The sequence below is a fragment of the Prionailurus bengalensis genome, chromosome B3, assembly GCF_016509475.1.
Source record: "Prionailurus bengalensis isolate Pbe53 chromosome B3, Fcat_Pben_1.1_paternal_pri, whole genome shotgun sequence".
NCBI lineage: Eukaryota > Metazoa > Chordata > Mammalia > Carnivora > Felidae > Prionailurus > Prionailurus bengalensis.
This window is the reverse complement of record NC_057355.1, coordinates 63,038,752-63,106,870: the sequence shown is the minus strand read 5'-3', so window position 1 is coordinate 63,106,870 and position 68,119 is coordinate 63,038,752. Positions and strand designations below refer to the sequence as shown.

At 53.7% G+C, this 68,119-nt stretch overlaps 4 protein-coding genes across 8 annotated transcripts in view; 2 read left to right on the top strand and 2 right to left on the bottom strand.

Moving 5' to 3' along the window:
• The window catches only part of PAK6 (p21 (RAC1) activated kinase 6), a 36,884-nt gene extending 17,355 nt beyond the window's left edge, over positions 1-19,529 (top strand). For 2 of the 3 annotated variants that reach the window (XM_043555678.1, XM_043555676.1), the window contains exons 3-10: positions 7,272-7,480; positions 8,372-9,025; positions 14,521-15,018; positions 15,126-15,259; positions 15,617-15,743; positions 15,859-15,984; positions 16,448-16,582; positions 17,960-19,529. In XM_043555678.1, the coding sequence (XP_043411613.1) occupies positions 7,277-7,480; positions 8,372-9,025; positions 14,521-15,018; positions 15,126-15,259; positions 15,617-15,743; positions 15,859-15,984; positions 16,448-16,582; positions 17,960-18,127 (2,046 nt within the window). In that variant the 5' untranslated portion in view covers positions 7,272-7,276 and the 3' untranslated portion in view covers positions 18,128-19,529. Of the gene's footprint in view, positions 1-6,665; positions 6,796-7,271; positions 7,481-8,371; positions 9,026-14,520; positions 15,019-15,125; positions 15,260-15,616; positions 15,744-15,858; positions 15,985-16,447; positions 16,583-17,959 lie in introns of all 3 variants that reach the window. The other variant, XM_043555677.1, reaches the window with a different exon arrangement.
• Positions 19,530-20,441: 912 nt separating this feature from the next.
• Positions 20,442-25,474, bottom strand: ANKRD63 (ankyrin repeat domain 63). The gene has a single exon (XM_043555679.1). The coding sequence runs from the start codon at positions 24,755-24,757 to the stop codon at positions 23,609-23,611; it is 1,149 nt and encodes a 382-aa protein (XP_043411614.1). The 5' UTR covers positions 24,758-25,474; the 3' UTR covers positions 20,442-23,608.
• Positions 25,475-27,286: 1,812 nt separating this feature from the next.
• PLCB2 (phospholipase C beta 2) lies at positions 27,287-49,435 on the bottom strand. 3 transcript variants are annotated; one of them, XM_043555672.1, is made up of 32 exons: positions 48,978-49,435; positions 45,857-45,934; positions 45,132-45,200; positions 44,355-44,495; positions 44,138-44,217; positions 43,999-44,052; positions 43,817-43,892; positions 41,244-41,344; positions 40,933-41,099; positions 40,697-40,843; positions 40,360-40,517; positions 40,013-40,095; positions 39,666-39,750; positions 38,927-39,089; positions 38,698-38,804; positions 38,472-38,568; positions 37,323-37,407; positions 37,069-37,193; positions 36,366-36,520; positions 35,675-35,839; positions 35,001-35,100; positions 34,370-34,474; positions 34,108-34,202; positions 33,909-33,984; positions 33,630-33,695; positions 33,292-33,514; positions 33,042-33,216; positions 32,833-32,909; positions 32,647-32,742; positions 32,054-32,111; positions 31,317-31,403; positions 27,287-30,971 (listed from the first exon to the last, which is right to left on the bottom strand). In XM_043555672.1, exons 1-32 carry the CDS (start codon positions 49,059-49,061, stop codon positions 30,768-30,770), a joined length of 3,582 nt encoding a protein of 1,193 aa, XP_043411607.1. In that variant the 5' UTR covers positions 49,062-49,435; the 3' UTR covers positions 27,287-30,767. The 3 variants fall into 3 exon arrangements, with proteins under 3 accessions (XP_043411607.1, XP_043411609.1, XP_043411608.1); XM_043555674.1 differs by having other exon boundaries at positions 33,630-33,671; positions 48,978-49,434; XM_043555673.1 differs by having other exon boundaries at positions 33,630-33,674; positions 48,978-49,433.
• A 12,385-nt stretch (positions 49,436-61,820) lies between these two features.
• INAFM2 (InaF motif containing 2) lies at positions 61,821-65,692 on the top strand. The gene is made up of 2 exons (XM_043555670.1): positions 61,821-64,466; positions 65,378-65,692. Exon 1 carries the CDS (start codon positions 63,035-63,037, stop codon positions 63,491-63,493), a length of 459 nt encoding a protein of 152 aa, XP_043411605.1. The 5' UTR covers positions 61,821-63,034; the 3' UTR covers positions 63,494-64,466; positions 65,378-65,692.
• The last annotated feature ends 2,427 nt before the right edge of the window (positions 65,693-68,119 follow it).

Here is a 68,119-nt window from a genome sequence, read left to right as displayed (position 1 = left end):
TCCAAACGAAGTAAGGGTCAGCCTGCAAGTCAGGACGGCCCTAATCCCCTCTGGCTTCTGACTCACAGATCAGCCCAGGATAAAAAACCTAGCAATCTTGATGGAGGGAGCTGGCCCTGGCCACCCCCCTTCTCCACACTCCCATGAGTTTACTCGGGCTGCTCGGCCCCATGCCTATTCATAGACACCCCCAGGAAAGAGACTAAAACAGCCCAACTCCCTTAGGTCAGGCATGGTGGACAGAGCAGGGGCTTTGGAACCAAATGTGGGTTCAGACCCCAACTCAGTTATTTCCTGATTTTATCCCATTGGGCAAGTTATGTAGCCTCTCTAGAGTTATGTAGCCTCATCTAGAGTTGTGGGTAACAATGATAATTCCTACCTCCCTCCGGTTGTAGTGAGAATTAAGTGAATTGATCCTTGGAAAGAGCCTAGCACATTTCCTTTCTGGCCTCTGCTCCTCTGACACGACAGACAGTCATACCATACCCGTCAGTGACGCTAGGCCTGTGGCTCCCTGAACTCTCCCACCAGCTCCACCCTCAGGTTTACTGGGTGTGGCAGCATTTCCTCCAGAAAGCCTCTGCCAGGAACTGACAGGCTTCCCATCTGCCAGAGTCTGGCTGGAGGAAACAGCCTCAGCAGGAGCTGTGCCTGGAGAGCTTCCTTCTCAAACTGGTTTGGGCAGGGTTCTTTGCTCCTGGTGCTGGGCATCCCCCTCTGGTCCAGTCAGGGGCCAGCCAGCCAGCAGGTGATGTCTGCAGACATTCAGAAAAGGAGAGTTCCAGGGGTGCCTGGGTAGCTCAGTTAGTTAAGCATCCAACTCTTAATTTTGGCTCAGGTCATGATCTCACCGTTCATGGGTTTGAGCCCCTCATCACACTCTGCGCTGACAGTGGGGAACCTGCTTGGGATTCTCTGTCTCCTTTTCTCTCTGCCCCTCCCCAGCTCATGCACGCATGCACTCGCTTGCATTCTCTCTCTCTCTCTCTCTCTCTCTCTCTTAAAAATAAATAAATAAACGTTTAAAAAAGAAGAAGGAGAAGAAGAGGAAAGTTCAAAGCATTCCTCAATCACAAGGATGGATCCCAGCCTAGAAAAGAACCCTCAGCCTCTCCCTCCCCTGTATGGGGATGAGGTGTCAGACAGGAGGCGCTGGGTCAGCGAAGGCCACCCTGAACCTGAGCTGGTGCTCTGCTTCTGCCCAGTTGCCCTTCAGAGTGTCAGGTCCAGGGGGTTTCCACTGGGTTAGGCAGGAGGAAAGGCAGGGGCTGGCTCTCAGAGGAAGAATCTTCCTCCTCCCTTGTTCCCCCTCCCTCCTCAGGGGTATCTTCTTTGAGGAAAGCCCCTCTGCTGGGGGAATGGAGTGTGGATGCACAGAGGTGGAGATACTGGGATGGCAACTTTAAAGGCTGGCATGGGCTGATTTACCACTGCGGCCTCATGGTTGAGGCAGCAACCACCTTCCTTCAGCCCCTGGGCCCTTGGTCTTGGGTCAGAAGGTAGGAAACTGGGGTAGAAAATGGAGATCTAGAAATGGCCAGTCGAGGGCAGGTGATGTGCTCCTGTCTGGGCAGGTGATGTGCTCCAAGGACATAGGCCCTGCAGAGAGATGCAGGATGTCTTTGTCTCAGGTGTTTCCACACCCAGTGACCTGGCAACATGGGACATTTGAGTGGATGAGTATGTCTCTTAGATACTCAGTTCTCATGATCACTCTTTAAACATGTTTTGTTTTCTTTAGAAGGAGATCTCGGAAAGGATCCCCTACTCCTAACCTTTGCCATCAAGCATTAGGCTTTGGACAAAGGAAACCTTGGTAGTTCCGTTTATCCCTGGGACCCATGGGTGTGAAGGTTTTGGCCCCAGCAGACCAGCGGCTCCAGGAGAGCCCACCAAACTTGGGACCCCATGCAGTCACCCACACTGGACCTGGGGCAGGCAATGGCCTGTCTGTGGGTTTCCCCTTCTCCCATCCCCCCATCACCGCCTCCAGCTTATAATTTTACCTTTCACATCTAGATCTGATTCATTTCAGGATATGACATGAATTAATTTTTTTTCCATATGGATATCAAATTGCTACAGCTACGTTTATTGAAAAGATCATCTGTTCTCTACCATATTGCGATGTCACCTTTGTCATAAATTAAGGGACCTTATATGACTGAATCTATTTCTGGATTCTCTCTTCTGTTCCATTGGGCTATTTGTCAATCCTTGTGCCAGTTCCACACTATATCAATTTTTGTACTATTATAATAAATCCTTGATATATAGTAGGGTAATCCTTCAACCTTGTTCTTCAAGATTATCTTTAGTATTCCTGATTCTTTGTTTCTCTGTACATTGTGGTTTTTTTTTTTAATTGGCTTTTTTTTAGAGTTTATTTCTTTTGAGAGAGAGAGAGCATGAGAAGGAGAGGGGCAGAGAAAGGAGAATCCCAAGCAGGCTCCACACTGTCAGCACAGAGCCTGACAGCTCGAACTCACAAACCGTGAGATCATGACCTGAGCTGAAATCAAGAGTCGGACTCCCAAACGACTGAGCCACCCAGGTGCCCCAAAGCCTGTTTTTCTCCTTGTGTTTGTTTGTTTGTTTGTTTGTTTGTTTTTAGAGAGAGACTGTGTGAGTGGGGGAGGGGGAAAGTGGTGGGGGGAGAGAGAGAGAGACTGTGAGAGAGAGAGAGAGGGAGAGAATCTTAAGCAGGCTCCATGCTCAGTACAGAGCTGGACACAGGGCTCAATCCCAGGACCCTGGGATCATGACCTGAGTCAAAATCAAGAGTTGGAGGCTCAACTGACTAAGCCATCCAGGTGCCCCCTTATGTTTCCTTGTAATCAGTTTGTCAATTTCGACCAAAAGAAATATGCTGGGATGTTGACTGTGATTGAAACAAATTTGTAAGTTAATTCAGAAATAATTTGTATCTTTGTATCAATGAGTCTTCCAGTCTGTGAACATTCTTTAATATCTTTAATAATGTTTTATACTTCTCAATGTAGGGACCTTGCACATATTTGGTTAGACTTATTCCTAGGTATTTGACATTTTTAATGTAAAATGGTAAATGGTATCTGAGAGATTGTTTCCATGGTAACGCTTCTGATAGCAAATGACAAGGCTTTTTTTCCCCCTCCTGAGGCCATTTCTCCAACTTTTGGACACCAACTGGGTATTCAACAATTCAATTCAATTCTGACACTACCTGGAGTCCGCACAGACCCCACAGGCTCAGTCCCACAAACCCTCCCCCGCCCCTCCCCCCACACACATTGCAGATACCAGTTGTGAGTCTTGGGCCACAGGTCAGGCTTGACCAACTGGCTATAGTTGAATGTTCCCATGAGCCCCTTCTCAGGTTCTATAATTTACTAAAATGGCTCATGGAACTCAGGGAGGCACTTTACTTACTATTACTCATTCTTATAAAAGATAAAACCCTTGGGCGCCTGGGTGGCTCAGTCAGTTAGGTATCTGACTTCACCTCAGATCATGATCTCCCTGTTCATGAGTTCGAGCCCCATGTCGGGCTCTCTGCTGACAGCTCAGAGCCTGGACCCTGCTTTGGATTCTGTGTTTCCCCTCTGACCCTCCCCTGCTTGCACTCTCTCTCTCTCTCTCTTAAAAACAAATAAACATTAAAAAATATTTTTTTTAACTTAAAAAAGATACAACCCAGGCACAGCCAAAGGAAAGAGATACATAGGGCCAGGTATGGGGCAGGACCAAGCTTCATCCACGCCCTCTTGGTGTTTCACCCTCCCAGAACCTTGATGGGTGCGCCAACACGGAAGCTCCCTGCTTCCTGTCATTTAAGGGTTTTTATGGAGGCCTCACTGCACAGGTATGCTTGATCAAATCATTGGCCATTGATGAGTAACTCAATCTCCAGCCCCTCTCCTTCCCCAGAGGTGAGGTAGGGCTGAAAGATTCTTTCCATTTGGGATTCCAAGGGTTTGGGGAGTTGTGTGCCAGGAACAGGAAACTAAAATCAAATATCTATTTCCCATTGTACCCCAGAATCTTTAAAATTTTATTTCCAGGGTACCTGGATAGCTCAGTCAGTTAAGCATCTGACTTGGGCTCACTGTTGGCTCTGCTGTCAGTGCCGAGCCCGCTTCAGATGCTCTGTCCCCCTCTCTCTGTGCCCCTCCCCTGCTTGCACTATCTCTCAAAAATAAACATTAAAAAAAAATTTTTTTATGTACATGGAGCTGACCCCATGTACACATTTAAAATTTTATTTTCTATTTGTTTATTGTTGGTATGAAGAAATACAACTGATTTTTTTATATTGACCTTAAATTCACCTAATTCCAACAGTTTGTATGTAGTCCTTTCTTGATTTTCTATGTAAACAAATCATGTTGTCCCAGATAGTGTTAGTCTCACCACACTTGGGATGAGTCTTAACAGCCTCTCTTTAGATGAGGGTTTCCCACTAGCTCAGTGATTGGCTCTGATTATTTTATTTTATTTGGACATGATGGCCTGATTACAACAGCCATTTTCTTTCTTTCTTTCTTTTTTTAACTGTTTATTTTATTTTTGAGAGAAAGAGGGGGGAGGGGCAAATGGGGGGGGTGGACAAAGGATCTGAAGAGGGCTCTGTGCTGACAGCAGTGAGCCTGATGTAGGGCTCAAACTCATGAACTGTGAAATCATGACCTGAGCTGAAGTTGGATGCGTAACCAACTGAGCCACCCAGGTGCCCCTGGCTCTGATTTCTGACTCTCTTCCCCCCTCCTCTAAATCCTGAGTTCAGTTCATTGCTTCCAGCTGCTCCCCACACCCACCACCACAACTCTGGGTCCTAGGACTCTGTGGTGTCCTTTTTCCTCCAGCCTTTCCTGCTGCCCCTGGGAAAAATTTGTTCCCAGGAGGGGACCCAGGAGGGGGATACTAGAGCCATTTACTATTTGCTAAAGATGCTGTCCTTGTGCATTCCTACAGAATGCACTCAGGTGAGGCCGCAGAACTGGGGAGAGGGATGTTCTGGGGATAAAAGTATTAGCTGGCTCTTCTTCAGTTCTAGGGTGCATCCCTACATCTGCATTTAAGTTCACATAGTGAGGCAGGAAGGTAGAACCATCAGTGAAGCTAATCTAGGGACAAAGGGTCTGTGTGTGAGGCTGTAAGGACAGAACTGCTGAATAAAGACTCCGGGGGCCAAAGGCTGAGAGGCAAGAGGATGTTTTACCAAACCTCAAAGTGTCTATATCATGGAGAGGTGATGAGGTGCCCAGACCCTCAAAATTAGGTGTGGTCCCTTGACCAATGAATCTGTGAAGAAAGATATTGGACATCTTTCCCGGGTTTGTATCTGCTCATATCCCAGTATCTGCAGGGCCCTGAGTTCAGAGACAGAGATTCACAGAGAGGTAACATGGTAAAAGAAGTAGCCCCTGTTCACTGGGAGGTCTGGTCACTTAAGCCTCCCGAAGCCCCCCCCCCCCTGAGGCAGCCTTTATTAACCCTGTTTTGTAAACAAAGAGCCCTGGGACACAAATCATTTGGGTAGCTTGCTCAAAGCCTCCTCAGATTAGTGGGAGACTCCCTACAATTCACCTGCAACTCAACAGGTCTATTTCATTCCAAAGGCCTTGGTCCTTGGGGGTCCCGCACATGTGGCTTTGTCTAGAGGGAGTATTAGGTAAGCTCCCAACATTAAGGTCCCATAAGTTGCTGACACTCCAAGAGGTGTGACATAGATTAACTCACATGTGGTGAGTTCCTCGTGGGAAAGCTGTGGCTATTGAAGCCTCCCTGCCTTTCTGAGTGGGTGCCAGCTGCCTCCCAGATCCGTGACCTCCTCCAGAGCCTGCTAAAGTGACTAGGAAAATGCTATTTCCGGAACAGGAGCCAAAAGAGAATGCCACGGCTCTGTATCCCAAATCTTTGGGGGGAGGGGTTGTTTGTTTTATATACAAGAACTTATGTTTACTGCTAACAAAAACAAAACCAAACACTACCAAAAAAGAGAGCTAGGGAAAGAGAGAAAATGGTCAGAAGCACAGCACCAAATCTCTGGATAGATGAGTGATCCAAGCATTCATTTCAAGAAACAAATATGTCTGTTTCTTGAAACTTAGAAGTGGACTTTCCAGGTGGCATTAGAGCCCATTCAGTGTACTTGGCCCCAATAAAGAAAAAATGAAAACAAAAACAACCCCAAAACCCCACATTGAGCTGTTTTGAGCCACTTCAGGTACAAAAGTATTCAAGTGAGCCATCCTGACCAGTCTCCCTGAAGGCAGGCTGGGGTCATCACTATACCCTGGGTTTCCAGGCTCCCCATCTCAAGTCTGAGTGCCCATGTCCCTGGTAGCTGTTGACATTGCTCACAGGGCCTTAGGCAAAGCCCAGATTAGCAAGGAGAAGAATGGAGGTTTGGCTACAAGTGATGTTTTGCACAGAGTCCTGAGACTCAAGGGGAAAGGCCCAAGGGTGGGGGGGAGTGCTTTCTTCCCTGGGGAGACCTACCCCTAGTACAGTTGTCCTCACCCACACCAGCTGTGCCCTTAACTCAGGACCTTTCTGGAATGAGGGCCAAGCACTTGGTGACCAAGAGGGCCCTTTTGGGGTCCCTGATCCTATGATATGTGGTCCCAGACTGGATAACACGTTGGCTTTTTTATGAATGTTATTTATCACATAAACAGGGATTCTGTGGTTGAACCATCCTGGGACAAACAGGAGTTGAATGTGATCTGAAAGAAAAAACAAAAAACTTTAACGTGCTGTTGGATTCGACTTACTAGTTTTGTTTAGGATTTTCCTTTTTATTCACAGGTGAGATTGGTTCAGCTTTTCTTTTTCTTGTACTATTCTTACCTGGTTTAAGAGTCAAGGTTGTACGTACATGTTTCATAAAATGCATTTACCTGCTTTCTTCCCTCTTTCCCCTCTTTAAATTATTGACAGTGGAATGATATTTGTAATGGGCTTTGGATCTTAGGAAAACACACCCCCAGAGTCTGCCTGCTCGGCAGGAGACTTGGCACAGACAGGCAGAGAGACAGACACCTCTTTCCCTTGTTTGTAGTCTGTGTTGGCTTATTTCTGGCACTTTTGTTGTTTCTGGGACTGCTTTGCTGGGAGCTGGCCATTTCCCTGAGGAAGTAGGGCTGAGAGGTGAGGGAAGCCCTGGGCTGGGGGAGGGAGCATTGAGAGAGGGGCGGGGGTGGGGGTAGAACCCACCTGTGCTTCCCTGGACCAGGCTCCCATGAAGCCCCTCGCTGGAGCTCAGCCTGACCCTACCCACACAGGCACCATGTTCCGAAAGAAAAAGAAGAAACGCCCTGAGATCTCAGCCCCACAGAACTTCCAGCACCGTGTCCACACCTCCTTTGATCCCAAAGAAGGCAAGTTTGTGGGCCTCCCACCACAATGGCAGAACATCCTGGACACGCTTCGGCGACCCAAGCCCGTGGTGGACCCTTCTCGAATTACTCGGGTGCAGCTCCAGCCCATGAAGGTAAGGGAGGCGGCGGCAGGGATGGTCCTGCAGAGTCTGGCCTCTCCCAGTCCACAGAAGCCCGTGCCTGCCAAAACCACAAAGGCACCTGGAGGAACCACCTAATTACCAGCTATCGATTAGCTAGCTGTTTGCGTTCCCTGCTAATCAGCCTCACCCTGGGTGAGGATTGAATTTCCAGGGAGGAGGAGCCTGGGGCGTCCCTCTCTGCATGCAGGTTTGTAGGGTTTGCCCGATGTAGCAAAGAAAAATACAGGATGCCCAGCAAAATTTGAATTTCAGATAACAATGAATAATCTTTCAGTATTAAGTGTATCCCAGGCAATATTTAGACCCGCAGCCCCTCTGGGGCCGGGGCTCCCAGACCAGGGGGACTTAGTTGGGTGGGTCAAAAAGGGCAAGAGCTTGGTAGGGGCTGGGGTCAGGGGCCCTGCCAGGGTTTGGAGGCCACAAAGCCAGTTAATGTGGAGGAGAGCCCTAGACTGGCCACTGCCTCCTCAAGAAGCTCTGTGTGTCTCCCATAAGGCCACAGATAGAGCTAGAGAATGACAGCAGACCCCAGGCAGGGTCTGGACCCTACCTCTGTGCCCCCTTGGCTCCCGAAGCTCAGATGCCCACACCACTTGGCGTGCTGACTCCCTGTCTGCCCTGCTGGACTGTGAGCCCCATGACAATAGGCCTTCTCCCTGTATTTCTGCCCCCACACAGGCCCAACCTGCTGTGGACCCTGGTGAGTGACTGAAAAATTAAGAAACAGCTAGATGACACAGCAAGCAAGATCCTCAGGTGTTTCTCCCGAAGGCCCCTGGGAAGGCTGTCTGATCTGGTCCAGAGCCACCCCTCCCTGCCATGAACTGGCTGCTCACCCACACTCTTTTCCCTCCCCTACAGACAGTGGTGCGGGGCAGCTCGGTGCCCATGGACGGCTACATATCAGGGCTGCTCAACGACATCCAGAAGTTGTCGGTCATCAGCTCCAACACCCTGCGTGGCCGCAGCCCCACCAGCCGGCGGCGGGCACAGTCCCTAGGGCTGCTGGGGGATGAACACTGGGCCGCTGACCCGGACATGTACCTGCAGAGCCCCCAGTCTGAGCGCACTGACCCCCATGGCCTCTACCTCAGCTGCAACGGGGGCACACCAGCAGGCCGCAGGCAGATGCCGTGGCCGGAGCCACAGAGCCCAAGAGTCCTACCCAACGGGCTGGCCACCAAGGCACAGTCGCTAGGCCCCACCGAGTTCCAGGGTGCCACACAGCGCTGCCTGCAGTTGGGTGCCTGCCTACAGAGCTCCCCACCCGGCGCCTCACCCCCCGCAGCCACTGGTAGGCGTGGGACCAAGGTTGCCAGGCATGGTTCCGAGGAGGCCCGGCCACAGTCCTGCCTGGTGGGCTCGGCGACTGGCAGGCCAGGCGGGGAGGGCAGCCCCAGCCCTAAGACCCAGGAGAGCAGCCTTAAGCGCAGGCTGTTCCGAAGCATGTTCCTGTCTACTCCTGCCACAGCCCCTGCGAGCAGCAGCAAGCCAGGCCCTCCCTCTCAGAGCAAGGTAGGTTGGGATGGGCCCCGTCAGCAGAGCCCAGGAGCCTGGCCTTCCCCACTTACGGGGTCAGGCTAGGGAGGGCATAAGGGAACACAGTGATCAAGAAGCCAGCTCAGCCTCAGCTGAGGATTCTACCCTGAACCAAGTAAGCCCTGGTCTTCCAAATCTTAGCACAGGTGAGTCAGGTTCAGGCTGGCTCATTTTCTGGGGCGGGGTGGGGGCCTCAGAAGGGCCTTTGGTACATCCCAGTTTACATTCTTGCCCTCTGCGGTGTGTCTAGATGGGCCACACTGGCAGGCAAACACCTCTAACCATAAGCCCATACCTTTCCCCGCCCCCAGCACCCAGAGCCAGGTGCTCTGGTGCTGGACAGGGGCAGGGTCTCTGCCTCCCTCTTGTCAGCTTCTTTCCACCTCCGCCCCCTGCTTGCCCCAGTGCTCTCCTCAGGTCCTGCTGAGGTTCCCTGTCCAGACTGCTTCTCCCTAAGGCATCAGGAATGTTCAGGTTTAACCTCTTCTCCGGTGAGAATGCTTTCCTTCCTCCCCTTTTCCTTTAGTGGCCGTTTGAACGTTCTGTAATGATTTATTTGGGGTCCATGTGCCCTGTGAAAAGCTAGAGCAATGGGCGTGCCTGGACCGGGGAGCAGCAGGAGAACTGACTTTTGGCATGTGTGACAGCCTTAAATGCACATCTTTTTCCTGTGAAATAGGAAACAGTGAAGGGAACCCTAATGGTGACATTTCTTGACAGGCAGAGGAGACTGTTCTTGTCCTTAGATGTCCTGTCCGTGGTGACAGCACCAGCCTTTCTCATTAGGCAGAATGACAAGAGGTACTCAGAGAGGGTAGGACAAGTCCCAGGTGTCTCGAATGAGTCAGGGAAGGAAACGGTGAGAGGGCCCTCGGGGGTTCAGGCCTCTTGCTCCTAAAGGTTTCTGGCATCTCTAGCTCCTTCTTGAGGGGCCGGTGGAAATGAGCTCACATTGCAGCACGAGGGTGGGGAGTCAGACCTAAAAAAGTCAGACCTCCCCTCCCTGGAGGGCTTTCAGAGCAAACCTGGCTCCTCCCGTATTGGTGGCACATGAGTGTGGTTCCAGCTAGGGGAGTGGCCTGGACCCTTAACCTTTCCAAGTCACTGGCAGCCCAAGGCATCCAGGGAAGGTTCTGGGCTTTGTGTAGTCACTGGAATGAAGGACGTGGGCTGGGCTTCCACGTGGGGTGTGGGTTTAGGGGTAGAACAAATGAGATGTGGCTTTGATGTATCCATATGAGGAACATGTCTGTGAACTGAGAGGTCTCTGGAAGGCCATCCCCTGGGGAGACACTTCCTTGAAAACCAAGGTGGGAGCAGGACAGTTCACGCTGCCCAAGAGGTGAGAACTGATACTTGATCGCTCTCTGGCCTCTCGGGAGTCCTGTGGCAGGGCTTCGGGGGTTTGGGAAAAGGGGGTGTCAGCCCTGGGCTGAGCACTGACATGCATGTTTCTGAGCTCCTGCCAGCACCCCACAGCAGGGATCAGGCTGTCCACCCAGCCTCTGTCAGCCCGTCCATCCTACATACTTTACCAAGGATCTCCCATAGACCACCACTGCTGCATGTGTGGGGCTGTCCCCTGCACCAGAGGCAGGTGGTAGTCATCTGCAGCTTGGAGATGACACAGTTCCAGATCCAGGGGAGTAGTTTCCTTCCAGGCACCTTGGGCATGTATTTCTAAATAAAGATTTTCAAGCCAGGCCTCTAAAAGGCAGGGCTGAGACTTCCTCTGAGCTGCTCTGGGCCATAGCTTCTCAACCCCTTCACTATTGACATTTGGAGCAGATGATCCTTTGCTGTAGGGGCTTTCCTGTGCACCGTAGGATATTTAATAGCATCTCTGGCTTCTACCCACTAGATGGTGGTAGCACCTCTCAGACGGGATAACCAAAAATCCCCCCAGACATTGCCAAATGTCCCTTGGGGGATAAAATCAGCCCCAGTTGAGAACCACTGCATCCGGCTTCCTACTCCACCCCTACAGCCCCAGGAACCACCAGACCAAACCAGCAGCCAGCCTTCCGCACCTCAGCACATCCCAGGGGCTGGTTCAGGAAGCTCACAGCAGCTGTCCATGCACTGGTGCCCTAGGAGGTCAAGCCACCAATTGTCACCTCCAGCCGGAAGAGGCTCCAGGAGGGTGTGTGGCTCTAGGGCTTTTGTACCCAGCCCCAGGGAGCTTGGCCTGCAGTCACTCACTTTGGCTAAACAGCAAAAGACCTCAACCCTGAGTGGGGGCTGGAGGCCAAAGAGTTAAGACAGGAACTTGGGGGATTTAGGAGTGGTTCCACTTAGAGGCAGAAAGGCCAAATCAGAAGACCTCAAGAATCAGCAAGCCTTGGTTAAACACCTACTGTGTACACTGTACTCTGTTAAATTCCAAGTACCTCCCGTAGGACCACAGCATAGGGGTAGGGAGTTATGCTGACCAGGGCTGACATTGGCCTTGCTCCTTACTACCTGGTGACGCTGGGCAAGTTACTTAACCTTTCTGAGCCTGTTTCTTATCTACAAATACAGATAATAATAGTACCCATAGGATAATAAAACAAGCCCCAAGGTTGTGAGAATTAAATTAGAAAATGCATTTAAGGGCCTTGTCAGAGTGGTATACCCCCAATAAATGGCTCTATCATTTTTAAAATATTATGACATGGCCTTTGCCTCTGAGGCACTTACAGTACAGCCCCTAAGCCCACGGCTGGAGAGCCTGGCCCTGTCATCATAGCCGGGGAAGGGAAAATGAGGCATCATTGTAACTCTACGCACGACTCTTCTGGTGGCTTCCCGCCCGAGGAGACGTCTCTATCACACCAGGAACTCCAGAGCCCACAACAGTGAATTCCATCTTTTGTCCCCCTTTCTCTTTCTTGGTGTGGCTTAATAGGTTTCCTCTGATTTTTTCTTGTGGTGACATGAAGTAGAAACTCCCTTCTTGTGGAGACAGGCAGCGAGGCCAACAAAGGGACCAGATGCTGCTGAGGTGAAGACTGAGTCCGGGTGGTGGGTCCCCACCACCCCCTATCCCATGTTCCAGGCCACACTGGAGCTGGGCTCTCAGCTGGATCCCTACTGTATCATCCACCCACCTACCCCTGCACCGTTGGTGCCTGGGTTCAGCCGGCACCTGCAGCAGTGTCTCCACAGGGGCCTTGAGAGCGGAGGGGGAGCAAATCCCCTCCTAGGCCCATCCACAGGGCTTGTCCTTACCACGCCCATTCCCCTCCGCCCCCCCCCCCCCCCGGCCGACTGACAGCACCCGCTCGACCACAGAGCAGAGATAGCCTGTGTAGGAGGCCAAGAAGCCAGAAGGTGAAGGGAATCATTTTACAGCCTTCCTTAGAAATCCAGGTAGAGAGAGCAGCTGTAGGTGTTTGTAGGCCCTCCAAACTCTGTCCAGCCCCACCCAGATGCTCAGAGAGCATGTTTTCTGTGAGCCATACCTCACAGGCCAGCAGACAGCCTTTCTACAGGGCCTCAGGGGCTACCTCGTGATTGGTGATCCTGTGATGTAGTGAGCTGTGCAGGTTGAAGTCTTGTGAACCATCTGCTCCTGGGACATGGCCTCACAGCCTCAGCAGTGGCCCTGCCCCCTCCACTCCCATCCCAGTCCTCCCACAGTCTCCCTGAGGCCATGGAATCACAGACCCCATTTGTCCAAAGCTGCCCAAGTGTGGCCCACAGTCCTCCTACATCAGAACCCAGGGGCCTCGTTAAAATGCAGGGTCACTGCTCTAGGGAACCTACCGAGGCAGAAATCTGCATTTTATCCAGCTCCCCAGATCACTGTGCATTTATAGAGGAGACCGGGGCTCAGAGAGGGTGAGGTGCCTAAGACTTATCGCTGGTCAGAGCAGTGTAGTAATGAAACCTAGGTTGTGACCCCCCAGTCCAGAGGTCTCACTGCTCCAACCACACAGAGTGGGGAAAGGTGGGTGCGGGCCAGGTGCTGGCAAAGACGTGGGAAGATCTATTTACTACCCAGATGTGCTCAGTGGGCAGGATGGAGTAGTCACAATGGGTGCTGGGAGGTTCTCCTGGCTCCTTCACCGTGTAGGCTGAACCCAAGCACACTCTGCCACAACTTGGCTCTCTGCCAGCAGGGGCCCTCGCACACATGCTCACCCCTAGGCAAGACCAGGGGCCGAGTGGGGTGGTGTGAGCGCCCCAAAGCCTGGGGAGAGGGTGCTAAAGAGGTTGACAAGGCTCTGCTGAACCTGGTAGGACCGAAGGCCCAGACTCGGGGTCCCTCAGCCCAAGCTGAGGGCCTGAGGAGATTTCCTGGAGGTCAATGGAGCTCTGGGGACCTGGACCAGGACCCACTGGGGACCTAGGCAGCTGCTACATGATGGGTTCTGAGACGTTCCAAGAAGTTCTCTGCAGCTCCTGAAGTGTCCCTCGTTAGGTAACTTTGGCCCTTTCTGGGGTGCCCCTTTTAAAATCATATAATGCCTGGGAAGAGTCGTATTGCACATCACCAGCTCCTTGGAGAGAACCCAAGAATGGGACCCTTTCCTGCTGGGCTGCCAGGAGGGCTTAGGACCTGAAAGGCAAGGAACCTCAGAGGCTTCCAGGGTTAGGGCTTGGGCTCACTGAGGCCCAGTCTGCCACGCAATTCCACTTCCCCTCCTGTCCTACCAGAGGCCATAGAGATAGGCCCCTGCCTTCCCTTCCTTGTGGGGGTCATCAGCCAGGAGTTTCATGCTTGGGAGCAGGTAGAGAGGCTGCTCTGTGGAGCCCCTAGGAAACCTCCCCACCCCTGGCCCCAGGGCTTGGGTTTGGCTAGACCTGCCCTCCTGATTCCAGATCTCTAGCCCAGGAAGCATACCTGAGAACACTCAGATGGTAACACGGCTCTATGGTCCTCTGTTAGGGACACACTCTCACAGCATAGACACGCAGACTCCCTGCTGTCTGGCACAAGTGGGGTTATCAGAGCCCGTGCTGTGGCTTCCCTGCCCTGTGCTGGGAGCCAGTCACAGCTGCCCTGCCGTCCACACCCCCACCCCACTACCCAGGGCCTCTTCCACCCACATGGCCCCTTGGGTGGGAGCACCCTGGGAATGAAGAATGCCTCTGACCCAGATTCCCCGCACAGCCCAGCAGCACAGAAGGAAGTCGGCCTCTGGATGGCCTCCCAGGGGTCTGGCTGTCAATTACCCAGGAAGAAATACCCAGCAGAGGACACCCCAGGGACTCTGCTTTCTTCAGCTTCCCAGGAGTGGCAGAATGGATGTAAAGAGCTGCTGTCGGACTGCTCACCTGGGAATGCTGGGGGCTGGGTTGCCAGGCAGGACCAAGCTTTGGCTTCTGCTCCGTTTGAAAATCCTTGCCTGTAGCACCTACCCTATTTGGTCTGACACCCTCTAGACCTGCCCCTGTCCAGAGGTCAACCCCTGCTTCCGGAAAGGTCACAGCAAACACTCCCACAGTCAAACCCCTTTCTGTTTCTTTTTCCCTCCCTGCAGCCCACCTCCTCTTTTCGACCGCTGCAGAAAGAACCCACCCAAAGCCTGGTGGCCAAGGCCCAGTCCTTGCCCTCAGACCAGCCCATGGGGACCTTCAGCCCTCTGACCACCTCGGATACCAGCAGCCCCCAGAAGTCCCTCCGCATAGCCCAAGCTGCCGGCCCACCCCCAGGCCGGTCTTCCCCCGCGGGCTCCCCACGCACCAGGCAAGCCCAGATCAGCACCAGCAACTTGTACCTGCCCCAGGACCCCACGGTGGCCAAGGGTGCCCTGGCTGGCGAGGACACAGGTGTTGTGACACACGAGCAGTTCAAGGCTGCGCTCAGGATGGTGGTGGACCAGGGTGACCCCCGGATGCTGCTGGACAGCTACGTGAAGATCGGCGAGGGCTCCACGGGCATCGTCTGCCTGGCCCGGGAGAAGCATTCAGGCCGCCAGGTGGCCGTCAAGATGATGGACCTCAGGAAGCAGCAGCGCAGGGAGCTGCTCTTTAATGAGGTGGGAGGAGAGGGCAGGATGTGGCGGGAGGCTCGGGATGAACATCTGGGAGCGGGGGCAGTGGGGACTGTGCCTGGCACTCAGGCAACCTCACCTGTCCCCCCCAGGTGGTGATCATGCGAGACTACCAGCACCTCAACGTGGTGGAGATGTACAAGAGCTACCTGGTGGGCGAGGAGCTGTGGGTGCTTATGGAGTTCCTGCAGGGCGGGGCCCTCACAGACATCGTCTCCCAAGTCAGGTGGGCAGCTGCGAGGGCTGGGCAGTGGGAGGGCCGGCTGCCCTCCACTGTCTTGGAAGGAGTATTGTGCAGCCTCAGGCCAAGGACACTGGGGTGCCTGTCACGTCATTGTGAGCACCTCCCGTCTGTTGGGGTTAACAGACTCATGGCGTTCAGGAGAGTGGGTTGGGGAACACCAGAATGTCTCCAGCCTAAGTCCAGGCCCATTTCCACCAGGGCCCTGGCCTGACTGGACCCCCACACATATTGCCTAGGAGCTGTGGGGCCCGGTACCAGGGGCACCTAATCTGGCAGCCAGCTGCCCTGCAGCCCCGCCAAAGCTAACATTCTCTTCTGCCTGTGGCCTTTCCTGTCCAGGCTGAACGAGGAGCAGATCGCCACTGTGTGTGAGGCCGTGCTGCAGGCCCTGGCTTACCTGCATGCCCAAGGTGTCATCCACCGGGACATCAAGAGTGACTCCATCCTCCTGACCCTGGATGGCAGGGTAGGCCCCTCCCCTCCCTGGTACACCCTCGTCCCACCGCCTGCTTCCATATTCCCAGCTCGGCTCCTGCTCCACCACTCACTCCTGTTTTTCCCCCCTCTCACCTCAACCGCAGGTGAAACTCTCTGACTTCGGATTCTGTGCTCAGATCAGCAAAGACGTCCCTAAGAGGAAGTCCCTGGTAGGCACCCCTTACTGGATGGCTCCTGAAGTGATCTCCAGGTCTCTGTACGCGACTGAGGTAACTGGTCCTTCCATCCCCCAGTCCTCCCAGAAGCAGCTTGGGAACAAATAGCTCTTGTGGCCCTTGCAAAGACCCGCCCCCGCTCCCCAAAATAGCCCTAGTTTTCAGATTCCTACTTAGTACCCTACCCCACTGCCCATCACACCCTGCTCGCTCTTAGATGGGTCTGCTCTCACTTGTGACTTTGCTTCTCGAAAATGCTCCTACGGCAGCTCAAGGGCAAGGTGGGGTATGGCCGGCTTCCTCATGTGTGATGGCCATTCTCAGAGAATGGCTGACAGCTATGTCCCTGCAGTCAGTGGGCACTCATGCAGAAAGGAACCGACCACGAGGCAGGTGGCCAGGAAGGAGGCCAGCTCACCGATGAAAGCTGGGGCCAGCTGCTCCCATCCCCCCGCGGTCCACTGCTATTGAAGGGTCAGCTCTGGTCAGTGGAATCAGGGACATTCTCTTCCTGCAGGTGGATATCTGGTCTCTGGGCATCATGGTGATTGAGATGGTGGATGGGGAGCCACCCTACTTCAGCGACTCCCCAGTGCAAGCCATGAAGAGGCTCCGGGACAGCCCCCCACCCAGGCTGAAAAACTCTCACAAGGTCAGTCAGTGCACAGGGTGTGCCCTTGCTAACCCCATTCTTCCTGAGGCTTGGAGGACCAGAGCCTGGGCTCCCAGGCCCAGCTTCTCCCTTCCACAGAAGCCAGAGGCTCCCAGAAAAGGCTCTTCTTTCTCCGCACAAAACCTGCACTTGGGTGTGGAGCCACACCTGTACACAAACCTCTGTGGTCACTCAGACAAGTTTCTGCCTGCAGGCAAATGACAAGAGCCTGATAAAATGGAAAGCAAGCCTTCCAGGAATCTAGAGAAGCTAGTTGAGCAGGAACCCCTCTACCCCATCTGGCAGGGGAGCCATACCAAGGCACAGTGTTCCGAGTCTGTCATAGCAAATTGCCTTGTCCTTCATTGGTGCACATCCTGACCACGTCTGAACCACAGGTTTTCCCTTAAAGGTGGTGCGTGTGTGTGTGTGTAACCCTTTTCTGTCAAATCCACCCAAACTCACAGGCCTTTACCAGTGGACACTCCTTGCTGGTGGGCAGGTCAGTACAGGGCGGCAAAATGGCACTGCCATCTCGTGGCCAGATCGAGAAATGTCCCAGAGGGGTGAAGCCCAGTCCCTGAATAATAGTTCTATGGCCCCACGACAGCTGGATGGGAGAACAGACAGGAAGACACCTTCCGAGACAACTGGTCCTTGGAGCCTGCACCACCAGCCCCAAGATTAACATATGGGGAGATTTCCAATTGGCTAATTCCCCAGAGGAGGTAGCCTTCTGTAACAGCCCAAGATTTAGCTTAATCCCAAGATATTGGCGCAGAATGAACTAAGATAAGCCCCTGACTTAGACTCTAAGGCTTAGAGCAGTAAAGAAATCTCCCTTTTCAGGTCCCACTTTGTTTTTTCCTTTTATTCCAAACACTTCATCCTTGATCTCTTTCTTATCTTCACTAAAGACAGGGCAAGCACATTTTATCATTAGCCCATTGGGCAGATGAGAAAACTGAGGTCTAGAGAAAATTGCAACTTGCCCAAGATCAGGGATAGACCCAGGACTGGATCACTAATATGAATCCCATGCTTCTCCCGAAGAGCCACAGAACCTGAAGGCTGAGAGCCCTGAGAAGCAGGGTGAGGAATGGGCTATATTTGGAGCCCAGCTTCCCAGGACACCAGGCTTCTTAATCCCACTGCTCAGTAGCACCCCCTAGAGGTGATCTAGCCACTTTTCCTGGTCCGATGCCAATTTTCTTTACCTATCCCATAATCCAGAAAGTACTGAGCCTGGGAGCTACTACCAGGAAGTAAGAAACGAGAGAATTCAAGACTTTCAAATGATGGTGGGGCCAGGCAGACAAGTAACCCCGAAGCCACCCCATGCTGTGGCTTCCTCTCACCGATGCCCTGTCTCCACAGGTCTCCCCAGTGCTTCGAGACTTCCTGGAACGGATGCTGGTGCGGGACCCCCAGGAGAGAGCCACAGCTCAGGAGCTCCTGGACCACCCTTTCCTGCTGCAGACAGGGCTGCCCGAGTGCCTGGTGCCCCTGATCCAGCTCTACCGCAAGCAGACCTCCACCTGCTGAGCCCGGGGACACTGGGCAGCCAGCCTGCCGGCGGGGCCTGCCTGCCTCATTCTCTCAGTATTCTCTCCAAAGATCGAATGTGAAACCCCACCCACACCCTTCTGCCCCTCAGCCCACTGGGCCAGGCCGGACCTGCCCCTCGGTCTCTCTGCCTCCCAAGAGAGTCCCCAGTTGCCTTTGGGATGGTGGAGACCCCCTTCTACAGAATGACCCTCTGTTATTTGCACAGGGATATTTCTAAGAAACGTGGAGACCCGCACTCCTGGCCACGTGGCCAACACAGCAGAAAAAGCTGCTGCGGTTTTTTAAAAGTAGTTGTACATTAGCATCCCAGGTCACCGAGAGGGCAGACTGCCTGTCTTCGCCAGGATACTTGCTGTTCTCAGCTCCAGCTCTAAACCCTGGGGTCTCAAGAGGGCCACAGGGAAGGTTTCTATTGCCTGAAGCCGTCTTCCTCCTTTACGTCTGACTTCCTGAAGGTACGGTCCAACCTGCACCTGTTTCCTGACCCACCTGCACTGACACCACTCTCCCTGCACAGCCTGCTCCAAACTGTGAACAGCCTGCTCTCTGGCCAGGGGTGGAGGAAGGGCATTTGTCTGGGTAAAAGAGAAAGAATGCGGTTGGTGGTAAACATAATCTCACTTTACAGGATGGAGAGAACACTGTGTGTGTGTGTGTGTGTGTGTGTGTGTGTGTGTAAGTGGAGGACAGTCACCCTGACAGCCTGGCTCCCTTCAGGTCACTCACAGGTCACCTACTTCAGTAAGGCTTCCCATCCTTTCTGCCACTAAATTCTACCAGGAAGGGACTGCTTTCTTGGCCTGGCTTCCCACCTCCTAAGTCCCGTGTTTCTACCTGAACAGTGAAGAGAGCTGACACATCCCAGGGGCTTCGCAGATTTCCAGGTGTCTCCTGTACTGTGGAGTCTGAGAGCCAGAGATGGGAATGGTAAAGGAACAAACTTTGTTTTGCCTGTGAGCTTTCTCTCAATAACCAGGTCATCAAGGACCCATTATTTTCAAAAATCTTGGTCTGAGGGAGATGAACCACCCCCTGGGGCTCCATCCTGTCAAGAAAATGGACACCCCCTTTGTGCAAACCATCTGCCCTAGCTGCCTCTTCAGACACCTGTCTCTTTGTCCCCCTTCCCTCCCCACCTTCAGGGATGTTGTGAGTCAGGGAATCCAGGGAAGAACTCCAGGTGTCAGGACCCTATCTAGATAATATTTTTAGATTCCTCTGCTCCCTAGTGGCCTGCTTTGGGCCCCCCCCCCCAAAAAAAAACTTGCAAGGACTTTTTTAAGGGTCAGAGTTTTAAAAACAAAAGCATCTTCCCTAGAAACTTTTGTGAATTGTTTGCACTTGTGCCTGTTTTAAATTAAACTGAGTGTTCAAAACCTCTGGGCTGTTGTCTCTGACAATGGAGCCAGGCTATGTTCAAGCTGGATACTTCAAGCAGCTGTCTGGTGTGCCCCCCTCCCATATGAGCTCCCCAGCGGTCACTCAGTCCACAGAAAACCCAACTCCCTGGTGGCATGTGGGCCCATGAGGGCAGATAAGAAGGGAAACGGGAAGCGAAAGGCCCTTGGGACTGAAAGAACTGAGAAAGGGACAGAGCTGTCCTTCCCAGGGGAGAAGAACCCAGCCAGGAAAATCAGGGCCATGCGCTCTGCTTGCTGGTACCACAGGGGCTCTGCGGGCAGCCACTGGAGCTGATGGCCACTTTCTGCACCGGCGTCTCCCTTCTCCCTTTTGCTTCCCACTCCAAGGAAAGTCAGAGGCTGCTTTCCTCCAGCTGTCCATAGAAAGTGGCCTGGAACTGCTTCCAGGGAGAAAGCAGTCTGTGTTTCTGTTCTCAGAACTGAGGGGTTGTGGAGCAGCAGTGCAGTGACTGGAAATCAATACACCTTGGTCCTAGTCCTGCAGGTAGGGGAGGTAGATGGCATGATCTTTAAGCTTCTAGCTCTGACACTGATTCCAGCACTTCCTTCCTGAGAGTTCATCCTACCCCCAGCACTAGGGTTCACTGAAACCTCTTACCCAGCATCCAGGAGTCACACAGACCCTCTCCTGCTCCCCACACCAGCCCCACCCGGAGAGCTGCCCTGGTCTCAGGGTCCTGGTCCCACAAGCTCAGTTGGAAGCGGTACCTGAGTCCTTCCTTCAGGAGGCGGCCACAGTACACGGTGGAACAGGCAGGGATGGAGGCTGACAGAAGGCAGAACCTTCACAGGAAGCAAGCACACCCTCTTGTCACTCCATAGGGAGCCCAGAATCAGGAGCAGTTGGCGAGGCAAAGAGAGGCCAGTTCTTGCAACTGAATAATACTGGATTTATTAACTATTCTTCTGAGTTCTAATAGTCCTTCCACCGCCCAGTGTCATTCCAAAAGCGTGTGCAGACGTCATTTGGCCTCCCATGCAGCCTAGTTCTGAGTTTGATGTTAGGGTACTGAGCTCCAGTGGCCTGTGTGACTCTTCACAACGATGAAAGCAACAAGGATTGGAAAAGAAAACTGTTTAGAAAGGTCTCTTCTAAAGTGAGCGAGCTAGAGAGGACCCCAGCCTCAATGCCTGGGGGCTGACAATGAGAAGGAAGTGCAGGAGAGCAAAATGTGCTGAGATGTAGAAGTTTTGCACAGAGCTGGGACTAGTAAGTAATCTGCAAGAACAGAAAGTCAGTCACACACAGTTCATTGCAGACAGGAAAGATCTGCTGTGGTCTTTTAGAAACAATGCTTTCAACCACCAAGCCCTTGGCACCTCCGTGGAGAGGAGCCCTCATGATTGTTTACTCAATAAGGAAGGCCCAGGGTGACATTCAACCAGAAAGCCACAGGTCAGCAACATTTGAAAGATGACAGCACCATCAACCTAATGTTCACCCCAGACCTTACAGTGTTTTGAAGAAGTCAAAATACTTGTATTCTTACACCATTAAAAACACTGTGGAAATTAAACACAGTCAGAAAGGGAATAAGTGAACAAGCAGGGATCGGCTGGAGTGGGGGGCGGGGGGGGCAAGAGTTTGTGCTTGGGTTGTCCAGTTATCCCCCATCCCACCCCAGATCCTCTCCACCTGGCTTTTCAGGTGCTTCTGTATCCTTCACCCACCACCCAGACAGTGGGACTAAGGAGAGGCAGATGTCTGGGGAGAAAGGAATGAGGGGAGGGTAATACACCCCCAAAACGAAAGCAAATCTCATCAGAAGAAAACAATGCAGGTCCCAAGGTTCAGAAATTATAAAGAAGGGGTTGGAAGCCCCTGTCTTTCAGAAGAGAGCAGGAACTCTCTGAACTTGGGAGCCTTAATTTGGAAGATCTTGGGGTCCTTAGTGAAGAAGGGTCTGGGCTCCTGCTACTCCAAATCCGGGTTTTTTGTTTACTGTCCCTCACTCCACTGCTGGGAAATGGCTTCAAGTATCCGGATTTAATATACTACAAGAGTAAGGGGAGTCCATGGGTAAATGCACACGGAGGGAGAAGTACATTGCCGTGATCCCAAGTGAAACCAGAAAAAGTCTGAACTCCGAGCCAGGGCGCCGCGAGGTAGGCGCAGCGCTGCCACCAGGGGGCACCAGAGATCACGTCCAGTGCGGGGTGGGGTGGGGTGGGGTGGGGTGGGGTGGGGTGGGGTGGCTGACTTTTGAGGGGCAGAAGGATTGGAAAGGTGTCTGACATCTATACAACGCCCACTCACCACCACCCTCCACCCTGCCCCAACTTCTCAGCAGAGATCATTCTCTCTGGGCAGTCTCCTTAGAGTTATGGTGAGAAACCTTTCGTTCTGCAAAGGCGTTTTAGATCGACGCCTTGAAAAGCCCCCACCTCAGACGGGTGAGGTGCTGCACGCTCAACCTTCGGGGTTCACAAAAAAAGCCCCCAAGCGCAGCCATCCCGCGGGCTGGGCGCACAGGTACCCGTGCTAGGGTTTCCGCAGGGTCCTAGGGCACGCGTTCACCCGACCTCCTAGAATCCCCCTCTTAGGCCAACACAAAGAGGAGACAGGGGAGGGGAGGAGAGGAAGGACCACGCCGGAAAAGGGCTTTTAACCACCTCTCCACGGTTGCCTCTGACTCACTAATCTGCCCAGTAATGAAGCTTTGCCCGGCCTACGTCCCACGCGCTGGGGCAGAGGCAGGGGTCCTTGGTCTCGACCTCCAGCATCTACCATCCGCCCTGCCCTCCATTAACAGCCCAGCGAGAAGCAGGAGCCCTTTAACAGCCCCCTTCCAGCTCTCGCCAGAGTTTGATGTAATTTAAACCCGGACCTGCGGCTCGTGTGGGCTTCCCGACTCCCTCGCGCCGCCGTTCAACGTGGCAAACACTTCAGTCAATTATCCCCCTCGCAGAGCTTCTATTTAAAGAGACATTGTCAGGTTCTTAAGCCTCGGATCAGACCCGCTGCTTTCTGCTTCATATACAAAGACTCAAAACACGAGTTCTTTGAGGATTGGAAGAAATACAATTAAGCCAAGCCTTCGCAACCGTTCCACCCTGCGGGAGCACCCACATGGCACCCACATGCGGGACGGGGGGAGCTGGGAGGTGGTGGGGGCGGGGAAGTGCCAAGTCCTTTCATTTCAGGCCTCTAACAGTTAGCAGAAGTAAGGCTGGATCACGAGGGACACGACCTCAAAGATAAAACTCAAATGCCCCTGAGCTGAAGTACAGGCTGGCTCAGGTGCTGGGAGCTGGGCTGGGTAGGGGTTGGTGTGGGGCAATGACCCCCCATCATCAATGAAGTTGAATCCTGGGTCGGCCAGAGGCACAGGGAGCTGGAGTCACCCAGGAGCTGTTTCAGGAGACAACCAGCATTCAACACCAAGGCCTCTGCCACCCCTAAATATGCTCTCATTGTCTCGAGGCAGAAGTTTCTCCCCAGAAAAACGTAACCTTCAGACTCCTTCACAATCAGCCCTCCTGTCCAGAAGGGCTCAGAGGCCAGTCTCCTTGCTCTCCTTCTCCAACACTTAAGAGGAAGGGAGACTTAGGTCACGTGCAGAATTACTGTCTTATCACTATGCAGAGGAGGGAGGCTAGGCCTTTGTTCTACAAGTCAACTCTTCTGCTGCCTGGCTACTAGGGTGTGGGAGACTGGCCAGGAGGAAGTGTCGGGGCGGGAGTCCCGCAAGACTCAGAACTGAGCCTTAGGGCTCAGAGTAGGGGGTCCATCTTCCTGGCTGGAAGGCTGTAGCATGTGGAACCAGTCTTCCACTCTTCCTCTTCCAGGACAGGAAAGGTAGGCTGTAGGGAAGGCGAGAGACCTAGGCAGGGAATACCAACAAGCACAAAAAAGAAATAAAATAGGGGCTCTTTTCAGAGAGAGGGTTGGTAAAGGTCTTGCCTTGGCAGTGGGGGACAGGTTCTGGATCACAGGCCGGGAAACTGCCAGTTAAATGAAGGACCTGGAAGAGAGAAATCCCAGTGGAGGTGAGACATTAAGAGCAGGGGGAGCAGGGCTCAACCTTGACGCTGTTTACCGCTGAGAGTGCAGCACCATGGCCTCTGTGCCTGCCTGCCAAGGCTGAGGCCCAGGCCCCGAATGGGGCAGAGCGTTGGCCTCTAACTCTGCGCTGCTCTCGGGCCCTGGTGCCTCCCCCACCAGGCTGGGGATGTCTGGAGCTGTGGAGCGTCGGCGCAAACCCAAACGGCCAGAGCCGGGGCCGCCCTCCGGGTGGGGGCTAAGGCCAATGGGGGCTTGCACTAAGGTCGGAGGCACTCCCTCCAGCACCTCCTGCGAACGCCACCTCCCGGTCCCCGAAGACTGGGGCGACTGTGGTCGGGCCATCAGGGCTCCTGCCCGCAGTCGAGCCGCCTCCTCCTCGGTTACAGCACCCAGCGCCAGGCTCATGCTCCGGCCCAGCTCGGGCCTGTCGCTGCCCTGCGCTCGGTGCCGGCCAGAGCCCTTGCCCCCTGACCCTGCCTCGCCACCGTGACCGTGGCCGCCGGCCGCTCGCGCAAAGCGCGCCAGGAGAGGCCGAGGTAAGCGGCGAGGACTGGGTCGTCGACGCTCGGGGCTGGGCGCGGGAGCCGGACGGCCAGGAGGGCTATCGGAGTTGGAGCCCCGGGCCGCGGCGGCGGCGGCTGCGCGGCCCCAGGGCCCGGTGAGGGCTTGCACGCAGGTCCCGTGGCCGCGGGCGGCGGCCAGTTGCAGCGCGGTGAGACCCGCTCGGTTGGTGCGGTCGAGGCGCAGGCCGAGGCGGCGGAAAGAGCGCACCAAGAACTCGAGCACCGCCCCATGGCCGCACGCCGCCGCCCACATCACTGGGCTATTGCCCGCCGAGTCGGCCGCCTCCGGGTCGCCGCTGAACTGCACCAACAGCTGCACGGCGTCCAGGTGGCCGCGCTCGCAAGCCAGGCTGAGTGCCGTGCGGCCGCGCTCGTCCCGCAGGTTCACTGCTGCACCCTGCTCCAGCAGTAGCCGCACGAAGCGCGCGCGCAGCGCGGGGTCCGGCAGGCCCACCGCCACCATGAGCGGCGTGCGGCCCTGCTCTGCGCGGCAGTCGATGATGCTGCGGTCCAGCGCATCCAGCACAAAGCGGGCCAGGTGCACTTTGCCCGCCTGCATGGCCTCCAGGAAGGTGCGCGTACCCGCTCGGGGGCACAGGTCTTTGGGCTTGAGCATGACCCCGGCCGCCGCTCCCAGGCGGCCCAGCAGCTCCGCACGGGGGCGCCCCTGTTCCCGCGCCCCGCCGGGCTCTGGGCCCCGCTGGTGTTCTGGTTTGGCTCTCTCCGCGCGTGGGCGGCTGCAGCCGAGGGTCCTGATGTTCCCAGTCTTTTGCTCCGGCGGCTTCCGCTGCCCCGCCGCTCCTGAGCCGCACGCCTGGCGTCTCGCTGCTCCTTCCCTGAGCTTCCCGCCTGGAAGTGTAGGTTGCTCGCTACTCTGAGCTCCGCTCCTGGCCCGCTACAAGACTACGAGAGCGAAAGCTCGGCCCCTTTCTGTCTGTCCCGCTGTTTTCCGCGTGTCCGGTGCCCCTCCGTCCCTTGTGGCTTGGAGCCGCGCCACTCACCCGCACCCGAGGCAGCCCCCGCTCCCCTGCTGAGACGGTGGCGCCCGCCGAGCGCGCCTGCCTCCAGCCTTGGCGGGGCGCGCCGCTCCTCAAGCTGCTGGCGCCGCTCCTCCGCCTCCTCCCCGCTCGCGGGGGCCGGGCCGCGCCGGGGCGCTTGCTCCTTACTTGGGGGGCTCAGCGGCGCGGGAGCCGCCGCGAGCCTGCACACCTGGCTTTATAGCCTCGGGGGTCTCCATGGCAATGGCTGCCCTGGAAGCGGGCTGAGCCGTCAGGGCAGGAACGCACGCGGCGGGGGAGACCGCCCCTGACCCCCACCCCTTTGTGGGCCACGAAGTCGGGGAGCGGCTCCTCCTCCGCGCTCCCCTGGGGCTGCGGCGGCAGTTGTGGGGCGGGGGTGGCGGCTGCTGCTGGGGGCCACATGCAGCAGGCCAGGCCAATCCCAAAGTCACAGTCGTCTTTCCTCGTCTCCCCGCCCTCCGCCCCCACCAGAGTCGATGCTCCTGGCTCCTTAGAAACTTGGGACCTCGGACCCGTCGGGGAAGACGGAGGGCTTCTCGCTGCCCCCAGCGGTCCAGGTGGAAGGAAATGGGACCCCAAGAGGGCAGAACTGGACCATAAGCGAGCTGGGAGTTGGCGGCGAAAGGCGAACTGGAAGTAATTGCGGGGCGGGGGAGGGGGTATCTGCGCTGCGCACAGGGTGGGGGGGGGGCGCTCATTCTGGCTGAGAACTGCCACTCCAAGTGTAGCGAATCACGCACTCACACACAATTGTTCTTCCCGCACACGCTCACTCTGAGCGGGGGTGGAGGGGAGAGTGTGCTCTCCAATCTCCGACGTCTCCAACCCCGACCACGCGCCTGATTGCCAGCTCCCGGCGGCTGACAGGCACAGGAGGGAGGAGCCGAGACGCGCGGCCCGAGCCGGAGCCTGGAGTGCTGCAGCCTCGTGAAGAGTTCCCTGGCACCGCCACCCCGGAAAATGCGAGGGACAAACACGCAAGCCTCCCCTACGGTCCTCGGCTCCCTCCTGAGCACAAAACCACCCCCAGACCACAGGGCTCTGATTTTGACTACTAACTGACCCGTTTGAAAGGGAAGAAGAGAGCTCGAGTCAGGGGGGTGTGGAAAAACCACGGCAACCCCACTCGCTCCTGAGATGAAGGGCCGAGGTGCTGAGGCCTTGGTTGAGGGGAGTCTGGGCTCCTCAGAGACGCTGCGGGCTGGGGGTGGGGGGTTTGGCTGAGAGGGTAGGTGTGTGTGTAGGGGGGATGAATGGGGGAAGAGAATCAGGTATCAGCTTCAGAATTTACTGAGACTTTTCATGAGCCAAGTATTGTGTTCGCAGTTGCGGGGAAACACAGAAGTTCAGTTCTGGGTCGAAGAGACCTTCCCTCCCAAGCAGGGAAGACAAGACCGGGACAAAAAAGTAGAGGCTATCACCAAGGGCTCAATACATGGTTAAATACAAAACTGAGACAGTGCTCAGAGGAAAAGGTGGAGTTGTGGGGAGGAGAAGGCTCTGGAGGAAGTCTGAAGACAGGACTTCTGAGGTGGTCTTCAAGCCTGTGGGGGATCTGGCTGCTAGGAAATGAGGAAGACATTCCAGACAGGGTTACTGAGGCCAGGCCAGGAAGCAAGAAAAACACCTGTAGGGGACAGTATTGAGGGCTGCTTTACTGAGAACCTTCCTATAGAAGACAGGAAATTAAGGGAATCCTAAAGGTGTCCTGAGCCTGGGCAGAGCATTGATAGTATGCTTTGCAGCAGGAGCCGCCTGTGGAAAGGTTCTGGGCAAGGAGAGGATTTGCCCTTCCAGAAAGAAGACAGTGGGCTCAGATGGGTGAGTGGCAAAGTGCACATTGGACCCTGCACTCCAGGCTTCTTGCCTTTCTCCAGCTCCCAGGCTTCAGGGATGCCCACTGGCATCCTGAGCCCAGCTATGGGGCGGGGACTCCCACACCCCTCTGTTCTGGGCGGTGGGGGGGGGGGGAGTGGTGGCAGTGGTGGTGTGTGTGCATGTGATATATACCTGTACACACTGTCAAGCTCCCACTCCCTTTATCTTCTTTCATTCTTTAATCCCTCTGCTCTGCCCATTTTCTCTCCTGGTGTCACAAAAAGGGCACAGCATTTGACATTGGAGTCAAGTCACAGCTTGAAGGCATTTATTAGCAGTGTGGCTCCAGGCCTGCATTGTCTCATCTGCAAAATGAAGCCGACAATACTAGCCCTGCCTACTTCTGGCAAGATCAAGCTAGAGAGTGTCAGGGAAAGAGCTACACGGTTATTCAGAGTGTAGAAAATCCAAACTCGCCCACCCCAGACATGGGGGCCCCTCCTGGGGTGTCGCCTCAGGGTGAGTATAGACTCTCCAACCCCAGTGGGGGTGCAGGAAAGCTCTCCCCCCCCCCCCACCTCAGCAGAAGAAAGGCTTTCCTTCCCTTCATGACTCAATTCCCCTTTTTGCAGCATGAGGGAAATTGCTTTCTTCCCTCCTGTTTCCAGAGTCGGGGAAGGAGGTAACCCTGGAATCTGCATGTGGCAGGCCCGCCTGACACGCCAGGCAGCGACACACCCCAGGTAGAGGAGAAAAGCAGCGGGAACATGGAATGGGTCACTGCTCTGTCCTAAAGAACCATGGACTCCCTCCTCATTGGGGCTTCCGCCTCTGTTCCTGGGATGGATGGAGACAGTTCCAGGGAAGCACAGGAGCCAGAGGTTCCTGTCAGGGCCTCCACCCTGGCTTGGCAGACAGCACCATGCTGGCCACTCTTTAGAAGGAGCAGCCAGTGCATTTGCCCCATCTGTCATCACCAAGCCAGTCAGGCCTGTGGCGGGTCTCAGGCCCTGGAGCCCTAGCTCTGACTTTTCCGTAGGCTCAGTAGGTTCTGAGGAGAAAAGAAATAGCAAAACTGGGGGGGGGGGGGGCGGGAAAGAGCTGAGACGGTGCTGCAGAGCAGAGGCCCCAACAGCCAGAATTAGAAGCTGTCGCTTAGGGAGCTGAAGGCTGACAAGAGATGGAGCTGAGGCAGGGAGCAGGCAGGCACTCCACACTCTCCTCCCCTCCACCTGCTGAGCCTCTCCCCAGGGCAGGCCCCAGGCTGGCAAAAGAGCTTCCTCCCAGAGGCGCTAGGCTCAGGTCTGCAGTCTGTCATTCTGTCTGCAGCCAGCGCCCCTCCCAGACCCCTTTCTTTCCCCCTCAAGTGTCACCAGCCCCCTCACCCTGTCATGTTGCACCAGCTCAGCAGGGTTGGGCCAGGTGGCACATGCCTGGGAGATCCAGAGAGCCGGGGAGGGGGTGGGGGGGTGCAGGGGGTGGGGTGAGTCAGCAGGGGACTCTAGTATCTGAGTCAGCAATGGGACTGGGAAGGGGCGGGGACCCTTCTCTTCATGTAAAAGGTGAAACTGAGGCATGATGAATGGACGGGGAACCTTGCCCCAGCCCCACAGATACACAGCAGGAATTCACCTGGTCAGGGCCCTGAGGGAAGGCATCAACCTCTCCTCTGCACATCCCCTACAGCCAGAGATTAACTCATCTCCAGGGCCCAAAGACTATGACATTTTCCCAGGGGGGCACCTTGCCCTTTTCCCAGAGGACAGAAAGCAGGGAGGTGGGTATCTGGGGCTGGCCCCCAACCTGCTATGCAGAGGCCTCTCCAAGAGGCAGGATTGCATTTCCTTCCCTATTCCTGGGCTTCCCAGCTCCACACTGGGGAGCCCAGAAACTGCCCGGTCTGGCTGAGAGGCTCGGGGAAGGCAGCTTCTCCTTCCCCTCAGCAGTCTCGGGCAAAAACAGGGGACTGTCCAGTTGACTCTATTTGGCACTGGCTCTGGCTTATGCCCACGTGCCTGGGTCAGTGAGCTCGTCTAGCCTGGATCCTCATCCCTACACGGTTCTACCCCTGGGCCGGCAGGGAGATGGGGCAGTGGAGTGCCCAGCAGGAGAACTAAAGACAGCACACTGCTCTGGGGTACAAGTGTCCCACCCTTGGCTGTATCCAGTGTGTATGCAAGCTGGACGTGCCAATGACAGGCCTTACTGCTGTGAATGAGCAGGACCCCTAGTCTCAACCTGCAACCCGGGAATGCTGAGATCCCAGAGGTCTGGCCCCCAGAGGTATGGAGGGTGGTGGCGGTGGTTCTGTTTATTTTTCGAAGGCACAGGTGCTCAGAGCTAATGGCATTTGTTATAACTCTCTGATAAGAAAACAACCTCTTCCCAGAATCAATCCCCACCTGGCTTCTCCCAGGCCAGTGCCTATTCCCATTTGGGATTTGGGACCATGCCACAGATGCAGCGAACAGCTGCCCCCAAGCCCCTGTCGAGCAAGTGTTGGGTTCAACCATAACTACCACGGGGGCCTAAGAATGTGATCACTCTAAGTCTGCCTAAAGGGGCCCAGGTGGCCTGGAGGTTCACAGCTCCCCAAGAGGGTGGGGGGCACCTTTGCAATAGGCTCTTCTGCTGCAAGCCCTGAGGGTGGAGACAAGGAAAGCCCACATCTGGGGGCGGGTGGAGAAAAGGAGTGACCTCATTTTCCAGTGGTTGTGGCATCAGAGCTGCCAGAAGGGGAAGTGAATCCCCTTCGTGCCCAGAGGCAGGGCCATTCCTTTCCACTGGGCTCTGGAAGGGACTTCATCCTGGGGTTCAGCTCCCAAAGGGTTTTTTTATTTTACTCCCCAGGCTGTTTCATTTCAGGAGCATACTACCCCTGCCTCCCATTTCTTAGCTGTAGAGCAGAGACCAGGCTTAGGCAGGAAATATTGGGACAGGGTTCTTTTCAGTAGCAGTAAGAAGGGGAAAAAATAAATAAATCTCATAAAGGCAGGAGAGAAAATGATACTGACCTTGTCAGGCAGCCTGCGTGGGGGTGCATACTAGGAAGTAACCACCCCCCGCCCCCAGGCCTAGAAGAGTGTCCCAAAGGCCTTCCTTGGCCCCTCCCTGTGAGCCAGAGGCCCAGTGTCTCAGAGACCAGACATCTGAGGCAGCTTTTCCATGTCAGCCTTCCGTCCCCCACAGGCAGGAGGCCAGGGAAGGGACCTCAGCCTGGGATCCCGGAAGCAGCTGTCCCCAGGGAGCTTGGAGGTAGTGCCAGGCTCCACATCAGGGAGCTGACAAGGAGGCCAACTCAGGACAGGTCTGAGATGGGGCCTCACAGCAGCAGGGTTTGGAGTTTGGTCCTGCTTGAACTAGAGGTTCTAGAGTGGAGGTTCCAGGTGGCCAGACCTAACCCTCCAGGTGAGAACAGTGAGTCCGGAGTGGGCCACAATGGTTGCTCACTAGGAAAGGTGGAGTGGGGCCAGGACCCCATTTCCTGCCTCCCAGTCCATATTCTTGTGCCCTCAACGAATCTGTGACACTCATTCAGAGGAAGAAGTGAGGGATGAAGAGCAGGAAGTCCGACTGGAGAGGGCCTCTAAACCCAGACAGGCCCCTGCCCTGATGGTACCAGGTTCCTGCCTCCTCCTCCAGCTTAGCTGCAGGAGGGGGCTCCAGAGTCCAAGGGAGCCCCAGCTTCCAACAGCCTTAGAATGCGGGGGCCTTTCCTCCCAGGGGGATGGAGCCACATCCCAGAGAAGAGCAAATGTCCTTACAGAATGTCCCAGTGGGATGGGGGCATCAGAGGCGACTCTCCTGGGCATCTGCCTTTGCTGTGAGTGGGTCCTGCTCACACAGCTCCTTGAAGGCCCCAAAGGACCTCTCAGGCTTGTCCTTGGCCTCAGAGGGGAAGCAGTCCCTGAGGCAGATCCTCACTGACTCCTTCACCTCGGCCTCCAAGCCCTTCATCTTGGCCTCGTACTCTGCCAGTGCCTCCTGCTGGAACTGTGGGGACAGCAAAGATCACCACCTGTCTCAGAAGGGGCCAACCGCCCACTCTCTGGACAGTCAGACAAGGGGATGCCCAGTCTGTTTAGAGCTCCCAGGAGACTGGGGTGGGAGGTGGAAGGTAGTGGAGACCATCAGGGAACCTCTCAGGGAAGGGGGTACCAACCAGGCAAAGAGATGTATAGAACTACCTCCTCTTAAAGGGCCCCAGGACCCCGTGGGAATCGGGGCCTGTGGTCCACCAGTGAAGGCTAAGTCCCCTTCCCCTCACCCCATCCCCTGACTGGCAGCTCCCCGGGGCAGGCCAACTCTGCTGGTGGCCAGGGTAGTGGTCCCTGTCACCTGCTTTTCCATCTCCCGGATCTGCTCCAGGCAAGCTGCCTGCTTCTCCTCCAGCTTCTCCTGGTGCTTCTCCAGGTTCTCTGTCATCTGGGTGGGAGTGAGAGGCAGGGAATCAGGATAGCACAGACAGGCAACCTGGCTTGGAATCCAGCTACAGTCCCAGTTAACCAGCTGTAAGACTGGGGACAAATTTGTTACCCTTCAAACAGTTCTTTCAAATTTGTAAAATGAATAGTGTGTCTTGCTGGATTGTGCAGGAGTGTATGAGACAGTTCAAGTCAAGTACCTGGTTGAGAGCCTGGTATGAGGTCAGGTCTCAGTAAAAGCGAGCTGTGTTAGTGTTGTTAATGGGGGGGGGGGGGCGGTTAGGTCCATTCTCAGCAGGGTTTCCTTCCTTTTCTGACTTCTCGGAGCCTCAGGAAGCCCCCCTCACATCCCATCCTCCCCTGGCCATCTAGCCCCTTAACATTTCCATCCAGAGTGATTGGCCATAGACAGATCCCCTTAGGCTGGTACCCCACCCTCCCACAAAGGCCAGAACCACGGGATAGCCTGGGGACTCCTCTTCCTCTTCATTGCCTCCTCCCATCCCTAGCTGCAGGGCCTGTTCTGGACTGTGCATCTCTTAAAGGCAAAGTAAAGGCCTGGGACCACCCCTTCCCTCCTATGTAGTGTATGTGTGTGTGTGTGTGTGTGTGTGTGTGTGTGTGTGTGTGAAGGACACAGCTCTTACACACCTGCTTGATGGCTTGCACCACCTCCTGAATGTGAGAGTTGTTAATCTCTCTCTTCAGCCTGTTGGGGTGATCAGAGTTTCAGAGAGGGCAGGGGGCCCCTAGGAAGAGTTGAATGAGACCAAGTCTCCTCAGTGTGTAGACAAAATGAGAACTCCACCCTAAGAGCAGAACCAGCCAGAGGGGGTAATCATGGGGACCCAAGGAGGACTTGAGGGGCCACTGGGAGCTCCAGGGACTGTCTGAGGAAAGGGCTTCCTCACTGAAGTGCACTGTCCTACAAGGTGTGGGGGGGGTGGGGGTGGGGGGAGCTACTGTCCCAAGATTGCACCTCCCTCTTTGTATGATTGGTTTTCCCTTAAATTCTCCTTTCTGAGAATTTTGATTCTCCTTTCTGATGGCTTCTGTGTTTTGCCTAAGGAGGACACTCTGATCAGAGGTGACAGAAATGGGATTAACTTTTGAAATCCAGGGGACAGGCACATCTCTGGAAAGTAAGTCAGGATCCACTTGTAGTCAGGCCCCTTCCCACCTGGAGTGGTCCCTTCTCAGACCGGCCCTGGAGTGTGAGGTCTGGGCCTCCCTCCAGGGCTCACCTTTCTTGAGCCATCTTGTCCGAGGTGACTTTGACCATGGCCTGGATCCGCTCTATCCTCTTGGCCTCCAGCTTTTTCTTCATCTCTTTGGTATCACTGCAGAAAGACAAGCATCAGGAAGATGTTCTGAGGGGCCTGAGCCCTCCTGGGAGATAAGAGTCAGGCATGGGCAGGAGGCAATCATACGTCTCCAAGGTCTCCTTGAGGGTCTTCAGCTCCACAGCCTGCTTCTCTCTGGCCAGCTCCATCATCTTGGCGATTTGCTGCGGGAGGTGGGGGGGGGGGGGGCGGTTGTGCAAGGATGAGCTTGGCTAGAGGAGCCCTTTGCTGTGAGGCGGTGGGGACGGGGTGGTGTTGGTTGGGTTGTGGCTCCCTCCCCTCCCCCGCCCGGGCACCTCGGCCACGTGCTGCTCCTTGCGCTTCAGGATGCACTCGTACCGCTCCTCGCCCTGCTGCAGCAGCTCCAGCTCCAGGCGGTCCTTCAGCTCCCGCGCGCGCGCGTCCGCGCCCTCGGGGCCCTCGCGGCCCTCGCTCGGCGCGGCCCCGGCGGCCTCCTCGCAGAGCGGGGTCCTGTGGAGGCCACGTGTGGGGACAGGCCCTGAGCCCTCCTCGGAGGGCAGGGCCCGCCGCCGCCGCCGCCCTTACCTCTTCTTGCGGGAGCCCTTGCTCGCGCCGAGCCTGCGGCCCCCGCAGCCCCCCGGTCCCGGCGGCCCCAGCTCGGCCAGCTGCGCCGCGCCCCTCTGCAGCAGCTCCTCCCAGCGCCGCGCGCCGCGCCGCTCCAGGTCCCGCAGCTCCTTCTCGTGCCGCCGCTGCAGCTTCACGACGCCCTTCAGCTCCCGCAGCTCCTCCAGGCTGGCCGTCCGTGGCTCTGCGGGGGCCGGGGTGAGGTGCGCCGCCTCCCAGAACCCCCACCACCACCCCGCAGGAGTCTAGGACCCTCCCCAGGCTCGTTCCCAAGATCACTCGGACTCAGCAGGCCTTACCCGCAGCTTCTTTCACGGCCTCCTCCCTGGCCCTGGCCCCGGCTGCTGCAAGAGCCACAGCGTGGGCTAAGAGGTGCGGGGACGGGATTAGTTCTGTAGGCTACTCTCCCCTCCCTGGGGGGTGGCATTATGGGCCCCCTGTAGCGCACTTTCCTGGCGCTGCGACTTCTCACACAGTTGTTCCCATCCCAGGTGAAAGTCTATTTGGGGGGGATGCTGTGGGTATGGCTGGAGAGGTCGAGGCCCTTCCAGTCTGTGGGAGGACCCTGCAATGCTTACCTGCAGACCCGTTGCTCAGTGGGACCAGTGCCCCATTGACGTGGCCGGCGACCGGACTCCCCGGTGGGAAGGGTTTCTGTGTAGGGAGAGCAGATTCGGAACATAGCACCAACATCTCTTGGTCTTTCAACCTAGGACTCTGCCTCCTCCCTCATCTTCCCTCCCAGAGGGCAAAGCTCCTGGACCAGGCAACACAGACCTCAGGCAGACCTCCTATGGCTTCCTTGAGCTTCACAGACTTCTTATCGTGGGCACTGAAGAACTTGATGGGATTGGCAAGAGCCACGGTGAGATCTGGGTGCAGAGGGGCATCACTGGCCTGGTATGGAGATGTACCTGGAAGCCTCCCCCATCCTCACCTACCCCAGGATGCCCTGTCCTGCCCCACTCTGGAGGCTGGCTTGAGGAGGGGGAGGGGGAGTGAGTGGATCCCGGCTCCCAACATACTAAGGGCCTCCTACCTGCCCAGGTGTCAGGTACATAGTCCTTCATCTCCAGGAAGACAAAAAGCGCAGGCATGGTAAGGGGCATGTTGCTCTCGCTGTGCAGGCACAGATGGTGGTAGCCTGTTGGGCATGGCAGGGTGGGCAGTAAGCCATGCTCATTGCTGCCCAGCACTGCACAGGAGCAGCTAGTTACTCAAGACTCCCGGCTTTAGAGTCAGAGAGGCCAGAGCCTGAGTCTGATTCCGTACCTTCCTGGTTGTGTGACCTTGGGCAGATTAGTTTAAATCTCTGAGATTTTCCTCAGCTGTGAAAATGGGGTGACTAGGGTCTACCCATGTGGTTATTGTTAGCATTAAGTGAGAACGTGTTATAAGCCCTAACTCATTTTAAGTGCCCAGTAAGTATCAGCTACTTGGGAAATTGCTCCAGTAGTTCCAGAATATTACAGACATTCTGATAGGTGGGCAGAGGCCCCACCTCTGTCAGTTTCCTATTCTTGCCACACTCTTTAGGGCTGATAACTTGAGAGGGTTAGGTAAGGTCTCAGGGCCACCTCCCTGAAGCAGCCCCACCCTCTGGACAGGCTCCTAACACTGGCCTTCGTCTCAGACCGGCTGACAACAGCAAAGAAGGACTCCATCCTTACCAGAATTCAGGGCATTAATGGGGATGATGCGGTGTCCAAGAAATCTGTTGCCTTCCTCCATTACAGCCACCCTGAGGGAGGCCAGCTCAGGCATCAAGATCTAAGGAGAGTTCAGGACAGGACAAGCTAGGAGGTGGCCAACCTACCTACCTCCCTAGCTTCAGAAGTCTTAGCGTCAGTGTGAGAACATGGCAGGTGTTACCAGATTTGGCACACTCTAGGCCACACACATAGGCATCCTCTCAGCTCATGCCATGGCTGGTCCACGCAGGGGAGAAGGGCTGGGTATGCAGCCCAGGGCTCGGGGGTCCTGGTGCAGGCAACCCTTGACAGCCTTGCCAATGAGCATCCAATGGGAGCAGAGCAAAAGACCCTCACCATTCCGTCGCATTCTGTACCCTCGACTGGGAGTTCACATTTCTGCCTCTCATCCTGACATGAACATACACACATACACACACACACACACACACACACACACGCACGCACGCACGCACCTGCTCACAAATTTCTGTAAACGTGGATTTGGGACTCTTAAAAATCAGGAAGCCATGGGGGGAGGGGAGGGGAGGGGAGGGGAGAGGATGAAGGAAGTCCCTTTATTTAGTTCCTCTTTTCTATAAGTAGAGGCCAAGAAGTAGGGACAGACCCCAGCCCCTGCCCTAGGTCCCCACCTTCTCAAAGACAAAGGGCTCCTCCTTCCAGACAGGATTGATAGAGTTGGCACTGGGTGACAGCTTGGTGCGATAGCGCCTCTTGGGGTCCCCAGGAAGGCCAAACAGCTCCACTTCGACATAGGTGCGCACACTGCGTTCTGACAGGAACTGCCCAGAGATCACCTAGGGGTGGGGCCCATGGGAGGCCTGCGTCAGCTCGCCCACCCAGGCCCTTCCCTAGCACCTGGGGCCTCCAGCTCCTGTGGCTAAAGCATCCATTCTTGCATACTGTGAAGAGCCCCATTCAGCTGGGGCTGTGTGGCTCAAGGGTTACAGCTAAGCTCTTGGCGACCAGGTGCTTCCAGCATTCAGGGAAGAAATGGGGGCCTCCCCACCTCCCTCCCCTGGCAAGGAAGGAACAGTGCCCTCCCCCAGGGCCTGGGGCTCCTGTGGACCCACTCTGCCTACTCTTCTCCCCTCCCCCATCCCAGCCTCAGCCCTTCCCCTTGGTTTCCATGGGGACCAAGAGGCAGCTTCCAGTGCTGAGGAGGAGGCAGTTTCCAAGGCAACTTGCTACTGCACGAACTGGCTTGGGCTGAAGTTTTCAGGATATCAGGGGAGGGGGGTTGGGAGGGGAGGAGTAGAGCTCTCGTGTCTTTCTCCTCAAGTCCCCAGCCCTCCCGGCCACTTGTCCACCTCAGGGCCTTGCCGTAATGGAGAGGGTGGTGGCTACCACCACATCGATGCGGTCCACTGAGAAGGGGTTGAACTGCTTGTCTGGCCGGCGCATGAACTCATGCTTGAGGAGGTAGCCACTCTGCCCATTGAACTCAAACAGCGCCATGTTCTGCTGCATGGGCAGGTCTGGGGGGACAGGGGCACTCAGTGAGGAAGGCCCGGCCCTCGGTCTGCACCCAGTCTCTGTGTCCTACATTTCTCAGCCTCTCTCTCCTATCTTGTGAATGGGGCGCTTGGGTTGACTGTGAGAATGAGGGTCTCTCATGACCTAGCCTGTTCCCTTGGGGTGTCTCATCTCTCAGGAAAGCTCCACAACCTGGAGTCAGCAGGAACAAAGCCGCGACCAGACCACAGCTCGCTGTGGAAGTTGAGGCCAGCGAAGCAGGTGTTTCGATGGGCCCATTCAGGCAGAGCAGCCAGAACCTACGCCAGCACCCTGGCACCTTCACATACATACCCGTACACGTGCAATCATATAGGCATGAGCTAATGCATTTAGATCCCTGACTGCTCACACACCTGCACGTGCTCCCACAGCCTGAACAAACATCAGGACACTGATGTTCTAAAGACACCGAGCTGTTCTAAAGACCCCCCCTCCCCACAGGGATGGGGTGAAGGTGGGAGAGGCAGGAGGCAGGGGAAGGTTCTCAGGGGCCTAGGAGTACCCTCACCCATCGTCTGGAAGTTGAGGGCAACCATCTGGCAACCAGCATTCCAGAACATCTGGGGCATGTAGTTGGAGGAGTCCATGCGGGTGCCCTTAGGGTAAATGCGGCTCATCTGGCGCTTGTTGTAGCTGCCTCAGAGTTTAGGAGCCCGGCCGAAGGCCGCCCACGCCAGGAGGACCCAACAGCTCCTTCTGGGAGCCCTGTCCCCAACCCTCCACCCCCACCAGGGACCCTGGCTATTGAGGCCTCAAGGATACTCCACAAACTGCACTGAGGCCTTGGAGAGCAGGTCGTAAGCCTTGAGCTCTGTGAAGGAGGAGATGACATAACTTCGGTTCTTCTCTGTGTCGGAGAGAAAGGGCAGGGGGCCCATGTCAGGCTGTCCTCCTCCCTCCTTCCTCCCCTCCCTTTAGGCTAGCTCCCTCCAGCACAGAGATCCCTTCAACCCAGCATTTCTACTGAGGCCCAAGGGCGTAGGGGGCCAAGCTGATGTGCAGATCCATGTGGGTAACGGTGTGCTGGGGGCAAAGGGTATATGTGGGAGACGTGCACAGGGATGGGGTGTGTGCCACAGTCCTGCAGAGTGAGGGGTGTGTGCCCTGGATGGTACAGGAACATGCTGTGATATGCAGACAGTGAGCATGCAAGTTATATCTAAACATGAGGGCTGGGGGCAGGGGAGGGAGGATATACATCAAGGACCGGACACGCCATGGCTGAGCACAGGTGAGTTTGCAGGGTGCAGGTCCAGGAATGAGGAGTCAATGTTGCAGAGGTACACACTGCACAAGTGTGTGCAGAAAGAGGTGTTTACATGGGGGGTATGCCCAGAGGATGAGGGGAATGCATTATGCCTGTGTCAGGAGAAGTTGAAGTTAAACAGCATAGGTGTGCACAGGAGGGGAAGGGTGCAAGGCGCAGATGTGCACTGTCCCTTGCCTCTGCCTCTGGCCCTTCCTGGGAGTTCTCCTGCCTGGGGTGGGGAGATAGGAGGTGGGGGAGGGAACAGGGCTCCTGGGCTTGGGCCAGCCCGAGGCTCCATTCATCCCTGGGAGCCACAGCACCTGCAGAAGGCTGCAGGAGCCTCAGGCCAACAGGGCTAAGATGGCCTGTCATAAGTGGCCTGCCTGTCACAGAGACACTCCAGAGCATTCTGGTAGGTGCCAAGTTTCTCACTACAGGGCCGGGAAACTGGGAGCCACTGCCACTTAAACAAGCCCTTTGCCTGACTCCTCTGCTGGCTATTTATAGACAGGGTCCCCAAGTCCAAGGAAGGGGGGGGGGTCCTTCTTCCTCTTCTCCCTACCCATCAAGCTGCTCTGCTGTCAGGATGCACTTCTTAAGGGCCTTCTGAATCTGGCCTCATCTCCAGCTTACCACCTTCCTCCCGCTTCATGCTTACTTACGGGCAGAGAACTCAAAGGAGATGAACTTGGTGGGTTGAATGTAATTCACTAGGCTGGACATCTCCTCATAAGCCGTCACCTCCAGGCCCGCTGTGCCCTAGGGAAGAGAGGGGAGGGTGGAGAAGGGGAGGGCAGGTACAGAACCCAGGGAGGTGGCCCCCTGCCCGCACCTGGAGGGCTCCGCAGAGGACACAGCAGAAGGGGCTAGGGGCTGCCCTCCACACACCTCGTCCGACTGCATCTTCTTGATCTCTTCCTCATTCAGGCTTCCCGACTCCTCCTCCTCTTCCACCTCTTCCTCCTCCGGCTCTGTTCCTTCTTCACCAGCCCACGCTGCCACACGCAGCTCCATGAGCACTGGGGCCTGGGGACCCCATACATCCCCTCCAGGCCCAGCCCCTCTCTCCCCCTCCAGATGCTCCCCCTCCCACACACCCCCTCCCAGGCCGCCTCACCTGTGCCCTCACCCACAGAGGCACTGGGTGGGCAGTCGCCCTCAGCCTCCCCACCCGGCTCCTTGCTGGGGGATGCTGGGCCAGAAAACTGGTTCTTTTTGTTCTTGATGAGGATCTTGCCTCGGAGATCCTCGGGGCTGGGCAGGGGGATGCCTGGTTTCAGCTGAGGGAGAGGGGAGAGGGTCAGTACCAACTCCTCCCCTTCAGGGTGCAATATCAGCAACTCTGTACCCCAGCTGTGCTCCATCTGGCCCGCCTGCTTCTCCAGCCTCTCATCCCATCGTATCCTGTTGTGTGCTGTGCTCCTGCCTGACCCAACGTACACAGTTCCTCAGACAACACTCTTCTTGCCCAGCTGCTAGAATACTCTTTCCCCACCCTCACCAAAATAATCCAGTTTCCCCCTCAGATTTCAGCTTAGCCATCCCTTCCTCCAGGAAGACTTCCCTGATCCCCAAGTACTTCCATAGCAGCCCCTGGTTGTGACGACCTGGTTACTTGTCTGTCTCCCCACCAAAAGGTAAGCAACCTGAGGGCTGGAACTGTGTCTTTGTCGCTAACATAGCCCCAAAGCCCAACACGGTGCCTGACACATGGTAGATGATAAGATTCTGGTCCCACAATCTTCCCGGATAAACCCCAACATCTTCTGGGGACATCTGCCTCCTTAACCTGGCCTTGACCCTGTCCTGGGACCCCAGCCCCCAGGCCCAGATGCCCCACAGCAAATTCCACTCACTGGGAACTTTTCCAGGGGCTCTGTGAGTAGCATGTCCCCAAACATCGTCCGGCAATACTCAGCCATCTTGGCCTGTTGGCGGGGTCTGCAAGGAGCAGAAGTGGGTAGGTTTCAGCAGCTTTACCCCCTTCTTGTCCATCTTTTTGGGCCCCTGACCTGGGTCATCAGGGGTACAGGAGGTCAGGGAGGCAGGGACACAGACAGGAGAGCCTGGGGTCCCAAGGAACTTATAAAACCCGGGAGAGAGCTGGAGGGCATGGCTAGAGGTGGGGGACAGTTGGGAGAGGGCAGCTACAGGCAGGAGATGGGGACAAGAGAGAATGAGGCTGAACAGGTCTGATACGTACGAGTCCACATGGTTTTCAAATGACAGGATGACAGGATAGGGGGAGGTCTTAAAAGCACTTTCTGCAATGGCTTCAATTGCTTCCTGGAGGAGAAGGGGGCCCAGCCGAGAGGAGGTCGGTGCTCCAGGCCCCCCACCCCCAGAGGCACCCGTCCCCACTCCCCAGTTTCAGGACACACACAGAACTGGAGGGCCACTGCTGGCCCTGTCTCCTCTGGTCCCCTCTAGTACCTTCACTGGTCAAGGCCTCCCACCTCCCCCCTCCTTTTAGCTGCACCCCCAGAAAACTTATGGCCCAGGGCCCTTCCCTAGTGCCACTGCCTCCAGCTTCCACACACTGAGTCTGACCTTGAAATAGATGTCTGTGGTCATGGTAAAGCCGTGGGTGATGATGGGCTCTTCGTCAGGGGGCCTGCCCTTCCAGCAGTCCAGCTCCACGCAGCGACAGCCAGCCAGCAGCACCTGGCGGTACATCTCTGCCGAGGAAAGGCCAGAGAACTGGCCAGCTGCACCAGAGCAAAAGGGAGAGGTGGGGGCTTCACCAGAGGCCGGTCCAGCTCGTCCGAGCCCTCTCCAACACAGTCTGTCCTTTTGCAGCCTGTGGGCGATCCCTGCAAGGGATGGATTCAGGGAATAGGAGCAACCCCCGTAAAAGGAGAAGTCACAGTGAGGTCACCCTGGTCACCTGTCAGGTAGGTGTTGTGTGAGGAGTTGATGAAGTAATGGTTGAGTGGCTGTGTCATGTCTTGGTAGAGTAGCAGCTTGTCCTGGGCCAGCACACTGTTCTCCGGCCCACAGAGAAACCACACCATGCCCTCAGGTGACAGCTGGCCTGGAGGGCAAGGGAAAGCTGTGAGGGCTGCAGCCCAGCTGCCAGAGCAGGTCAGACTCACAGGGATGAGGGGCTCCCTTAGTCCTCACCCCTCTGCACGTTGATTGCACTGGGCTCGTACTTGTCGATGAGGCCCCGCACTTGGTCAGGCCGGGCAGGCGGAAACAGCAAAGAGTTGAGGCGGGAGTCCCTCTGTTTCTGGTTGATGAATTTCGTCAGGTGCTCCTTGGTCATGTAGGGCTTGGCCTTGGCATGGCTGCAGGCCAGAGAGGTCTATGGCCCCTGGGCCGGGGAGCACGGACCACCGCCTCCTCCAGAGAAGCCCCCTAATTCCCAGCATGGCAAGTGGGATTTTAGCCACCACCCCTTCCCCATGCCCAGCCCAGCTAAGGAAGCTCACTAGGAAGTGAAGATCTCATCTATTTCTGGCCGAGGACAGAGGCTCATGAGGAAACTCTTGTAGACGGATTCTGGGAAGTCCTCAGGATTGATGGCATCATTCTGGGGGGGGATAGTCACCTGATCATTCCTGTCCCACCTTCTCAGTGCTAAGACCCACAAATGAGGCCCAGCCCTGCACAAGGGGGCCTGTCAAAGGGAGGGCTCAGGGCGGGCCGAGCAGCATCAGGTACACCCCCAAGCATTGGCTTCTCAAGGTGCTGGTTGCTGAGCAGAAAGCATGCTTAGCTGGTTTGCCTTGCCTCTGAACTTGGACACAGGCTAGACCCTTGGCTGGGGCAGGATCAGAACTAGGGATGACCAGAGCAGGGAGGAAACAAGGTTAGCAGCAAGTGATGCTGCTGCCAGAGCAGTGAGCTGTCTTCGTTTTTTGTTTTTTTTTTTTAAGTGGAGGACAACTTTTCCAAAAGACGCAACTTGAATGTAAACAGTGCACGGAACAGCAGGGCCCCCAGATGCACGGACCAAAAACTGACCGAACTGAAGTGAGAAATAGACAGTTCAACGATAGTAGAGACACCAAAGAACCCAAGGAACAATAACAAAAAAGACAAACTGGACTTCGCCCTAATTAAAAACTTTTGTGCTTCAAAGCGTACCATCGAGAAAGTGAGAAAGTCCACAGAATAGGAGAAAATACTTGCACACCGAATGTCCAGTAAAGGGACAACTCAACCAGCAAAGAGACAAATAGCCCAGTGGAAAGACAGGCAGATTTGAATAGACATTTCTTCAAAGAAGATATGCAAATGACCAGTAAACACATGAAAAGATGCTCAGTCTCATTAGTCATTTGGGAAATGCAAATCCAAACCACAATGGGATACCACTTCACTCCCACAGGATGACAACAATTTTAAAAAGACAGACAACAACAAGTGTTGGTGAGGAAACTGTAACCCTCGTACATTGCCGGTACGATAGTAAAATGGTCAGTCGCCTTGGAAAACAATCTGGCAGTTCCTCAAAATGTTAAATAGACAGTTGCCACATGACCCAACTATTCTACCTCTAGGTATAGAGAATTGAAGACATACGTCCAGGCAAAATCACGCACACGAATGTTCACAGCAGCATTATTCAAAATAGCCAAAAAGTAGAAACAGCCCAAATGTCATCAACTAACGAACATACATAAGCCACATGTGGTCTGTCCAAACTACGGGACATTACTCAGCAGTAAAAAGGAATGAAGTACTCATGCGTGCTACAACATGGAAGAACCTTGAAATCCTCACGCTAAATGATTGAAGTCTGACATATTGTATCTTCCATTTACGTGAAATGTGCAGCTTAGGGATCTTTATAGAAGCAGAAACTGAAAGTAGACTAGTGGTCTCCAGGGATACTGTGCCTTTGCATTTCATCCCAGAAAAACCCATCCCATGTCTTCCAGGATCATACAGGAAGGCCAACATCAGTCATAGTTTGGAGCAGAGGGTCTGAACAAGAGAGCCAGCCCCTATCTCCCTAAGCCTGGGTCTTGGACCTATCAGCTCCAAGCAAAGATGGGTCAGTGGGTCCTAGCAGGACACAAGGAGAGCTGACAAATAAGGGGGACTTAGCCAAGGTGGGAGCTCAGGAGGCAGGAGAACAGGAGAGGGGATGTGCAGCAAGCAGTACCGGCTGCAGGGCCCTCTGCAGGAGCCCATTTCCACCCTGTCTTTAACCCTATGCTTGCGTTCCTCTGACTGACTACATCAAGGAGTCACTAGCTGTGCCTGGAGGGGGAGTAGTCTCCCAAGGACCCATGTGGACAGGTGATCGATGAGGTCTTTGTTTTATTTATTTACAAGATAACAATTTCTTATCAGGAGACAAAACTCCATGGGGTGCAAGCAGTGCCCCCCATGGGCACAGGGGACTGAGATCCACTCCCCTACCCAGGCAAGAATACTGGGCTCGGGCTGCATCTGCCCAGAGGGCTCCTTTTTTTGTAATCCACGTAAGGCCCCTCATGGGGTGACCCTGCATACAGCTTGTAATTTTAAATTATTTAGCCAGAAGGGGGAAAATGTTTTCCTGTGTTAAGCTAAAGGCTGTGTCCTGACAGCTTCAATGCTTGGCCTGTTCCTCTCCCCACACTGCACAACTAACCCCTTCCCCATATTTCAGACCCCTGCACATTGCCCTTGGTCATCCTTGCTGACCTTATCTCCCTCCTCTAGGTGAGAACTTTCACTCTCACCTTTCATTCCAAGGCTAGAATGGGGATGCACCCACCTGCTTGCCCTGAACACAGTCCACCGCCCACTGCCCACACAGCCACCCAGGAGTAGGAGGTGTAGACCAACCTGTTCTGGATCCAGGCACCTCACCCCCACTGCCCTGGTTCTGTCTCTGTGCCTAGTATCAGGACCCAGTGCTCTAGGGTTAACTGGCTTTTGGGGCTGTTGGCTGGGCTGTGCCATCATCCCTGCCTTCACCACCCCCGACCAGACCTGGCCACACTGGGCCTCTTATCACAGCCAGCTCAGGTGAGAGGGGGTGGGCTGGGGCAGAAGAACCACTCACCTTGCCTTTGGGGAGGTGGCAGGAGCTGAGGGCAGCTTCCACCCGCTTGCGGTCAGCAGGAAACATCTGGAAAAAACTGAAGGAGCAGAGAAAGGCACCAGGCAAAGACAGGGGTCAGACCTGGAGAGGAAAGGCTTTGAGGAGCTGAGGCGAAGTGTGGGAAGAGATTTGGGGAAACTCACTTCTTCACAGGAATCTTCCCTTCGGGATTGAGCTGCATCTTGAGCTTTACCAGGCTGGTGGGGCAGAAAGCATCTCACTTAGGCCCTGGGGCTGGCACACTTAACCCCACACACCAAGGCCGGGCAGACAGGCACTTACATTTTGTCCAGGAAGGTGCTGCGAGAGGCATTGGCTGTCAGCGGGTGCTTGACCAGAGCCAGTACATCTTCAGCCCAGTTCTGCAGGACCCCAGGGCACCGCAGTCAGACCCCTGACCACACAGGTGCCCTCACCCCCTGCAACCCTGGCCTGTCTCACAGGAAGCCCAGGCTACCCCAGGTGCCCACCCCAGGCGAGGTGTGCCCCCACCATGCACCTGGCCTACGTTCTCCTTGTAGGAGACAAAGTTGTGGAAGGTGAGGTCCACCATGTCCGGGCCAGACACCACAGTGAGCGTCTTTAGCAGGAAGTTGTTCTCAGGAAAGTCCATGTTGAAGACATCCCGGAGCTTCTGGCTCTGCAGCAAGCAGCGACACGGAATCAGAAGTATGCCCCCATCCCTGGCCCACTGTGGCTCTCCTTGTCCCTTCCCCTCAGCGTTTGAACTATGGCCACCCAGGGCGGAGTCCCATCCCCATCTGAGGAGTCATGGGCCTCCGCACCTTCCCATCCCCGACTCCAGGGGCCGGAGTGGAGATGGAGAGCCCACAGGAGGAGATTAACCTAGCTGCAGGGCCTGGGAGTCCTGTGTATTTTGTTTGCCACTTTTCATTTGAAGATCAATTCTCAGGTCCCAGTCTCATGGAACCCAGCTTCCCACCAATCCCTTCCTCCTTTTTTCCTACTGGCGTTAGGCATATATAGGCAAACCAGATGGGGAGGGGGTGGGCACAAGCAGTACCACCCAAACAGTCCAGGGTGCTCTAGGGGCAGGAACTGATCACACGACATGTCTGTTTATGGTACCAAAGCTCTGGAAAGCTCAGGAGCAGCCATGTCCCTTCCTCCGCTCTGGGACGAGGCCCGGCTACCCAGTCTGGGAACTCTTCCCCTTGCTCCAGAGATTAGGCTTCCCACACCCACAGGGACTCCTGCGTTGACCCCACAGAGCTTGTGGCCATGTTGAGCCTGGGATGCCACTGGGCCCACCTACCTTGGGTATCTTGGCAAACTTCCCAAAGCGAGTATCCCTGATGCTGGTGATATCCAGAAACTCTATCTCCTGGAGGGTGTCCCGGTAGGAGCAAAGAAGGGATGAGAACAAAAAGGTCAGTCAAGAATGAAGAGCAGAGAGGAGGGAACTTCCATCACCCTTCACATCTTGACCAATTGCCTTCTGTAGATGCCAAGACTATCTGTGGTGGCCTGGACCCTACCCTTCCCTTCTCACCAGTCAGGTTCTCCCCACTCATAGGAGGCTCCTCCCTTCCTCTGTCCATTCCTTCCCTGGCCATTCAAGTTACTCAGGACGTATAGCCTGTGGTCTTGCCCATGCTATCCTGGATTCTCCCTAGGTTCCACTCCCTTCCCTCCATCCAGGTACTGAGACCCTATTTAATCTTTCTGAGCCCCCAGTTTACCCAGAACAACAGGTAGAGAGTGTGCCTTCAGTGGCAGTTCTTTTTCCTTTCTCTCTCTTTCTCTCCAAGGGATGCTAAGTCTGGAACATCTTGGCCCAAGGCAGCCATGGTTGGAGTGACTGCATCCTCCCTCCCAAAGCAAATAGCCTCTGCCCACAGGAGATCCCCCAGAGCCACCCTTCCAGGTCTTTTTGTATTCCCTGAGCATTCACACCTCCACCCCTACATTATCAAAAGGTTGCTTTGACTCAACAGATCAGCAGGAGTTCAGGGCCATGGTAGGTAGGGGCTGCTTCACCTTACTCTGGTATGTCCAATATAAGTAGTAGCCCTTGGGATCCACGCGGAGGATAACCGGGGAGGCTATTGTGGTTTCCTATAGACAGAAGTGGGGAGGGAAGGAAGGAAGGAAGGAAGGAAGGAAGGGAGGAAGGGAAGAAGGAAGGAAGGAAGGAAGGAAGGAAGGAAGGAAGGAAGGAAGGAAAAACAAAAGACAGAAGGGGTTAGCTGTCTGCTCTGAGACCTCAGGCCAAGCTTCCCTGGCCCAAGCCAGGAGTTTCAGAGCTCACCATCTCCCCTCCACAAACCACTCCCCACCAATCCATCCAACTGTCCCATAGACACCAAGTGCATTCCCACCTTCAAGCCTAAGAACCCAACCCTGCCTGAAATACCTTCAAAGAGCACCCCAAGTCTCTCCTCTTCTGAAAAGCCTTCCCAGAAACATGCTATAACAGTGTGTGTGTTCACACACCTAGAAGCCCATCCAGAAAATCCCCAAGGGCTTATGGACTCCAGGGAAACAAGCCTGTGCTGTAGCATAAGCTAGGCCATAAGTTTATGCGCTAGACCATGAGCTTAGTGCTTCGTGTCTGCTGAAGAGCCAGTGAATGGCTCTAAATTCTTGTTCCACTCACAGAGTACACAGGCTATCTTTCATTTTAATGGTCTTCGTATGCATATAAAACAAGATGGTAAAATTGAAGTTTCCAATAAGGCATGGTAGTTGCTGCACACCAAATCACACCAAGTGCAGAATTTTCAAAGGCAATGGTCAAAACAAGGTTCTCAGGTCAGGGGTGGTTAGAGTATGGGGGAAAAAAACAATTTGGGAGGGGGATAATTTTAGAGAAAGCTGTGTTGTGAACTCCATTCCCTTCCCTCCCAAAGGGAGGGTCGGTGGGGGCTGACCCCTCACTTTAAACCTAGTGAGGGGTTTCAACTGTACTTAGAAAGCTTTGGTCACCCCTGCAGTTGTGGGGCAAAGCAGACTGGGGTCTGACTCCTGCCCAGGAAACCGAGTGTCAGAGGCATTGAGACGCTGGTTGTGCTAGATAAACCCAAACTTCAGAGTCTGTTGGGGCAGTGAACACAAGAGTATGTGCTGAAGTTTAGAGGAGGCCTGTGGGAAAGAGGGACAGAGTCCAAAACCATAGGAAACTGAAAGTGGTAACTGGATTCCAAGAAGTAATTTTGAGCGACCTTCTGAAATAGAGATGGCAGAGGGACCCTTACATAAGGGACCACCAGCTTAGGGAAGGAGGGTCTCCTCACTTTGAGGAGAATCCTCAAAAGTGTCCACTAGAGAAAGAATAAGCCTAACATTCTGCCAGGCTCAGAAAGCATGAGCCAACTGATGATGGCATCTGTTCATTAAGGACTTTGGTCCCCTCTCCCTCATCTCTCCCTGCACCCATGGTCTGGAGAGCTTGGTGGAAGATCAGGGAATCCTGCCTTCGCAGAGCACATGCAGTCCACCTAAAACCATCCCTAGAAGGAGGAGGGCAGAAGATGTCATCCAAAGTAAGATTTGAGTTTTGAGTTATAACTAGTTTCCGAAATAAGATTGGGTGTTATGAGAAGTGACCATAGGATTGTCTGTTCCCCAAGAGTAAATGGAATCTCTTGTGACTGGCTGAGTTTCCTTCCATGGGCAGGAGAAGAGCCTCTCCCACCAAATACACTGTAAAGGGACCGTGGGAGACAAAATTAAGTTGGGAGTTGATTACATCTTTTGCATTGTGCTTATTCAACATGACACGACATACTCAAGTCATAGGCCAGCTGGGCCAAAGGCAGTCTGAGCAGAGCCCTGTCTCACAGGTGCATGTGCCCCGTGACTAGGCTTCGGAGATCCCTGCTCATGGAGGTCAGGCTCCTGGGGTCATGCTCTGCCCTGCCCCAGGGAAGGGAGGGGGGCAACCTGCTACCTAGGTACTGGCTTGCAGAGAAGGCCAGCTAGCATGCCCCCCCCCCCACCAATGGCCCTCTGCCCAGTCAAGTTACACACACTTCCCAGAGGAACCGAGAGAGGCCACTTCACTTTTCATTCTGAGCCACTTCCCCCATTCCACAGTCTCCTGGGACATGTCACCACCATGCCACATCCCCCACACCACTTCTAGGGAAGCAGAAAGCATCTAGCCAGGGCCTCCTACCCATAGTCATGGCAACCAGATTATTCAGCCTAATGTAGAGCCCCAGGCTGCTTAACTCACAGACCCAGAACCCCTTCATCCCACCTGTAAGAATGAACCAGCCCCAAGGCCCCCCGCCCACACACACCCCTGAGCCTTCCAGTTCCCTTCCTGGGATCAGCCCACAGTGGTTCCAATACTGGACCCACCTAGCAGCCTCACAAAGGACCCCAAATTATTCTCACTGCCCAAGAGAGTCCCTGGCCTGTCGCCACACATTTTCAGGGGCCAGGAGGACCAGAGTCTGGGAAGCAGGTCCCAGTCTGGGAAGGAACAGACAGCGGAAACAAAGATACAAGGCAAAGCAGTGGTTTCCCCCTTTCCTTGCAGATAGGGGGGTGGCAGGGAGCCCGGCTGAAAACAGCCAGCAGAAGCAGAAGTCAATCAGTTCCTTCCCAGCAGAAGCCTCCAGTTCTCATTTAGGGTCCCCCGGCCTTGTGTAGCTGCCCCACGGCAGCTATGGGAAGAGTGGGGCTCCCCTGGGCCAGGGCAGGGCCAGATGGGGAGGAGCAAGAGTGCACCCTCTGTGCCAAGAATAGGGGCCTGGCTCACCTCTGCTTCTGCCCCTGCCTCAGCTCTGGGGCACTTTCTTCCACTAGTACTGAGACCAGGAACAACAAATCCTGCTTGTCTTGGGGGCTTTGGGGAAGGACAGATGCAAACCCAAACAAACTCCCTCCTGTGACCACCCAGGCAGCCCATCCTCTTCTTACATCCAGACACAGAGCCCTAGCCCCTGCAGTCCAGGGACACACACTCAGGGCCACATACCCTCACCCCCAGGTTTGTTTATCCAGGCCATTGTGTCAGCTGCCTGGCCAAGCCACACAGGCGCCTGGTCCCAGAAGACATAAACCAACCCACCCACCCCAACAAGGCCCCTGACAACAGGGCTCCCACCACCCCAGTGCCCCAGCAGCCCACGGCCCCTGCCCCACTCACATCGTCCCATTTGATGAAGCGCTCCCCTTGGCTCAGATAAGCCTTCACCTTGGCGGGAAGCAGGACAGGGTTGAGCAGAGACATGCTGCTAAGCGTCCCTCTTTGGAGAGGCTGGACAGGCACCCGTGGGTAGGAGGAGGGAAGGAAGAAAGGCCCGAAGGAGGAGAGCCAGCCAGGCTGGGCTCATATGGCACCCGCCCTGATCGAGCGGGTCCGGAAGTCTGGATACTCTTTTAGCCCACGGGTGGCAGTGGCTGGGGGCAGAGCTGAATGCTTTGGCCAGAGGCCCATCTGTCTTTTAAATCAGTCTCCTCCCCCCTGCTTTCAATGGGGGGCTGTGGTCACTGCTCCTGCCCAGGGAGGTTAGGCTCCCCTCCACAAAGCCCCCGCCCTCACCCTGTGCCTCAGCACTTCCTGCTCAGGGCTTCCTTCTATGTGCTGTTCAGGACGGAGGGGCGGGTCTTGAGAACTGGTCACCTTGGAGCTGGGGGCCTCAGTCCCAGGAGTAATCTCTGGTCAGATGCAGGTGAGGAGCTGGAGAAGGAACAATATGGGGACCCCCCGGGGATGCTGTTGCCCAAGCTGGGCCTAAGGGGAGGGTGTAAGTAGCTCCCCAGGGGAAGGGACCTCCACAGAGGTGGGCTCTAAAGTATAGGAGTCTCTTCCCACAGCTGAGGAGGCTGGGACCACCCTGGAGGTGGGTGTTGAGGGTGGGGTTGGGCGCAGCTGGGATTTGGTGGTTTGAATAAGCAAAGTTTGCTGCACACCCAGCTCTTCTTTCTCAATGCTTCCTCCCATGAAAATGAGGTACAAGTGAGGCAATCAGGCCCCTCGCCCGCCGCACATACCTCCTCTTGGCCCTCTGGGCCTGGCAGAGGTCTAGAACCCCCACAAACCCAACATTACCCTACACACACACAGCAACCCTTGTCACCACCTCCACTGTGCTCTCTTGCCCAGCTCTCTCCTCTGCTCTGTGCCCAGGGCCTGGGGTGAGAACACCAGGGGGCAGGAGGCCGCTTGGTGAAGCCTCAGTTCTGGTTGCCTGCTGAGGGTGCATGGACCTAACACTGACTGGGCCCTGGGAGCTCAGTCCCAACCTCCCTCAGCCAGCCCACTTCCTCTTGCCTAACCTACTCCTCCTTATCACCCTTCTTAGCTTAGCTGGGGGAGCAGGGAGCTCTGCCCAGGACTTCCTTCCCCTCTGAGGGCCTGGCTTTCTGCCCCAGGTCCCATGTGAGCCTTTGTTCCGCCCCTTAACAACTGTGGGGCCCTCACCCAGGCCCTAGAACTGCCTCTGCTGGCCAATCTGGGCCAGAGCAGGAGGATGGGGGCCACTGAGGGCTGGAGCTAAGGGGATTCCCAGCACAAAAATAGTCCCCGGAAAAGTGATTCTAAGGCTACTGGAGTGGATCCTGTAACAAGGCCCAACAGCCTGTGGAAGCCATTCTGGAACTGCCCTGTGCTTCCATGCCCCACTGCCTTCAGGATTCATCCTCGGTCCCCTCCCTCCAAGCCTTCTGTCTGTCATCACCCCTCCCTCCAGCCAGCAGTGGGCCCCCTGTAGGGCCCCTGCAGTTCCCATTCCCTCCCTGGGATCAGGTTCTCTCTTGGTCTGTTTGAATGCATTTTGCAAGGGAAATCCTTGCCCTTTCCCAAAGACCCTACACCTGTCACCTGCAGCCACCTCTCGTCCTGCACCCAAGTCCCTCCCTCTTGTCTGCCTGGAAAGACAATCCCCACCTTCTCCCTCAGCCTGGGGAGAGACAAGAGACAGGCTCCTCTCATTTCATGAGATTGGAGGTGCCACAGGAAGTCGGGGATTTCAGTACTCCTTACTCTGATCCTTTCAATCTTGGGCTCTGATTCCACAGAGGCTCTAATCCACAGAAGAAAGCCTCACCCATCTTCTCCCGGTGATGGCAGTGCCTGGACCCAGTTCTTGAGACCCCCAATTTGTAGCTTCAGTGGGGCCTGTACTCTCCTGCCCTCATCCTACCTAGCGGCCCTCAGAATGCAAGAAGACCACGCAGCAAGGAGAGCCAGGAAAACCTTCATCAAAGAGGACTTTTTTTCCTTTAAAAATACATTTAGGTTTCCTGCAATGTGAATTGACAAAGAAAAATACCGTGTAAGTAACGGTAGAGGGGATATGGAGAAAATCAGGGAGGTCACACGAATAACCAGTTTGGGAAATGTGGCTCCTGGGCTGAGCTGAGTAGTAGGCACCCCACGCTGCCTGCCAATCTCACCCCCAGGGCAGAAGGTAGAAGGGCAAGGATGCCCCCTGCTGGGCGCACTGGAAAGCATGTGCCTCCTAGGGAAAGGCTGGGGATCCTGGGAAAGCCGACTCTCAGGGAAGTCACTGGAGGGTCTGTGTCATGGTGATTCACGGAGACACGTTCGCTGGGGAGTTTGGCATGTGTGAGCTTTGGCGGTGAGAAATTACACTCAACAGAATGCCTCCCAAGGAGATGCTGGTACCTAGAACCCAGGAGGCAGGCAGGTGTCGAATTCTCTCGCTCACTTGGCACTTTTGGGTGGGGACCTTGTGCTGTGGTTCTCCAATCTGTTCATCAGCAAAGATTAGTAATGGAAGTTAAACTCCGATCTTCAGGTCATAGCCAAACAAGAGAGTCATATGAGATTGGTTTCTTACCTGATGCCATGACTTACCGGATAAAGCAACAAAGTTCAAGAGCCTGGAGATCTATGGTGCATTTTAGGCCAGTGGTTAGCTACTTTGGGAATGAAGATGCCTTGGTCGTTGCATTCTCTGGGGCCTATTTCCCAGTCTGTTATAGGGAGCCACACTCAGTCTCCATGAATCCAGCCACTTACCAGCTGGTTTATCTTGTGATACTTAACCTTCCTGTGCCTCCATTTCCTCACCTATAAAACAAGGATCATAATACCTCCAAAGGTGGTTGTAAGGATTCCATAATATGTATATCCAATACTTAATATAGTGCCTGCACATGAGCTCGATAGTATTGTTACCATTATTTATCATTATTATTTATTGGCAGACACTGGCAGGGGAAATACAGTTTCTCGTCACTTCCTCTGCAGTATATATGCTGTTCTTGTCAAAACAAGTATCTTCACTGACTTGCTTTTTGGATTGCTCTTTTTTCTTTTTCTCAGCAGTTTGTGTGGGTCAGGGGCTGACCCATCTTCAAAGGGCAGGCAGAGTTAAGGGTGCGCCTGGTTATAGACTTGAAGCGGGCTGTCTGCTATTCAAGCAGGCAGCCTGAACTCATGAGGTCATGGGCATGAGGACTCAAATCGTGGGCAAATGCCAACCTCCTGCCACCTTTAACCACCACAGCCTCCACAGCCGATGAGGCAGGTGTGAGAGTGAGGAGCTGTCCGTCAGTCCAGCTGAATGTCCGGCTATGGCTCCACCCTCTGCACACTGAGAGCTAGATGTGGGTGGAGACCCAGATAAGGCTGGGAGGCAGGTGCTGAGGTTCTGATCCCTTGGGGAGGAGAGGAGAGCTTGTTAAGAGTTCTCCGCAGAAGCCCAGGAGGAAGACATTGCCTGTCTTCCCAGGCCAAGCCCTTCTGGAAGCATAGAAAGAACCATCTGGGACTTATAATAAGTCTCATGGGTGTTTCCCTTTGAAGTACCATTTTGGATCAAAGTTACCTGAAGGTATAGCTGAGTGAACACTGGGCCCAGCCTCAAAAACCCAGATTTTAGTCTCAACCAGAGCAAAGGTTTGCTGTGAGATCTTGGCAAGTTACCGGAGCTCCCTGATCTGTTAAACTTTTGATTATTTCTAAGATTCCTTCCAACTCTAAAAAATCTTCTCTTTACAACCAGAAAGGGCAACCTCATCACTTTTATCTCCTGCCTTTCCTCTGAGAGGTGACAAACCTAGAGGCTAGCACTGTAGACGGCAGGAAAAGATTGGCTCCTACCCCAGCAGGATGTTCTTGGGCACAGTATTTATATTCTCTGCCTCTGTTTATCTATCTGTGAAGTGGACCAGTTTTTATAAGTGTGATGGAAGTAAGCTAGATGATGTCCTTCTCTGGGTGGGCATATGGTTCGCTGCACACAAGGAATGCCCTCAGAGCTGATGGGTGGCTCATCCTTGTCCCTGTGCTGGTCCACCTTTTTATCAGGGCCTGGGTAAAGCCACAGTGAACAAGACCGTGGCCTTTGTGAATAGCAGAAAGCCAGTGAAAACAGGGAATCTGTTGGGAGCTACACTCAGGATCCCAAAACATCCTAGCCTGCTCAAGCAACAGCCTCAGCCTCACAAGGTAAAAAGAACAGGGCTTAACTGAGAGATCCGGGCTTGGCTCCAAAGCACCAACTGTACAAGGACAGGGTGGGGAAGTGGCGGCTTAGCGGAAGCATGTGTGAATAAAACTGAGGGTTTTCGCTCACAGCCAAGTCCATAGGAGTCAAATGAAAAGCTGCTAACTAAGCGGACAGACGCTTGGGCTGCTAAATTGAAGTCAAGTATTGAGCCCAGTGATTCTCCATCTTGATATTAATCAGAATTGCCTGGGAAGCTCTAGGAACACTGTGAAACTTGCTGTATCCAGACCCTTTGATTCAGGACCTGGTGTGGGTGGATGAGGGAGGGAAGGAAGGTGAGGAGTTTGGATTTCTGAAGAGTTTTGCCCTTGGTTCCAGTGTGCAGCCACGGCTTGAGGACCAAAAGAGACTCAGTCCATTCTCCTTCTTGGCATGCATGTCAGACCACAGCTGATGTACTCAGGGACCCAGTTTAGGCTGCTTTATCGTGGGGGAAACACACAAGCTGGAGAACACTGGTGAGGGGCAACCAGGATGTAGGAAGCACACAACACACGGTGAGGACTGTTAGAGAAAACCGCAGCACAGAAGACACAGGCGGTCCACGAGGTCCACCTTCAAATGGTCAGACTTGTTCTCAGAGGTCCTAAAGGTTAGATCTTAGGTGATAGTCTTAGGTCAGGCTTCTCATGAAACACCATGAGACAGAGATTTGCTTGTAGGAAGTTTATTGGGAGGTGCTCCGAGAAGCAACACCGCACACCTGCAGAAATGAAGGACTAGGGATTGATGGGGGCGGGGAGAGAGAAATTGATCAATGATGCAATCACAACAAGGGACACTCCAACAAGGAGCTTTAGGGTTGAGATAACCCTTCAGAGGCAAGTTGAGATGGCCCCAACTGAGGCAAGAGAGCTCGTCCTTTGAACCCCTACATTGGCCATCTACATTTTCCCTAGGAAGGGCTCATGAAGTCAGGCAAGGCGGCTTCTTTTGGTGGCTTAAGGAAATGCCCAGGAAGAGACTCATTTGTCAGCCATTACCAGCCAACCCTTCTGGCAACTTGGGGATAAGCTTCTCTGTCCCAAAGGTGGGATCTGGGTAGTGCATCATAGCAACTATGGCAATACCTACTTTGCACAACTCAGACCTATCTGCTCCACATGCTAAGCTCACTCTAACTGGAATAACTCCTCTGGGATTCTGGTGATTGCTTTCCCTGGAAAACTTACAAGAAGGTAAGTGGAATGACCTATAGCCCCTACTACTGCAGCTTGTCTAGGTGTCATAAGTGATATTCAGTGTTCCCCACTCCCCAACCATTACCCATTCTAGATTCTCTTTACCTTCAGCTTGTACCTGTATGTGTCCAGTTGGCTTGCCTGGTGAAATGACTCAGATCCTCATTCCTAAGCAATATGAGCCCTTAGTCACCATGTCCTTCTCAAACCATGCTGGTAAATTTGTCCACTTATTATCAAAATTGGGCAAGTGTGTACCAAGAGATACCATAGTGGATGACCTCAGTGCCAAACATATTCTTCCCTGACCCGCTGTAGCAGCAAATCTATCTTCTCCAAAAGACCAGGGTCAGGTCCCTCTGTGATGATGTGGCTCCTTTTTTTACCTACTGGTCTCTTGGCACAAGTTGTTTGAAGGACAGAAAGCAGTCACACTTAAAGCTTATGGGATTCTTGATTTGTCCCTTGGTAGAAGTGTTCTACCTCTGGGAACCAGATTCTCTAAACCTGGAGAGCCTGGAACTGTAGGAATAGGAACCACAAATTTCCCCCAAAAGGGTCACTGGGAGTGATGATAAGTGGGTTATTCCTACTTTCACCCCTTGTTTTCTAGACCTCTGTATCATAGCCATTGGGAAATAGCACCATATTATAGTTACTGAATAGGGTGCATGCTTCCTTCTGGAGGATGGTGTCCCACCATCTTTAAAATGGGCCTTCAGCTACACCTTCGAAAGGCTGCTCTTTTACTCTATCAGCTCTACTCGCCAGTGGGTGGCAAAGTATGTGGTAGGTTCAGAAGATTCCACGATCCTATGTCCACTCTTTTGCCACAAAGTGGGACTCTTGGTCTGATACAATGTTATGTGAGATTCCACGTCAGTAAATCAAATACTCTTTAAGTCCTCAGGGAGTGGTGCTGGTTGAGGCCTCTAACAGGAAAGAGAAATCCATGTTCAGAATATGCTGATTCAAGTAAAGGTTAATCACCAACCTTTCCAGAGAAGGATAGTCAACTTGTTACCGAGCTGTTGGTTGGCCATCAGTTGCTGGCAGGTTGAACATTTGGCAGCAACAATTACTAGATCAGCCTTGGTGAGTGGGAGTCAATTTTGTTGGGCCCACCACTACAACCTTAGACAATATGCCATCTATGCCAACATGGCCACTTTATCCATGTGCTCATTGCGCCAACCTGAGTGGTTGATGACAGAGGCTAGCAAACGTTAACTAGCCAAGTCATTCTATCCATTTGGTTATTCAGCGTCTCCTCTGTGGCAGATGCTCTCAGATGGGCATTAACATGCAATATATAGATCTTCACACTTTGTGCTCACTTTCATAGAATACACCAACATGCCTCTCCCCAAGACATTGTTTCCAATCTCCCAGTGTTGCTCTTTCTAGGCCTCTAACCAACTAACCGAGTCCATTTGCTACAGCCCATGATCCTATACAAAATTGTATGTAGGGCCACTCTTCCGGAGAGCCGTGAGGATCCAGGTCCCCAGATATCAATATAATTCAGACACCGCATGACCTTAAAATGTTTGGCCATTTCACTTTCCCCATTGTACAGTTACCCTAGTAAATGTCCATGGGGCCCTTTGGGGAAGGACTAGTGAAATCATTGCTCTACTGCCATAGTATTACAAAGGCCTTTCCCCTAGAGACTTAACCTCTCCTTCAGTCAACAGGTTCTAGATCTGAAAATTGAATCAGGTCTGGAAACTGGACGAGGTATTGTGACTTTTTATTAGAGCAACTGCCATCAATCTCCTGGCCTTTAACTCTTGATTTCTTTTCATTGTACAGCTCAGCAATTTTGGTTTTTTTTTTTAATTTTTTTTCAACGTTTATTTATTTTTGGGACAGAGAGAGACAGAGCATGAACGGGGGAGGGGCAGAGAGAGAGAGGGAGACACAGAATCGGAAACAGGCTCCAGGCCCTGAGCCATCAGCCCAGAGCCCAATGCGGGGCTCGAACTCCCGGACCGAGAGATCGTGACCTGGCTGAAGTCGGACGCTTAACCGACTGCGCCACCCAGGCGCCCCCAGCTCAGCAATTTTGTATGTGGTCTACAGATCCTTGGAGGTCCTTGAAACCATTTCAGAGACTTCACAAGGTCAAAATATTTGCATTATAATACTAAGATGTTATTTGCCTTTTTAACTGTCTAGACATTTGCACTGATGGTGTAAAAGCAATGGTAAATAAATCAACTGGCACCTTAATAAACCAAGGCAGTGGAAGCAAACTATTCTTGAAACAGTTTGTTCTTTTTTATTATGAAAGACAGAAAGAGAGAAAGAAGAAACAAAGGAGACAAAGAGGATGGAAGGAGGGGGGAAAAGAAGGAAAAAAGAATCAGTTTCACTTAAGAATGTCCTTAATGAAAAAAAAGACTATCCTATAGAAGAAAGAGAGAGAGAAAAAAGAATGTCCTTAATGAAGCAATAAAAATTGCTGAAATTTATTAAATCATGACCCTTAAATACATGTCTTTTAAATATTCTCTGTCATTGGGGCACCGTCTGGCTCAGTCAGTGGAGCATGCAACTCTAGATCTTTAGGTTGTGGGTTCAAGCCCTGCGTTGGGTATAGAGATCACTTTAAAAATAGGGATGCCTGAGTGGCTCAGTAGTTAAGGATCTAACTTCAGCTCGGGTCATAGTCTCACAGTTTGTGAGTTTGAGCCCTGCATTGGGCTCTGTGCTGACAGCTCAGAGCCTGGAGCCTGCTTCAGATTCTGTGTCTCCCTCTCTCTCTGCCCCTCCCCAACTCACACTCTGTCTCTCTCTTTCTCTCTCTCTCAAAAGTAAACATTAAAAATTTTTTTTTAATAATTTAAAAATAAAAATAAATATTGTCTGTGATTAAATGTAAAGTACTGTACTGCACACAGAAGTAACGGGTCTCGGGGCGCCTGGGTGGCTCCATCGGTTAAGCGTTCGACTTCAACTCAGGTCGCGATCTCGCGGTCCGTGAGTTCGAGCCCCGCGTCGGGCTCTGTGCTGCCCGCTCAGAGCCTGGAGCCTGTTTCAGATTCTGTGTCTCCCTCTCTCTCTGCCCCTCCCTTGTTCATGCTCTGTCTCTCTCTGTCTCAAAAATAAATAAACGTTAAAAAAATTTAAAAAAAAAAAAAGAAGTAACTGGTCTCTTGGGCACCTGAGTGGTTTAGTCCGTTAAAGTCCGACTCAGGTTGTGATCTGCTTTGTGAGATCAAGCCCCTGTGTCAGACTCTGAGCTGACAGCACACAGCCTGCTTGGGATTCTTTCTCTCCTTCTCTCTCTGCTCCTTCCCCTCTTGCACTCTCTCCTTCTTTCAAAATAAATAAACATTATAAAAAGAGAAAAAAGAAAAGAAGTAATGTGTCTCTCTTATGAACCACAGTGCAACTGAGTCACCAGCTGAACTAACCCATTTTCTTCATGGAACACCATTTTCACTTGAAAGAATGACTGACAGATAAACTCTGATTATTTAGACTTTGTTATTTGGCAGATGTTTTCTCAAATCCAAACCAAGTAAGCCTGTCACTTTGAGGAAAACAACCAACAGTATTTACTAACGATAAAATTTGAGGTTTTCAGCAAAAATTAGAATTTTAGAAAATTTGTACACACTATCATGAGTTGATAGATCCCAACGCTTAAACTTTTTCTGATATTAACAAATATAATTTTTACTATTGTATAATGAATTGTATCAATGTTTGAAAGATCTATGCAATCCAATGAAGCAATATTTTCCAAATGACTGAAGCGGGATGTTATAAAACCACGCATGGGAAACAGAGCCATTCATACTGCAGGGTAGATTAATAGACTTTAATATGATCGAGTACAAAAAATTCATTGATATAGTTTCATATTCTAAATTACAACTACCATTTAAGAAAATACTACTTGTTGAGTTTTGGTGTAGTCTCAAATTATGTGAAAAGGCTATTAAAATGCTTCTCTCTTTCCTAACTACATATCTGGGTCAGGCCAGATTTTCTTCATATATTTTAACCAAAACAACATATTGCCAGTAGAAGCAGATATGAGAATCCAGCTGTCCTCTATAAAGCCACACTTAAGAGATTTACAAAAATATATTTAAAAAGCCACTCTTTCACTAACTTTTTCTCTCATACAATGTAGTTATTTTTCATATAAATATACTATTGATGTTAACATATAATGGGCTAATTATTTTTTTAATGTTTATTTTTGAGAAACAGAGAGTAGGGAGGGGCAAAGAGAAAGAGCGACAGAGGATCTAAAGCGGGCTCTGTGCTGACAGCAGAGAGCCCGTTTCGGGGCTGGAACTCACCCGTGAGATCATGACCTGAGCTGAAGTCGTATGCTTAGCTTAACCCACTGAGCCACTCAGGCACCCCTGGGCTAATTCTTTTTTTAATGAGTTGATAAATACTTGATGAATTTCTCAGTCTTATTTCTAATACGGCAAATGTCAATAGATGCAGCCCGCATAAACAAAAGCTCTTTGGAGATGCCAGTTTTCAAGACTGTAAAGTGATATTTTGTCCAAAACACTTGAGAACCACTGGTACAGGTACCATTACGGGCTGCCCACCTAGCTCGGCCCAGGGATGCTATGTTCTATTCATCAGCTGCCTAGCTCTACTGTCGGGACCCTCCACTGCCACTCCTCTTTGCTGCTCACCACAGTAGTTGCGCCAACCTCTGGCTTCTATTGCGTGGTCCTATCATTCCCATCGCTATCAAAGAGCCAATTCTGTAATGGCCTCTTGCTGTCAGCCCTGGCCTACAGAGGACAGCCACACAGCTTCTCCCAGTGCATTCCTCTTTGTTTTGATGGCCAGAGTATCCCCTGGGCCTTCCTGTGGAACTGAAGCAGGTTTCTGGCCTTCCAGAGAATACCGACTACAGCAGGCTCACTTCTTTGAGCTTTTTGAACGCCTCCTCCATCTTCTGCTATGGCAGTTCTGGCATTTTCTTTTCCCTTAGCCAGCCATGGTCTTTTTCCTATCTCCCAGGATCCATGTCAGGGTCTTAAATCCTATTTTACCCGAGAGTGCTCCCATATCAATAAACTGTCTTTTTTTTTTTTTTTTTTTAACTTAACATTCAGACTTGGCTCCCCACGGATCGAGCCTGTACATCCTCTCCTGGCTCATGCCAGTACAAGTTGGCTACTTTTGTAGCTCCTTTGCAGGTGTAGCCCTCTTCCTTTCCTATCAGGCTCCTGAACATCCCTGGCTGGGTTTTGTTGCAGCTTTGCCCTTATGTGTTGGTCTTGGAGGCCAAGAGAGAGAGGCAGTTTCCTTTGGCACCTGAGAGCAACTCCCAGAGACAGTGGAAGCTGTGAGCCATCAGTAGCCAACACTCCTGGCAGCTGGAAGAATGAGTGCCTCGGCCCCCGTCTGAGGTTACCCTCACTACAGAGACGAATTTAAGCTCTGCCTATGAGGCAGAGTAGTGCAGGGATGAGAACCTAAGACCTTAGAGTCAGAAAGGCTCAGGTTTGAATTCCATCTAGCTATGTGACCTTGGGCAAGTTACTTAACTTTTTTGAGGCTGTTTCTTCATCTCCAACGCGGAGATAAATAGTAACTACCTGATAGATTGGTATGAGACAAATGAGATGAGGAACCTAAGTGCTTAATATGGTGCCAGCACATACTAACGCCATGGATGTTGCTACTGTTATAACCGATCAGACCTTTCCAAAGCTGAAAAGGCTGCCTTATGGAACAGACAATAGGTACACCATCATGGAGAGTCTTTTAGCTGTCGCTGGAGAGGGCTCCATAGAGATGTTGTGGAGGATTCTCTAGGGTCCATGGGAGTATTCACAAAAGATGACCTTGGGGCCCATTCTGTCTCCAAGCTGCCTTGATTCTCTGATTTCTCTGACTGCTTACCCTTGGTCGGGGAGAGGCACTTAGAGAAGCATATTCACTTTCAGGCCACTAGGGGGCCATTTGGTTGCCTGCAACAGGAATACACTAATGGTTTCTTAATGACTCAGGCACCAGGGAGATCAGGCTCAATTATATCTGAAAGCATTTTGAGTTCCTAGGGTAAAAGACACTATGTAAATCCGGATAATAAATAGGACTTATTGATGACAGTTTAAAGAATCTGGCACTGTTTCGTTTGGAGAAGAATAGGGTGAGAGGAACTGAATGAGGGTTTTGAGTATATGTATTCCTTAGCATAGAAAAGAGTGACGGGCTATTTTCCTAGCCCACTGGGAACGAAGCAAGAAGAAAGTTTACTTTGCAACACAAGAAATGCATAGTGCATCCAAGAAAGAGGATGGAAGGAGGCTTTGGGTTGGCCTTACCTGAATCTTTCCAAATAATTCACCTTAGTAAAGTTCATCTGATCAGTTCTGCCACAAAGACCAGAAAGCAGGGAAGAGAGGACAACATCCAGAGACAATTCAGAGATTTTTAACTTAACAGGTTACCCTGCGGGGGGGGGGGGGGGATGCCTCTGGCCAACCTGGAAGCAGTATAGGGAAGGAGCAGTTGTCTTTTCCCCATCAGCCCACAAAAGGCAATAAACATTTCAAATAGTTGATGTCCTTAAATTTTCTCATAAAGTACAAAGGCAGGCTATTCCTGGAGATAGCATCCAGTTGACCACTGCTAGTGACAGACTTACACCTGGATCTCAGGAATGAGAGAGAGAGAGGCTGGGTTATAGGCCTATGGTTTAAGCAGCTGACCAACACACTTAGTTCTGGTAGCCACTTGACTTCTGTACAGCTGAGGTAGCAGGGCACCGGTGCTAGGGAGGAGCTTCCTTATAAAGAAGCAGGTGTTGGGAAGGCAAAGGTAGGTGCTGTTGGGGAGGAGGGACAATGGGTCCTGCCCCACAGAGTCAGAAGCCAGGAGTCAGGTTCACACATGCTGGGGAGGGGGAGGTCACCCACAGGACCCCCGCCACTACCACAGTCCTCTGCCCACTCACCAGCACACAGGCACAGTCTCACATACCCATTAAGACACCCAAGCAGTCCACTCACCCAGCTCTGGGAACACAGGAAGTAGAATTCAAGGAGGAGGGAACCAGAAATTCTGGAAATCCTTACCCAGAGTGGGGGAAACAGAAGGCAAGAGAGGAAGACAGAAGGACAGGGAAGGCACAGGGGAAAGTGGCTACTGAGAGTCGAAGCTTGGCTAGGGGACATTGGCACCGACCAGACCGTAGGGAGGACAAACCTCACAAGAGAACGGGCACGTTGCGGGGGGGGGGGGGGGGGGGGGGGGCGAGAAGGGGACAACAGCCCAGACTCAGGCCCAGAGGGGCTCAGAGAGGAGTAAAACTCTGAGAGCCACACTCCACGGGTTCAGTGCAGCCTCTTGAATCCAAATCAAGCCCAAAGCTGGGAATCGGGCACCCCAAAAAGCGGGATCTGAAACCTGTTGCAAACTTCAGGACTAAGGCGAGTCTGGAGAGCCCCGCTCAGCACGTGGTTCCCAGAAACTTCGAAAGGTCTCGCAGCCTGACTCCGGGCTCTAAGAGAATAAGAGAGGAAATCGGGAAGATTTCAGCACCGCTCCAAAGCCCAGCCCCGGCCGGGGGTGGGGAGCAGGGAAGGGGCGCGACCAGCTGCGACCACAGTGAGTGTTCGGGGACGCTTAGCTGCCTGTGCAGGACGCGGGCCAGGTTCGCTAGGAGTGAAAGGGTTCAGGAAACCCGCCCGGAGGGCACGTGGAGCGGGACGCCGGCCGAGAGCATGAGCATGAGAGTGGTGTCACCCCGACTTTGGGGGGTATACTGAGGCCTGGGGCCGCAGCCGTTATTGCTGTTCCACCTGTCACTTCGGACAGTGGGGAGCGAAGGACAGAGGCGCCAGAGTTGACAGCTCCGTGCTCTGACCACCCCTCCCCGCCCCCTTTCCAGTTCCGCTCCCCGCCCCAAACGGCGCCGTTCCCCTTTTAAAGAAGCGCCCGGGGCTCCCATCTTCTCCGCGCCAGTTCGCGCGGGGCTGCAGCGACGTTGCCCTTTTAAGAACCAGCCTCCTTTAACTCTCTCCTAACGGGGCGTCCCGGAGGGGCTTGCGGCGCCCAACACAAGCCCGCCTCCCCTCGCGGCACTTCCGGACCCCGGCGTCGCCCTTTTAAGAGGCAGCCCCCAGCAGCGCTCCCCCCGCCCCCTGTTGCCGGCGCGCGAGGTGGGGGAGCCGGGCTGGAGCGGAGCGCGCCGTCCGCGCGGCCACTGGAGACCGGGCGGCCGGCGGCCGAGCAGGCGGCGGCGGCGGATGGGGACGCGGAGCCGGGCGGCTGTGGCGGCTGTGGCTGTGGCGGCGGCAGGGAAGCAGCTGACGGGCCGGCGGCGGCGGCGGCGCTGGCGGCAGTGACTGGTCCAGGCCCCGGCGGCGGCTGCAGCGACGCGGTGGAGGGCTGCGGGCGAGCGGCGTGAGGAGCGGCGGAGGAGCGCGGAGCTACCGAGAGCCGGGGGCGCCGGGCCGCCCCTTGTCCAGTCCTCGCAGGCCGCCAGGCCCCCTCCAGCCGGGGCCGTGGAGCACCGGGGCAAAGGCCGGGGCCCCCCCATGAAGGAGCGCGACGCGGCCCCGGCCGAGCGGGGCAAGCCGGCCACCTACACCGGGGACAAGAAGGCGAAGATGGCGGCCAAGACCAACAAGAAGTGGGTCCGGCTCGCCACCGTGTTTGCCTACGTGCTCTCCGTGTCGCTGGCCGCCATCGTGCTCGCCGTCTACTACAGCCTCATCTGGCAGCCGGTGGGCGCCGGGACCTCGGGGGGAGCCGCCGGCCCGCCCCCCGGCGGCTCCAACGCCACCGGCCCGTCCGGGACTTCGGGGGCGGCGGCCGGGCCCAATGCCACAGGGTCGTCCCGCCGCGAGGCACCGCGCGACGCGCCCCCGCTGCAGGCGGCGCGGCCCATGCCTCCGGAGCCCTCTGCAGACAGTCCCCCGGCCGGGCCGCTGGAGCGGCCGCGGGGACCGGAGGAGGACGAGGAGGAAGCGGCGGCGGCGCCCGGGAGTCGTTGAGCCCCTCCGCGCCAGGGGCGGCCGGGAACCATTCTCCCCTCCCCACGCCCGGAGGCAGGACTTTGCAGCAGGACGGGGCGGGGAGCCCGCGGGAGTGACCCCCACGGGAGTGAACGCCCTCTCTCCCCGCAACGATCGCCACCTCGCCCAGGGAGCCAAGGGCCTGCATCCCGATCTTCAAGCCAAGGGACCACGATTCGCCGGGGGTTCGGGGTTTGGTCTTCCCAGGACCGTGCTGCGCCAGGGCTCTGAGCCATAAAGGGAATGGGGGGAGGGGTGGGGAGATCCCAGCTCCGAACCCTTTTTCGCCGCTAGCTCTTGTGTATCCTACGTGCAGGAGTGACTCGGGCTTTCCCCCAAGACTCAGGGGAAGGAGGGAGCTGTAGGGGCTCTTCTTTAATAAGCTGAAGCTCTCACAAGGAGGAGGGCACCAAAAGTAGTGGAGCTCAGGTACGTCAACCTAGTTGCAGTGGCCACAGATGCATTTAATTTATAGATCCCTGTATATAGTTGTTGACATATGCACTAGAAGCTATAATTACACAGAACTATATGTATCCTCCCACAACCCTGGTTAGCTTCCGACCGATGGGGTCACGCAAGGGCTATTTGCTGGCCTCCAAAGTGCAGCTAACCAGAAGGGCACAAACACTGTTTTTTTTCATCATCCACTCTCTCCCCTTTACCCCCTCCTATTTCAGAAAGATAGGTTTATGGCCCAAAAGAGTATAATCATTCTTAGACTTGAGAGGACAGGGGGAAACCTTAGAAGAAGTAGAAGCAGTTTAGGGAGGGTGGAGAACGAACTAATCCCCTCCTCTTCCCACCCTAGTGCCCCCACGGAAGAGGCTTCCTGTTGCGGCCCTAAGTATCTGGATGTGGGCCAGGGAAGAAGGAAGGGAAAGAGCAATGCCTCTGTGCTTCAATCCTTGGCCTTCTCCTCACAGAGTTCTTTTAGGAAGAGCAAGCTTTTGTAAGTAGAGTGGCTCACAAGTGTTTTTATTTTATTTTCTGCTCCTCGAGATCTTGTCTTGTTCCAGTAATCACCCTTGCCTTCTTCCCTCTTTGCTGAGCCTGTGACAATGTAGCCCTGCAATTAGGGCCAAATTTGTTGTGAAACCAGAGCGTTGAGCACGTTGTCTGGTTTTGACTTGTATTATAGAACCAGAAAGGCTAAAAAGTGAGCTTCAAACTCAGGATTGTGCTTTGATAGCCGGTTAATAGACCAGCCGTGGGAAGGTTACATTGGCTTGTCTTTACGTCTCCTGATAAACCTACTTATTTGCAGCCTATGCTTTGAGATGAAAAACACCAAGAGAAATGACATCTGTATAGTTCTGGGACAGCAAGAATTCTACATACTCAATTTGGATTCCATTTCCTTCTGCCACTTGCTTTTAGGCAATTGAGTGTGGGTAGTGACAAGATATCAAAACCCCTTAGTGTTTCCTTTTTGGGAAATGAGGCACTTTTTAAAAAACAAAAAACAAAAACTTATCCACCTGAGTCCTGAAACAGTTGGTCTCTCCAGTTTTTTGGCCTCCACTCTAGTTAGCTCTGATCCAAGTTTACAGGACAACAAGCCTTGCTTTAAGCCATGTTCTGTTGTGGGCAAGATAACAGCAGCTGAGCTGTCATAGCCTGGGAGCAGGCTGGTCGCACCCCCAAGGTGTCTTGGCTGGAGGAGATTTCTGAGCAGCTGATGTGACTTTGGTCATTAGGAAGCCTTTGAGGCCTTTTTAAATTTTCGGTGGGGGGTCTGGGGGTGGGGAAGAAACATAAAATGCCACTTTATAACTTCAATAATAGCCTGTAATTTATATTTATTGTGTGAATTTTTAGTCCTATATTTTAATAATTTGTAAATTGATCTCTTATTCCAAGAATCCTTTGAACTTGCCGGAGAACATCTGGGAATCCAGTCCCCTGTCCCCATCCCTGCATTCTGGACTGTTTAATCCACTTTGGGATGGATCAAAGAGTCTAGAGAGACCACTCATAGGTCCAGCTGCTGGCCTCCAGACTCTAAAGCCTTCACTGGAATTGGGACATTAGCTCCAGCTCTAGCTGTGAACATGACCAGAGACATTATTTATAATTCAGCCATTTAAGATATACCTGTACTCAAAAAGTCCTGTATATTTTTTAAAAGTTTTATTTTTCAGGTGAACAAAAATACATTCTAAGAACTCTACATAATCCTGTGTAAGTTGACCATTTCTCTTTCGTACTCCTTGGGGAAGGAGTAGAGTTTGGAAGAAGACCTGGTCTGAGATGTGGTGGACAGACGTTGATGAATAGGTGTCAGAGGAAAAAGCAATTGCCCTACTGTACTTTTGTGCCTGATGGCTTCACTGAATTGATTGGTTAAGTGTGGCAGGGATGCATCTTAGTCGGGAAGCAGTCATGGGGTCAGGTGAACAGTGATACCTAGCTCAGCCACCTTTTACCAACCTTAAAAAGGTTCAAAACAGTTCTGCTTTTAAGAGGTTCTGAGCAGATACCTAGCTGAGGATGCTCAAGGACCAGTAGGCCACATATTAAGAATTATGACAAACACTGAGCTGGCTGAGAGCTGCGGTGAGGATAGGCCACCCGACAGCACCACTGTTCTCACCTGTAAACCACTGGCCCCTAGATAGTTCGAAAAGTGCCAACACTGGGAAAGAGGTGCTGACACACCTGCAGTGGTTAGCCAGAGCTTTGTCCACAGTGGAGCAGGTGAGAGAGCCAAATGGCTCAGAGAAGGTGTAGGCTGCTTCAAAGGTGAGGCTTTTTCATGCCCTAAAGCAAACAATAAAAGACAGGTGGGTGAAAAGCAAAATAAAAGGGATTAGCAATGCTGCAAAATACACGGCACACAGTTGAACTCGGCTCATTATTAGACAATGCTGCCCAGTACAAAGTGGAGTGAGAAGCCGTGTTGGTGGGGCCCCCTGAGGCCTGCACTTCTCCAGAGCTGTTGGGGGTAGCTTCTGTGCTTTTACATCACCTTGTAGTCTGCAGGGGAGCATGGAAAAAGTCCGCCCTTCTTTTATTTCCCTCTTCAGCCTACACAATGGCTTTTTGTGAGAGGGCTTGGTAAGGCAGAGCAGAAGGGAAGTGAAAGAGTTTCCAAGGTTCTTCTAGTTGCCCCCCCCACCTTTGTGTAGACGGTGACATGTGGCTTTTGCAGTTGCACACAGCTTCACGCATTGGGCACATACAGCGGTGTGTGCGGCAAGAGCCTGCTGGCTGATAAGAAGGGCACTGTTCGGCCAGAACAGGGCTGGGTTGGCGGGGAGCAGTGGCCGAACAGCTTTATTTTCATAGGTTAGAAATCAGCTGCAAAAGTGCCAGTCAGGAAGGAGAGGTCTGTGCAAAGGGGGGTTACTCTCCTTTAACTGCTTCCACCATTAGGGTCATTTCTAGGTGTTAACTTCTATTAGAAGTTACTGTGCACATTTATGCCCTGGCAGCCCGAGTTTGAAGGAGGAGATAATCCTCTTTTGAAAGTGAAGTTTTGGAGGGCGAAGGATCAGGAGTTTGCTAAGCTCTTCAGACTGAGTTTGTGTTGGAATCGTTTCTTTCCCCCATGATGCTGAGGTGCAGGGAAATGTGTCTCTGAAGTTTTAATCCTGACTTTTCTGCCTAACAGCTCTAGATTTCTGCACAGTATGAGAGCGCAGCTTTGGAAGCTCTTCTGTCTACCTTGTTTTCCAGTTTTCACTAGGGAATTCTAAGATGCTGTGTTCTTCAGTTGAGTATTTATATCCTGTTTTGAAAGGCTGGGTGGAGATCATCTACTTGTTTCTACATGTTTCTTTAAGGGGAACCAAAAGGTCAGGTCCTGAGCTTTAGGGCTACCACAACTATTTAAAAGGGGTAATAATTGTCCTCCCCTTCCTGTCTGCAGAGAATGGAGGTATTTCTGGAATTGCAATGCAATAACAAAAGGGCCACAGCTGTATACTTTTTCCCTTTTTTTTTTTTTTTTGTCTCTCAATGGAGGGCAGGACCACAATAGCTTTGCTCATTTCACTGGACCAGCGCTAAGCCCCGTGCCTGGCACATAGTAGGAAGTGCCTAGAGTTGGTTGATCATCTGGTTGATCATTGCGTTAGATAGAATTGGCCTTGGTATCAGTGTGGTGTCACTGTCGTAATCCACTTGGATACCCACATCCACAGCCCATAATCTGGTTCGAGGGAGTAGAAGGCTAAAGAGAAGCCCTGCAAATCACAGCTGTACCAGCCATTCTGGCCACAGTTTCTTTATGTCCAAGTTAAAGGACATGGGCTTAGCCTGCCTGTTCTTTCCAGGCACAAGACATACACAGCTGTAGTCCATGTAGTAGTCAACAGACACAACATAGACTATGTGGCCCATTCATTGCCTCCTCTGTCCCGACCCTACGGCCTAATGTTGAGCTATAAAAATACCTGCTTTATTGACAGTTTTGGGTCACATCTGTTTTAATTGCTGACATAGCTTGTGTGTTTCTGCTGCCAGAAAACCTGTGTTATACTCTTTGTTCCCTCCAGTAGCTAGTTTAAAAAATAAAAAAAACAAGGACTTTTTTTTCACCACATGCCCAGGCTCTCCCAGGCTCTCCATCCTAAGTGTACAAACAGCCATGGCTCCCAA

What these genes read in the sequence shown, in the direction of transcription:
- ANKRD63 (XM_043555679.1), bottom strand. Translation starts at nt 24,757, where the DNA reads ATGCTCAAGCCCAAAGACCTGTGCCCCCGAGCGGGTACGCGCACCTTC.
- PLCB2 (XM_043555672.1), bottom strand. Translation starts at nt 49,061, where the DNA reads ATGTCTCTGCTCAACCCTGTCCTGCTTCCCGCCAAGGTGAAGGCTTAT. An exon ending in CTCAAGGAGACCTTGGAGAC is followed by an intron (nt 32,743 to 32,832) that starts GTATGATTGCCT and finishes GTCTTTCTGCAG; the next exon opens with TGATACCAAAGAGATGAAGA. An exon ending in TCCGGGAGATGGAAAAGCAG is followed by an intron (nt 30,972 to 31,316) that starts GTGACAGGGACC and finishes CTGTCCCCACAG; the next exon opens with TTCCAGCAGGAGGCACTGGC.
- INAFM2 (XM_043555670.1), top strand. Translation starts at nt 63,035, where the DNA reads ATGAAGGAGCGCGACGCGGCCCCGGCCGAGCGGGGCAAGCCGGCCACC.